The sequence below is a fragment of the Phalacrocorax carbo genome, chromosome 3 (assembly GCF_963921805.1).
Source record: "Phalacrocorax carbo chromosome 3, bPhaCar2.1, whole genome shotgun sequence".
NCBI lineage: Eukaryota > Metazoa > Chordata > Aves > Suliformes > Phalacrocoracidae > Phalacrocorax > Phalacrocorax carbo.
The window spans coordinates 39,441,289-39,502,041 of NC_087515.1; the positions used below are offsets into that span (position 1 = coordinate 39,441,289).

General features: G+C 58.2%; 3 protein-coding genes across 3 annotated transcripts; 2 read left to right on the forward strand and 1 right to left on the reverse strand.

Moving 5' to 3' along the window:
• Positions 1–3,024: 3,024 nt before the first annotated feature.
• Positions 3,025–9,878, reverse strand: THUMPD2 (THUMP domain containing 2). The gene is given in 13 exon segments (XM_064448541.1): positions 3,025–3,232; positions 4,301–4,473; positions 4,803–4,833; positions 5,574–5,607; positions 6,012–6,087; positions 6,689–6,753; positions 6,756–6,772; positions 7,069–7,121; positions 8,465–8,534; positions 9,281–9,403; positions 9,405–9,495; positions 9,498–9,542; positions 9,545–9,878. Coding segments are annotated over 13 exon segments (1,113 nt in total). The 5' UTR covers positions 9,672–9,878.
• A 27,236-nt stretch (positions 9,879–37,114) lies between these two features.
• On the forward strand, positions 37,115–42,177 carry LOC135312784 (S-antigen protein-like). Its single transcript, XM_064448542.1, has 4 exons — positions 37,115–37,606; positions 38,669–39,235; positions 40,135–40,629; positions 41,692–42,177. The coding sequence occupies exons 1-4, from the start codon at positions 37,115–37,117 to the stop codon at positions 42,175–42,177; spliced, it is 2,040 nt and encodes a 679-aa protein (XP_064304612.1).
• Positions 42,178–43,719: 1,542 nt separating this feature from the next.
• LOC135312785 (S-antigen protein-like) lies at positions 43,720–48,782 on the forward strand. The gene is made up of 4 exons (XM_064448543.1): positions 43,720–44,211; positions 45,274–45,840; positions 46,740–47,234; positions 48,297–48,782. Exons 1-4 carry the CDS (start codon positions 43,720–43,722, stop codon positions 48,780–48,782), a joined length of 2,040 nt encoding a protein of 679 aa, XP_064304613.1.
• The last annotated feature ends 11,971 nt before the right edge of the window (positions 48,783–60,753 follow it).

The window sequence follows — 60,753 nt, forward strand, 5'->3', positions numbered from 1 at the left end:
AAAAGAGGCATCTAAAAGCAGACCAGGTAGCTAGCTGGATATTCCAGTAGCCACTGTTAGAAAGGAAAATGCATACCACCATTTTCTGGTCTGAGATTCTTCCTGCCAAGGCAGGCTGGTAAAAGCTTAATTGTGAACCCAAAAGGAAAGCCTATGATTTTAAACAAACAGACCTCCTCTGAGAAAGGATTATTTCTTTATTTGCCCAGCCGTGCTTTGTTGGTCTAGGGCATCCTCTCCTCTTTCTCCTTTCTGTCACCATCATGCGTTGTAAAAAAATATTTGTGAGTGTAGTTCACACAACAAGCTCATTCCTTGTCAGCTTGCACTGCCATCAGCAATTCCAGAGCTTGCAAGACAAGCCACAACAACCTTTAAGGGACAAGTAAAGGACTCAGACTTTCACACCCTGATTACAGGATCAGATTACAGAGCTGGAGAGCAATAGGAAAAAAGCAAACCTGAAGCTGACTGAACACTTAGGATCACAAACAATCATGACATTTACACCAAAATCCAAGCATGTCAAACGCCACATGTACCTCTCCATTTCCTGGAGAATACCTGGTAGGAGCTGTATGTCTTTTGTCATCTTGAACGTCTTCCCAAACAGAATATGTGAAATCACAGCATCAGAGCTGTGCAGCAGAATAAAGGCATGTCTTACATCTGCCTATCTGAAAAATGAACAGCAGCTATACCCCTATTCACCTTACAAAACTGTCTCCCAGCTCTTTCACAGGTTATGCACTCAGATTCTGTCTGTACTTATCCTCACAAATAGCACTACGAAGCCACCAACCCAATGCAGACTGGGAAGAGACAAATGCATGAGAGTGTGGTTTAGCTTGTAGATTCCCTGTTACTGGAGATGTGTTTGTTACTGATGGTATGAGAGTATGACTCTCCTAACAGGGAACTGCATAGTTCCAAACTGATTGCTGCTTCTCAACACACAGTACATCTTTACAAGCAAAATGCAAAAGAGCTAAGCTTGCAAACACGTTATTTAGCAGAGATGTTCAGATAGACAAGTATGAATGGCAAAGAACCACATGTTAAATTTCTCTCCATCCCCTTTTTCTCCCCTGAAGAATACGGTTACAGCCACCATCACTAGGATTTTGTCCAAGCTAGTGTCTTTGAAGTATCTCCCCAGAGTTTCTACATCCTGGGAACAGTCAGTTTTCTTGACGATGAGGCAGCAGTGCACCCTTGTGGTGATAAAGGCCAGCCACATACCAGGCTGTGCTGGCCAGAGGGTAGCCAGCATCTGAAAAGGATAAGATTATGGGTTCTCCATCCCTCTGGAGGCTCAAAACTCGACTAGACAAGGCCCTGAGCAACTTGACCCAGCTTTGTGTGAGCCCTGCTCCAAGCTGATGACAAGACTAAAGACCTCCAACAGTCCCTTCCCACCTAAACCCTGCTGTGATTCTACATCAGACTTTCCAGAACTAACTGGAGAGGTTTCTTGGACTATCCTTGGGCCAACAGTTGCAGCACAACCATTTTATCTACAAATGGAAGAACAAATTACCTACAGTCCTTCTCAAAACATGCAGAAATAACAGCTTCGGACCAGTGACAAAGACACCTATTACTCGTTCAGTATTAGAAAAGCCTGACATAAAGAACCTTCCATTATCCTAGAAGCCAAGCCAAATCAAAGATTTGAAGTAAGGGATAAAGCTATATATATTCTTATAAAAAATAAATAATAATATTTCTTACCATTCTGGTAAGAAATAATTCTTGCAAGGGAAAAAAATATGCGTACTTCATCACCTATGCACAGGGAAAAACACCCAGCTTTTATCTGTCATAAATTTTGTATAGGACTAATTTAGACCCAGTCTTTGAGGTCCAGAGTAAGGTCATAAAATTATTACCTTCTCCGTAGACTAGCTCATGAACTGAGAGCAAACAAATACCCTCTTCCAGGAAAAAGGCATAGAAGCATGGAATCATAGAATCATTAAGGTTGGAAAAGACCTCTAGGATCATCACGTCCAACCATCAAACCAACACCCCCAGGCCTCCTTAAACCATGCCCTGAAGTGACACATCTACACATCTTTTAAATACCTCCAGGGATGGTGACTCCACCACCTCTCTGGGCAGCCTGTTCCAATGCCTGACCACTCTTACAGTAAAGACATTTTTCCTAATATCCAATCTAAACCTCCCCTGACGCAACTTGAGGCCATTTCCTCTCATCCTATCAATAGTAACTTGGGAGACGAGACCAACACCCACCTCACTACAACCTCCTTTCAGGCACCTGTAGAGAGCAATACAGTCTCCCCTCAGCCTCCTCTTCTCCAGACTAAAGAATCCCAGCTGCCTCAGTCGCTCCTCATAAGACTTGTTCTCCAGACCCTTCATCAGCTTTGTTGCCCTTCTCTGGACACCCTCCAGCAACATAATGTCCTTCTTGTAGCAAGAGGCCCAAAACTGAACACAGTATTCAAGGTGCGGCCTCCCCAGTGCCGAGTACGGGGGCACAATCACTTCCTTAGTCCTGCTGGCCACGCTATTCCTGATACAAGCCAGGTTGCTGTTGGACTTCTTGGCCACCTGGGCACACTGCTGGCTCATATTCAACTAGCTGTCAACCAACACTCCCACGTCCTTCTCTGCCAGGCAGCCCTCCAGCCACTCTTCCACAAGCCTGTAGAGTTGCGTGGGGTTGTTGTGACCCAAGTGCAAGACCTAGCACTTGGCCTTGTTGAACGTCATACAATTGACCTTGGCGGAACAATCCAACCTGTCCAGATCCCTCTGCAGAGCCTTCCTACCCTTGAGCAGATCAATGCTCCCGCCCAACTTGGTGCTGTCTGCAAACTTACTGAGGGTGCACTCAATCCCCTCATCTAAAGATATTAAACAAGACTGGCCCCGAAACTGAGCCCTGGTGAACACCTCTCATGACTGGCCACCAACTGGATATAACTCTGTTCACCACAACTCTCTGGGCTTGGCCATCCAGCCAGTTTTTTACCCAGTGAAGACTACACTTGTCTAAGCGTGAGACAGCAGTTTCGCTGGGAGGATGCTGTGGGAGACAGTGTCGAAGGCTTTGCTATAATCCAGGTAGACAACATCCACAGCCTTTCCCTCATCCACTAGGTAGGTCCCCCGGTCATAGAAGGAGATTAGGTTGTTCAGGCAGGACCTGCCTTTCATGAAGCTATGATGGCTGGGCCTGATCCTCTTGTCCTGCACTTGCCTGGTGAGCACACTTAAGATGTATCACTGCATAATCTTACCCCATACTGAGGTCAGGCTGACTGGCCTGAAGTTCCCCAGATCCTCCTTCCGGCCCTTCTTGTAGACAGGCATCACATTGCACAGCCTCCAGTCACCTGGGACCTCCCTGTTAACCAGGACTGCTGATAAATGATGGAGAGTGGCTCTATCACCAAAATCAGGAATAAACCTCATAATACCAATGTAGTGTTAAAAGACAGGCATTCTTTATTCACGGTGCTGGATACACGGGGGATCGCTCCTCCTAACGTGCATACCGTCAGATCTCATTGTGCCAGTTAAGTACATGCTCCATATACATATTCATTAGTTTTCCGATAAAAGATTATTCATCATATGCAAATGTCCTTTGCACATGCCTGTTGGTGTCTCTGGATGGTCATCAGGGGTCTCTGGATGAAGGATATACTCTTCCTCACTGTGTCCGCTAGTTAACCCTTGCTTTTGCGCAAACTCAGTTCTGAGATCAAGTATATACTGTCCTTGAGGGATGGTCTGTTCTGGTTTAGTGTTTTGCTCTGCAGTTCCTTATCTTTATGGTTCTGTACATCTGCTTCTTCTAAGGTCAAATGTTGTCGTAAATTTGTTTAGGCGCTTCTTATCTTGAAACCTTTCTGACTCCCCCAAAGCAACAAGTTTTAGTCGTCGTGCAGGCTGTTCCTGTTAAGGCTACCTCATTATCCTGGCTAAGTTTTGGCTCTGGGCCCCAGCATTTGTTGAGATACACTAGATTGCATTAGCAACGCCCAACCATTTATACCCTGAATCATTGCTACCTAAAAGTGAGGCTTTAATCCTTAAAACAGAGGTTTGGACCCTAAGCACTAAGAGTGAGGGTTTGGGACCTAAAAATTAGGCTTTGAGCCTTAAAAGAGGGGTTCTGACAGAAACACATTGTCTATTGTTTCATTCACATTAATGATTAACTAATGACTAAAATACAGATCAAAGAATACACTGGTTGTCCCCAGACTTAATGTTCAGTTGGATAGCATCTATGGTTGATTAACTTCATCACCCTGGTTACATCTCAGCGAGCTCCTCTGCCAGCTCCTTCAGTACTCTCATGTGGATCCCATCTGACCCCATGGACTTGTGAGTGTCCAGGTGGCTCAGCAGGTTGTAAACTGCTTCCTCCTGGATTATGGGGGGTTTATTCTGCTCCCTGTCCCTGCCTTCCACCTCAGGAGCCTGAATACCCTGGGAATAAGTGGTCTGATGGTTAAAGACTAAGGCAAAGAAGGCATTTAGTACCACAGCCTTTTCCTTATCCTCAGTGGCAGTGTTCACCTCCGCATCCAGTACAGGATGGAAGTTCTCTTTGATTCTCTTTATGTTGTTAATGTATTTGTAAAAACATGCAAAACATCAGCAATTCAACACTGAGCTTATGGAGTCCCCACTATTACTCTTTTGGTACATTTAAGTTACAATCTACATTTTATCTGGATTTGTCCTTGCTGTGTGTTCCCATTAGACACAAAAAACTCTCACATGCTATGTAATCTTCGTGGTATTCACATGTTTACCATTAACTGCTTAAGCAAGTCCAGCGGAGAGCTACAAAGAAGATCAGGGGACTGGAACATCTACCTTATGAGGAAAGGCTGAGAGACTTGGGTTTGTTCAGCCTAGAGAAGACTATGGGGGGATTTCATCAATACCTATAAATATCTAAAGGGTGAGTGTCAGGACCATGGGACTATGCTCTTTTCAATAGTGCCCAATGACAGAACAAGGGGCAACAGGCACAAATTGGAACACAGGAAGTTCCACCTCAATATGAGGAGAAACTTCTTTCCTGTGAGGGTGACAGAGCAGTGGAACAGGCTGCCCAGAGAGGTTGGGGAGTCTCCTTCCCTGGAGATATTCAAAACCTGCCCGGACGTGTTCCTGTGCCCCTGCTCTAGATGTCCCTGCTCAAGCAGGGGGCTTGGACAAGATAATCTCCAGAGGTCCCTTCCAACCCCTACCATTCTGTGATTCTGTGATTAAGACAGACAACTACTGCCCATGTCTGACAACTATTATTTTCATTTTCTTCTGCTGAGTTTATTCTTCCCAAAGTTCCTATGGGCAGGGAGGGAAGAACAAATAATTGTCCATTCATTAGCACTACAGAGTCACTACTCAGCGATTTGTTGAGAGTCAGCTCTGCTACACACCACCTCAAGAGAACCTCACTACCTGTATAATCCCAGAACTACAAAAACCACTTCAAACATGTCTCACTTGGAAAGCCTACAGACATACCTTTCACAGAAGCTTTAAGTTAATTCCATCTTATTTATGTGAATAACTGTGAATCACTTATACCAGCACCCCAGTAACAGGCTTCCTGTTCAGAGGAAAAAAGAGAAGTAATTTTGTTGACATCCAGGTGTTTTATAAACCCTTCTCAGAACTGCCTCATTGCACAGACCTTCCAAGGCAAACCCCCTGCTGCAAGATCTCATACCATTACACAGAGCAATACACAGACCCAGAGGACAGTGGAATGGGGGAAGTATGTGCTATCTTCACTCCTTTTATCTTCTGGTCTGCTCAAGACACTTGTATTTTACAGAAATATTGAGTCTATGCCCTAAGAGCAATACCCCAGCTAGCTAGACAGCCATGCTACCTCTAAGACTTTTCCAGTTTTCCAGTAATGGACTTCAGTATAACTGTAGTATAGATTCTTCCTGATGCAACTACAAGCCATCTTGCAAAGGTCCTGCTTATTGTGACTGTGATACTTATGGGCCACTCTTTGGCAGCTTCCAGCAGTATTTTTCCTAGCCCACACATGGGATCCAGCACAAAGGCACCCGCCTACAAAAATAAAGGGGTTATTGCACCCCAAGCAAGACAGACAGGATGGAGTTTACTCAGGGATGTACGGTTTACCTAACACACTCCCACTGAATTCACTATAGGTAACAACAATCACTGGTTTCTAGGCCAAACCTGCCTGTAAGAGAGTATAGTAAAAAGCATTAATAGTTTCACTAAAGTCAATGCATTAATGCATCTAGCCTTGAAGTGACATTTAGGGAAACAAATTATGACTGGACTACAGATGGATGTTGGTACCAAAGTAATCTGTGGAAAACATCACACTTGCTTCTGTTTTCCCTTGGGAGAACTACCCCAGAGAAGGTTTGAAGCCTGGACAGTGAAAAAATCTTTCCATTTAGACATATATTCTTACAAGGTATTACACCTCTACAGAGAAGGACCTGGGATTACAGCAGATATCTGGTTGAACAGCAGGTGACAGTGCACTCTGATCACAGATAAAGCAAACTCTGTCCACATGCATTAGAGGATGAGGCATTAAAATCACCACACTTCTTCAAAGCTTCCAGGTCTGACAAGTAGTAACCTACTCTTCACTTGGGACTCTTCATCTTTGCCATGAATATTCACTTACACTGATTTCAGACAGAGATGCCATGCCTCACACAACTATTGACTGCAGTCCTGCTGTTTTAATACACTGTTTGCCAATGGAAGCCTTCAAGCAACAAAATATCCACATAAGATACTGGTACAACCACCCAGAAAAGCCAATATAATATGAAAGAACAAATGAACTGGACAGATCTACAGATAGAAATCACGGTCTGCTTTTATCCATAACCCTCTGCAAAGTGTGGCCTACACGCCAAGATAAGCTCCAGACAGACCACAAGACTAATGTGACAGTCCAGTGAATATTAAACCAGAAGATAAATTTGCACAGTGGACAGCAAAACTATTTAGAAATTATGCCTGTTCTGATGCAGCCAATCTGGTGAGGAGAATGCCTACCTGAAAAGAGGAATCCCGACCACAGAGTGAATGTCATTAAGATGTACAAAGATCTGCAAGGGGAAAAAATAACATTAGAAACTCTCAACCTGACACAACAATAGCTTTAACTCATTTAAACCAGCCACAGACAATGCCTCTATGAATTTCTGATCCTAGTTCAAAAGAACAAAAATGTATGCCTTAGATAATTATGATTAATTGGAAGAAATCACACTAGGTAATCTGCGTGACACTTTAAAGAGGATTTAATATTTAAGCAAGTTGGGAAAGGATCAGCCAGGAATCCATCAGCAAGCACTTGAATCTTCAAGGGAACCAACTGTTGTAACACTGAATGGGTATTTTTAATAATAAGACCAATTACCCTGACCAGGAGAAGATTATTCACCATATATTAGCTACTAGCACTCATCTATTCACACACAGAGAGCTTAAAAAAAAACCCCGTAAACCAACCAACAAACCAAAACAAAAAACTAACAAAAATGAGTGCCACTAAGCAGTATTTCAGATGGAAGGCAGACATAGGTAATCCTTCCAGAAATACAGGCAACTCAAATTCTCCTCCTGTCCCATAGAGAGCATCCCAAAAGAAGACCGAGTTCCCCAACAGTTCTTGCATTACAGCAATCCCTCCCCAGGAAGCCCAAAGAGAAACATGATGCTTTTGAAATACCCCAGTCCTCAGCACTTGAATGGTTTCAGAGCAAAAATCTGGATGAGAACAAGAGCCCACTTGAGGCTCAAAGCAGCCACGTTTCATGCATAGCCTGGGGAAACCAGCGCCAGTAGATGAACTCAGAGCTATTACAGGCAGTCCTAGACCTCCCAGCATGAGTGCTGAGACCAGCTTCCATACACCAAGCACAGGGATGGAGAAACAGCTTGTCAAGAGCAATGAATCTTCTCCAAGGTCTCCAGACAGCTGGCACCATGGAGGGTGTCTTAAGCAAGCTGCTTGTCATGGACAGGAGCTAGGAGCAGACTTCCATAAATGACATTCTCAAGTTGAGTTCCTCAAGAATACAACTTTGCTCTCTTCCCCTACAGAGGCTAAACTAGCTGCCCAATGGCTCAGGCGATCTCCATTTTCAACAGTCAGAGCCCAGCAGTTTGTAAGCGTGCTGGATCCTGAGACATCACCTGTATGGATCCCTCCCCTCACATACAGGCCCATGCTGGCTGTTCTGGTATTAAGTACTTTGGAAGGCATGCACACAGTGGCTACCAAAAATCTTTGCTCAGTGCTACCAGATGATTTGTGGTTAAATTCAGCAGCAGAAAGACAAAGAGGGAAAGGCCATGGTCCTGAATGCGAAGGGAGTGGAGAACAAGAGAAAAGATATCAGGGACAATTATCGTAATAGGCCATCTGGCAGACAAGCAGGACTACCTCTAGATCAGGGTCCCGCAGATCAGCCTGCCACGCACACTGCTTCACAAGCGCTACACTGATGGCTCTTCTGATCACCTGCAAGGGGGAAGAACAGTCACTGGCACTAAAAATAGCAAAATTAAGAAAACTACAGATTACATCCTTGACCGCACAATCCTTAGAAATACCTGGGAAAAGAAACAGTCTCTTTTTATCCATAGGAGAACAATTTATACAAAACCAGAAGAGGTACAACAGGGCACAGTGAGCAAGCAAGGGGCAGAGCAAACACAACGCAGGACAAAATGGCTATCACTCAGCTAGAGCACGGGAAGCTGGAGTTCAAGTTCTGCCCAAGTTACAACAAAGGTTGTCGTCATTTTAGAATTACATATCACACGCAAAAAATATTTCTGACAGTGGTAAACTAGATTACTTAAGAGAAAACCTGCGAATGCACAATAGCAATTCACAACTTTAATGCTTTTATGGCATCTAGAAAGCTCTGACTACCTTCAGAGTATGAAAGTTCAAACACTCAGCACAATTTTAAGCAAACATTCATGTTGGCAGGCTCATGTGTCCCACCTTCGCAAGGTACTGGCTTTAGAAGGAAAAAGCCAATCTAGTTAAACTACTGTTATCTTAAAGTAAGAGAAATCTACATAAATTGCAGCTACACAGGACTTGGTGGGGTTTTTTTATTTTCCTCACAGTAAGAAGATATTATAGATGAGAAGAGTGCTGGATGGAAGGGGCCCCTGGAGATCTCTACACCACTCTCTCCCAAGGACCAAGATCCACCTCCCAGGATACCTCCAAGGAGTGCACCACCCTCCTGGGGAACCAGAGCCCACTGAAGCAGCACATTTTGATTTTGCATGGTCTTTTACACTGTCTGCCACGATAGGTTTCTCTCCACTACTTTTGGAAGGGTCTGCTAATGAAGGTCTGGTAGTCCTGCTAGCTCTTTCTCTCTGGTATCACACACCTCTCTCTGTCTTCCACTTGACACTCCTCAGACACAGCCTCCCTCACTTGTTCTGTTTCTGCCTTTTAGTTGCAATATTTCTCTCTTCTTCTGATTTTCTCTTCGAGGCAACCAGTTTTCTTGAGAGACAAAGTCTTTTTTCCCCTCATGCCCATGAAAGTTTCTCCAAATAGAGATAAAATCCAGCCAATACTTTGGCTCCTCAAAGACAAGGCTTTTAATCTCATGCAGCATTTTCCCTGAAAACAAAAGCAGTTTCAGGTTAAGTAGTTCAGCCTCAGCATTTGATTTTCCTATGAACTGACAACAGCTGTTAACAGAGGCTGTGCTCAGATTTCATCAATATGTGAATCCAGGAACCACACCAGCAGCCACCATCACAGGCACAGCTGAGCTCTCAACACCCACATATCCCACCAGCAAAGACGCAGGCATCCCTCTGATTACAAGCTCTGCAGAACCAAGATTAAATCATGCAGGGGTGGAATTCTGCAGAAGAATTCATTGGCTCTAGAAAACCAGACCCCCTCTGAGAGTCATTCTCAGGATTGGAAGGCCAGCCTACCATGCCATCCTCCCCAGAAAGCACTTGGTCCAGCATTAGACATGTGTGACACTTTTCAGGATTGACAGACAAACACGAACACAAATCACTTTGATTCAGCTCAGAATAAATCCACAAGTTTATTCTTTTAGGATGGAAATCTCGCCTTACTATTCATCAACATCCCTTCAGTCCTCCAAAGTCTCTGACACATGCCTAAACTTACACCTGTGGGTAGTCCTCTTGAGCTAGCTATGACAAGAGAGGTATAAGAAATATAGAGGCCAATTCATTTAAAAACTTTGAAGCTTGTCAAGTGTGGGGGGAAGCTATTTCTAGCTCACATTTAGAATCATTGTTAAATTTGATCCTCAAAGCTGAAGGCCATCTGTGATCTCCCAGATAAAATCTCATCAGCAGGCAGATATCTGTCCATCTTAATTGAAATTCTTATTCCATCACTGACAGAGAATGTGACCTGAGTAGCTGAGGTTTACAAGAAATCTGGGTATTGAGCAGTTAAGTGACACAAGATAGGCATCTGGATCCACTTTTCCTGAAGGAAAATGACTCATTGTTAAAAAGCATACAAGAAGTCCAGAACTGGACTACAGTTTCAGTGAGGGGTGGAATTTTTGATTGTTTTTTTTTTTCTTGGGGGCAGGGAGGCAGGGGCAAGTGGTGGTGCTACATACACACATATATGAACACTGCCAGCAGAATACAAGTTAGTAAAATATTTATTTCAAACAATTTAAATACTCCCAACACAATCTCTCCATTTAGCCATAGCCCAGCTCTCAAATAGAACATACCCAGCGATTTCTATCTGGAATGCTCTCAGTCAGAAGGTGCCAGGACTAAAAGCTACTGCTGATATTCCCTTTCCCTGGCAGCCCTTTCACAGCTGGTCCAAAACTGGGACTCTGTGCTTACCTAGTCTCCCAATGGTCCCAACACTCACTCTCACTCTCGTGAGAGCCCAACTCCGAAACTGAAGCCATCCAGGGATTGCTCCCACGCATGCCAAGGCTAAAAGCTATTACTGTCCTCCCCTTCTCTTGACAGCTATTTCACAGCACACAAACACTGGGGCTCTGCGCTTGCCTATCTCTCCCAAAGGACCTAACACTCACTCTCACTCTCGCCAGAGCCCAGCTTTGAAATTAAAGCCTTCCAGCGATTGCTTGCACATGAAAGGTGCTAGGACTAAAACCTATTGCTGGTCCTCACCTTCTATCATGGTTTTAGCTGGGATAGAGTTAATTGTCTTCACTATAGCTCTGCTGCGATTTGGAATTAGTGTAATATTGATAACATACTGATGTTTTAGTTGTTACTAAGTAATGCTTGTACTAGTCGAGGACTTTTCCAGCCTCCCATGCTCTGCCGGGTGCACAAGAAGCCGGGAGCAGAGGGGGCACAGCCAAGACATCCAAACTGCCCAAAGGGATATTCCATATAGCATGACTTCATGTCCAGTATGTTAACTGGGGGGAATGGCTGGGGGAAGCAGCGATTGCGGCTTGGGTATCGGCGTCATCAGTCGGTGGGTAGTGAGTGGTTGCATCACTTGTTGTTTGTTGTATTTCCCCCCTTCCAATGTTCCACCTCCCCCTCTCTAGTTATTTTCCTTTTCATTATATCATTATTATTATTACTGCTATTATTACTATTACTGTCTTATTTTAATTATCAAACTATTCTTATATCAACCACATGTTTTCTTACTTTAGCCCCAGACAGCAACTAAGCACCACACAGCCACTCGCTTACTCCCCCAACGCAGTGGGATGGGGGAGAGAATCGTAAGTGCCAAACCATGACAGTCCTTTTTTGGCACCCAACATGGGACACGATGAGTTTGAGATAACAAAAACTGCTGGTCACAGCATTGATTCATCTGTTCTCGATATTAGTTTATCCAATCTACACCATGCTGATTTTGAAGTATGTGTTAAAGATTGGTGTTGGTTTTTGTAGTTTTCTGTGTTCTTCAGTGATTAGAGATGTTTTGCCTAAAAGATTTGTTATTAAAATGCTGGCCTTGAAGTATATCAGTTATTTCGATCTTGCATGGAAGCCACTCACCCACCAGCGGCATGGGGGAGAGAATCAGAAGGGTAAAGCTCATGGTTTACATAAGAACAGTTTAATAATTAAAGTAAAACAATAACAGAAACAATAATGCAATAGAAAGGAAAACTATGAGACAGGTGCGAAACCCAGGCAGGGGGGAAGGGGGAATGAACAACCAAAACAAACCACATGTGACGCACCTGCTCACCACCCACCAACCCAACACTACCAGTCCCCGAGCTGCAACCGCCTAACCCACACGCCAATTGCCCCGGCTAATATACTGGTCATAGCATCAAATGGTATGGAATGAACATCCCATTGGCCAGTTGGGGTCAGCTGTCTTGGCTGTGGCCCTGCCCCTCCTGGCCTCTTGCCCATGTGGCAGAGCATGAAAAGCTGGAAAGGTCCCTCACTACTACAGGCACTACAGGGAAGAGAATTAACCCTTTCTCAGCCAAAACCAGCACACTCCTCAGTCGACGTGATGGCCGCTGGACATCACAACTCGTTGTACTACAACATGGCGCTCAAGGACACGATGAGATGCAGAGCTACTCAGGTGACGCGACACACTATAACACACTGCAAGGTGACACAACGCAATGCGGGGCTTCGCCAGCGACACAACGGAAGTCTCCTCAGCTGATGTGGAACGACTTCATGGGGACCTCCTGAGGTGGTGCTGGACGATGTGACACAGTACTTGTAAGGTGATGCAACGTGGGCATCCTCCGGCAGTGCAGGGTGATGTGACGTGGGGTCCTCAGGTGGTACACAACCAAGCAATGCGGGGCTCCTCAGGTGGTGCTGGACGATGCAACATGGTGCTCGACGACGCAACATGGTGCTCCTCAGCAGGTGTGAAGGAGGGCTCTTCAGGCAACAACACACGATGCGAAATGAGGCTCCTCAGGCAACACGATGCAGGGCTCCTGAGGCACTGCAGTATGAAGTGAAGAAGGGCTCCTAGAGGTGATGTGAACTGGGATCCTCAGGTAGTACTAGACAATGCGACAGAGGTCTCCTAAGGTGGCATGGGATGATACGATACCGGGCTCCTCAACCAACACAACACAGGGCTACCCAGGTGGCGCAGGACGACGTGATATGGAGCTCCTCAGGCGACAGGATGCGGCACTCCTCAGGCAACACAAGACGACGAGACGCAGAGCACCTCAACTGATACGACAATGAGCGCTATAGGCAGCACAGGACAACGTAACACGAAGTCCCTCGGACAGCACGGGATGACAAGATGCACAGCTACTCAGGCGAATCGGAATGACGCAATGAGACGTACGGCTACTCAGACGATGCAATGCAGCACGATGCAACATGATGCAGGAAACCTTTAGAAGATGCTATGCACTACAATGCTAAAATGGATAGCGTGATATAAAGCGGTACGACACAACGCCTGATAGACAAGATGCAACGCAGGGCTCCACAAGCGATGAGACACTATATAATGCAACACGGCGTCCTCTGGTGAATCAAACCAAGGTGAGGTGACGCAACACAGCTTCTCAGGAGGAGCGACGCTGAGCTCCTCAAGAAGCGTGAAGACACGATCCTCAGGCGGCACCACGCAGAGACACGCGGGGCTCCTCAGGCGACGCAACACAAGGTGATGCGACGCAACACAGAGCTTCTCCAGCGATGTAATGCGGGTCTCCTCAGGCCACGCGGGACAACGTGACACTGGACTCCTCAGGCCACATCACACAATGTGACGCGCGGCTCCTCAGGTGACGTGGCGCGGGGCTCCTGAGGCAATGCAAGATGACATCAAGCGGGCTCCTCACCTGATGTGACGTGGCGATCCTTCAACCGTGCGAGGCGATGCAACGCAGGGTCCTCAGGTGGCGTGGGATGAAGTGACACGGGACAATGCGACAGCAGGCTCCTCAGCCAAAGCAACGCAGGGCTCCTCAGGCGACGCAACGCAGGACGATCCAAAGAAAGGTGAGGCGACGCAACACGCCTTCTCCAGCGATGCAATGCAAGGCTGCTCTGCTGAATCGACGCTGGGCTCCTCAGGCGGTGTGAAGACAAGATCCTCAGGTGGCACTGCACAGAGACACGCGGGGCTCCTCAGGCGACGCGACGCAGGACGACGTGACGCAACGCTGGACTTCTCCAGCGACGTAATGCGGGTCTCCACAGGCCACGCGGGACAACGTGACACTGGACTCCTCAGGCCACAACGCACGATGCGATGTGCGGCTCCTCAGGTGATGTGGCGCTGGGCTCCTGAGGCAATGCAAGATGACATCAAGTGGCGCTACTCAGCTGATGCGACGTGGCGATCCTCGGGCCGTGCGAGGCGATGCTACGCAGGGTCCTCAGGTGGCGTGGGACGAAGCGACACGGGACGATGCGACAGCAGGCTCCTCAGCCAAAGCAACGCAGGCCTCCTCAGGCGACGCAACGCAGGACGATGCAAAGAAAGGTGACGCGACGCAACACGCCTTCTCCAGCGATGCAATGCGAGGCTGCTCTGCTGAATCGACACTGGGCTCCTCAGGCGGTGTGAAGACAAGATCCTCAGGCGGCACTGCGCAGAGACATGCGGGGCTCCTCAGGTGACGCAACGCAAGGTGATGCGACACAATGCGGGGCTTCCCCAGCGACATAATGCGGGTCTCCTCAGGCCGCGCGGGACAACATGACACGGGACTCCTCAGGCCACACCGCACGATGCGATGCGTGGCTCCTCAGGTGACGTGGCGCTGGGCTCCTGAGGCAATGCAAGATGACATCAAGTGGCGCTCCTCAGCTGATGTGACGCAGCGATGCAACGCAGGGTCCTCAGGTGGCGTGGGACGAAGCGACACGGGACGATGCGACAGCAGGCTCCTTAGCCAAAGCAACGCAGGGCTCCTCAGGCGACGCAACGCAGGACGATGCAAAGAAAGGTGACGCGACGCAACACGCCTTCTCCAGCGATGCAATGCGAGGCTGCTCTGCTGAATCGACGCTGGGCTCCTCAGGCGGTGTGAAGACAAGATCCTCAGGCGGCACTGCGCAGAGACACGCGGGGCTCCTCAGGCGACGCGACGCAGGACGACGCAACGTGACGCAGGAAAGCTTTAGAAGACGCGACGCACTACGATGCTTAAGCGGACAGCGCAATATGAAGCGGTGCAACGCAACGCCGGATGGACAAGATGCCACGCAGGGCTCCGCAAGTGACGAGACGCAGTATGACGCAACACGAGGTCCTCTGGCAAAGCGGAACAATGCCACGCAGGGCTCCGCAAGTGACGAGACGCGGTATGACGCAACGCGAGGTCCTCTGGCAAAGCGGAACGATGCAACGCGGGGCTCCTCAGGTGCCGCAATGTGGGGCTCCTCAGGCGGTGCGGGACGACGTAACGCAGGGACGCTCAGGCGACGTGACGCAATACGACACGATGCTGGATGACCCGACGAGACGCGCTGCTGCTCAGGCGATGTCATGCTAGACGACGCAACATGACGCGGGGATGCTTCGGGTGACACACGACGCACTACGACCAAGCGCTGAACGACGCAATGAGGTACACACCATCTCAGCAACACGACGCGGGACGACGCGATGAACACACTACCATGCTACACGAGCGGCGCGATAAGAAGTGGTACACCGTGACGCGGGATGGCACGATGCAACACAGGGCGCAACAACACGATGAGCTGCACGGCTGCTCAGCAACACGAGGAGGGACAACGCGATACGCTACGACGCCATACTGGACGGCGCGGTAAGAGCAACTAGGCGACGCGGTACGACACTAAGCAAGGCAGGCCTCCGCAGGCGATGCGACGCGGTACGACGCAACGCACAGCAACGTGATACAAGGCAATGCCCCTCAACCAACGCAACGTGCGGCTCCTCAGGCGGCGCAGCAGGGGGCACACAACAGGCGGCGAACGAAGCAATGCGACGGGGTAAGGCGCGACGATCAAGTATGCGTTGCAACGCAGGCCTCCTCAGGCGACGCGACGCAAGGTGACGCGACGCAATGCGGAGCTTATCCAGCGATGTAATGCGGGTCTCCTCAGGCCACGCGGGACAACGTGACACGGGACTCCTCAGGCCACAGCGCACGATGCGATGCGCGGCTCCTCAGGTGACGTGGCGCGGGGCTCCTGAGGCAATGCAAGATGACATCAAGCGGGGCTCCTCAGCTGATGTGACGCGGCGATCCTTGGGCCATGTGAGGCGATGCAACGCAGGGTCCTCAGGTGGCGTGGGACGAAGCGACACGGGACGATGCAACAGCAGGCTCCTCAGCCAAAGCAACGCAGGGCTCCTCAGGCGACGCGACGCAGGACGATCCAAAGAAAGGTGAGGCAACGCAACACGCCTTCTCCAGCGATGCAATGTGAGGCTGCTCTGCTGAATTGTCACTGGGCTCCTCAGGCAGTGTGAAGACAAGATGCTCAGGCGGCACTGCGCAGAGACATGCGGGGCTCCTCAGGCGACGCAACGCAAGATGATGCGACACAATGCGGGGCTTCTCCAGCGATGTAATGCGGGTCTCCTCAGGCCGCGCGGGACAACGTGACACGGGACTCCTCAGGCCACAGCGCACGATGCGATGCGCGGCTCCTCAGGTGACGTGGCGCGGGGCTCCTGAGGCAATGCAAGATGACATCAAGTGGGGCTCCTCAGCTGATGTGACGCGGCGATGCAACGCAGGGTCCTCAGGTGGATGGACAAGATGCCACGCAGGGCTCCGCAAGTGACGAGACGCGATATGACGCAACGCGAGGTCCTCTGGCAAAGCGGAACAATGCCACGCAGGGCTCCGCAAGTGACGAGACGCGGTATGACGCAACGCGAGGTCCTCTGGCAAAGCGGAACGATGCAACGCGGGGCTCCTCAGGTGCCGCAATGTGGGGCTCCTCAGGTGGTGCGGGACGACGTAACGCAGGGACGCTCAGGCGGCGTGACGCAATACGACACGACGCTGGATGACCCGACGAGACGCGCTGCTGCTCAGGCGATGTCATGCTAGACGACACAACATGACGCGGGGATGCTTCGGGTGACACACGACGCACTACGACCAAGCGCTGAACGACGCAATGAGGTACACACCATCTCAGCAACACGACGCGGGACGACGCGATGAACACACTACCATGCTACACGAGCGGCGCGATAAGAAGTGGTACACCGTGACGCGGGATGGCATGATGCAACACAGGGCGCAACAACGCGATGAGCTGCACGGCTGCTCAGCAACACGAGGAGGGACAACGCGATACGCTACGACGCCATACTGGACGGCGCGGTAAGAGCAACTAGGCGACGCGGTACGACACTAAGCAAGGCAGGCCTCCGCAGGCGATGCGACGCGGTACGACGCAACGCACAGCAACGTGATACAAGGCAATGCCCCTCAACCGACGCAACGTGCGGGTCCTCAGGCGGCGCAGCAGGGGGCACACAACAGGAGGCGAACGAAGCAATGCGACGGGGTAAGGCGCGACGATCAAGTATGCGTTGCAACGCAGGCCTCCTCAGGCGACGCGACGCAGGACGATGCAAAGAAAGGTGAGGCGACGCAACACGCCTTCTCCAGCGATGCAATGCGAGGCTGCTCTGCTGAATCGACACTGGGCTCCTCAGGCGGTGTGAAGACAAGATCCTCAGGCGGCACTGCGCAGAGACATGCGGGGCTCCTCAGGTGACGCAACGCAAGGTGATGCGACACAATGCGGGGCTTCTCCAGCGACGTAATGCGGGTCTCCTCAGGCCGCGCGGGACAACGTGACACGGGACTCCTCAGGCGGCACTGCACGATGCGATGCGCGGCTCCTCAGGTGACGTGGCGCTGGGCTCCTGAGGCAATGCAAGATGACATCAAGTGGCGCTCCTCAGCTGATGTGACACGGCGATGCAACGCAGGGTCCTCAGGTGGCGTGGGACGAAGCGACACGGGACGATGCGACAGCAGGCTCCTCAGCCAAAGCAACGCAGGGCTCCTCAGGCAACGCGACGCAGGACGATGCAAAGAAAGGTGAGGCGACGCAACACGCCTTCTCCAGCGATGCAATGCAAGGCTGCTCTGCTGAATCGACGCTGGGCTCCTCAGGCGGTGTGAAGACAAGATCCTCAGGCGGCACTGCGCAGAGACACGTGGGGCTCCTCAGGCGACGCGACGCAGGACGACGCAACGTGACGCAGGAAAGCTTTAGAAGACGCGACGCACTACGATGCTTAAGCGGACAGCGCAATATGAAGCGGTGCAACGCAACGCCGGATGGACAAGATGCCACGCAGGGCTCCGCAAGTGACGAGACGCGATATGACGCAACACGAGGTCCTCTGGCAAAGCGGAACAATGCCACGCAGGGCTCTGCAAGTGACGAGACGCAGTATGACGCAACACGAGGTCCTCTGGCAAAGCGGAACAATGCCACGCAGGGCTCCGCAAGTGACGAGACGCAGTATGACGCAACGCGAGGTCCTCTGGCAAAGCGGAACGATGCAACGCGGGGCTCCTCAGGTGGTGCGGGACGACGTAACGCAGGGACGCTCAGGCGACGTGACGCAATACGACACGATGCTGGATGACCCGACGAGACGCGCTGCTGCTCAGGCGATGTCATGCTAGACGACGCAACACGACGCGGGGATGCTTCGGGTGACACACGACGCACTACGACCAACCGCTGAACGACGCAATGAGGTACACACCATCTCAGCAACACGACGCGGGACGACGCGATGAACACACTACCATGCTACACGAGCGGCGCGATAAGAAGTGGTACACCGTGACGCGGGATGGCACGATGCAACACAGGGCGCAACAACGCGATGAGCTGCACAGCTGCTCAGCAACACGAGGAGGGACAACGCGATACGCTACGACGCCATACAGGACTGCGAGGTAAGAGCAACTAGGCGACGCGGTACGACACTAAGCAAGGCAGGCCTCCGCAGGCGATGCGACGCGGTACGATGCAACGCACAGCAACGTGATACAAGGCAATGCCCCTCAACCGACGCAACGTGCGGCTCCTCAGGCAGCGCAGCAGGGGGCACACAACAGCAGGCGAACGAAGCAATGCGACGGGATAAGGCGCGATGATCAAGTATGCGTTGCAACGCAGGCCTCCTCAGGCGACGCGACGCAGGACCATCCAAAGAAAGGTGAGGCGACGCAACACGCCTTCTCCAGCGATGCAATGCGAGGCTGCTCTGCTGAATCGACACTGGGCTCCTCAGGCGGTGTGAAGACAAGATCCTCAGGCGGCACTGCGCAGAGACATGCGGGGCTCCTCAGGCGACGCAACGCAAGGTGATGCGACACAATGCGGGGCTTCTCCAGCGACGTAATGCGGGTCTCCTCAGGCCGCGCGGGACAACGTGACGCGGGACTCCTCAGGCCACAGCGCACGATGCGATGCGCGGCTCCTCAGGTGACGTGGCGCTGGGCTCCTGACGCAATGCAAGATGACATCAAGTTGGGCTCCTCAGCTGATGTGACGCGGCGATGCAACGCAGGGTCCTCAGGTGGATGGACAAGATGCCACGCAGGGCTCCGCAAGTGACGAGACGCGATATGACGCAACGCGAGGTCCTCTGGCAAAGCGGAACAATGCCACGCAGGGCTCTGCAAGTGACGAGACGCAGTATGACACAACACGAGGTCCTCTGGCAAAGCGGAACAATGCCACGCAGGGCTCCGCAAGTGACGAGACGCAGTATGACGCAACGCGAGGTCCTCTGGCAAAGCGGAACGATGCAACGCGGGGCTCCTCAGGTGGTGCGGGACGACGTAACGCAGGGACGCTCAGGCGACGTGACGCAATACGACACGATGCTGGATGACCCGACGAGACGCGCTGCTGCTCAGGCGATGTCATGCTAGACGACGCAACACGACGCGGGGATGCTTCGGGTGACACACGACGCACTACGACCAACCGCTGAACGACGCAATGAGGTACACACCATCTCAGCAACACGACGCGGGACGACGCGATGAACACACTACCATGCTACACGAGCGGCGCGATAAGAAGTGGTACACCGTGACGCGGGATGGCACGATGCAACACAGGGCGCAACAACGCGATGAGCTGCACAGCTGCTCAGCAACACGAGGAGGGACAACGCGATACGCTACGACGCCATACAGGACTGCGAGGTAAGAGCAACTAGGCGACGCGGTACGACACTAAGCAAGGCAGGCCTCCGCAGGCGATGCGACGCGGTACGATGCAACGCACAGCAACGTGATACAAGGCAATGCCCCTCAACCGACGCAACGTGCGGCTCCTCAGGCAGCGCAGCAGGGGGCACACAACAGCAGGCGAACGAAGCAATGCGACGGGATAAGGCGCGATGATCAAGTATGCGTTGCAACGCAGGCCTCCTCAGGCGACGCGACGCAGGACCATCCAAAGAAAGGTGAGGCGACGCAACACGCCTTCTCCAGCGATGCAATGCGAGGCTGCTCTGCTGAATCGACACTGGGCTCCTCAGGCGGTGTGAAGACAAGATCCTCAGGCGGCACTGCGCAGAGACATGCGGGGCTCCTCAGGCGACGCAACGCAAGGTGATGCGACACAATGCGGGGCTTCTCCAGCGACGTAATGCGGGTCTCCTCAGGCCGCGCGGGACAACGTGACGCGGGACTCCTCAGGCCACAGCGCACGATGCGATGCGCGGCTCCTCAGGTGACGTGGCGCTGGGCTCCTGACGCAATGCAAGATGACATCAAGTGGGGCTCCTCAGCTGATGTGACGCGGCGATGCAACGCAGGGTCCTCAGGTGGATGGACAAGATGCCACGCAGGGCTCCGCAAGTGACGAGACGCGATATGACGCAACGCGAGGTCCTCTGGCAAAGCGGAACAATGCCACGCAGGGCTCCGCAAGTGACGAGACGCGGTATGACGCAACGCGAGGTCCTCTGGCAAAGCGGAACGATGCAACGCGGGGCTCCTCAGGTGCCGCAATGTGGGGCTCCTCAGGCGGTGCGGGACGACGTAACGCAGGGACGCTCAGGCGACGTGACGCAATACGACACGATGCTGGATGACCCGACGAGATGCGCTGCTGCTCAGGCGATGTCATGCTAGACGACGCAACACGACGCGGGGATGCTTCGGGTGACACACGACGCACTACGACCAAGCGCTGAACGACGCAATGAGGTACACACCATCTCAGCAACACGACGCGGGACGACGCGATGAACACACTACCATGCTACACGAGTGGCGCGATAAGAAGTGGTACACCGTGACGCGGGATGGCATGATGCAACACAGGGCGCAACAACGCGATGAGCTGCACGGCTGCTCAGCAACACGAGGAGGGACAACGCGATACGCTACGACGCCATACTGGACGGCGCGGTAAGATCAACTAGGCGACGCGGTACGACACTAAGCAAGGCAGGCCTCCGCAGGCGATGCGACGCGGTACGACGCAACGCACAGCAACGTGATACAAGGCAATGCCCCTCAACCGACGCAACGTGCGGCTCCTCAGGCAGCGCAGCAGGGGGCACACAACAGGAGGCGAACGAAGCAATGCGACGGGGTAAGGCGCGACGATCAAGTATGCGTTGCAACGCAGGCCTCCTCAGGCGACGCGACGCAGGACCATCCAAAGAAAGGTGAGGCGACGCAACACGCCTTCTCCAGCGATGCAATGCGAGGCTGCTCTGCTGAATCGACACTGGGCTCCTCAGGCGGTGTGAAGACAAGATCCTCAGGCGGCACTGCGCAGAGACATGCGGGGCTCCTCAGGTGACGCAACGCAAGGTGATGCGACACAATGCGGGGCTTCTCCAGCGACGTAATGCGGGTCTCCTCAGGCCGCGCGGGACAACGTGACACGGGACTCCTCAGGCGGCACTGCACGATGCGATGCGCGGCTCCTCAGGTGACGTGGCGCTGGGCTCCTGAGGCAATGCAAGATGACATCAAGCGGGGCTCCTCAGCTGATGTGACGCGGCGATGCAACGCAGGGTCCTCAGGTGGCGTGGGACGAAGCGACACGGGACGATGCGACAGCAGGCTCCTCAGCCAAAGCAACGCAGGGCTCCTCAGGCAACGCGACGCAGGACGATGCAAAGAAAGGTGAGGCGACGCAACACGCCTTCTCCAGCGATGCAATGCAAGGCTGCTCTGCTGAATCGACGCTGGGCTCCTCAGGCGGTGTGAAGACAAGATCCTCAGGCGGCACTGCGCAGAGACACGTGGGGCTCCTCAGGCGACGCGACGCAGGACGATGCAACGTGACGCAGGAAAGCTTTAGAAGACGCGACGCACTACGATGCTTAAGCGGACAGCGCAATATGAAGCGGTGCAACGCAACGCCGGATGGACAAGATGCCACGCAGGGCTCCGCAAGTGACGAGACGCGATATGACGCAACACGAGGTCCTCTGGCAAAGCGGAACAATGCCACGCAGGGCTCCGCAAGTGACGAGACGCAGTATGACGCAACGCGAGGTCCTCTGGCAAAGCGGAACAATGCCACGCAGGGCTCCGCAAGTGACGAGACGCGGTATGACGCAACACGAGGTCCTCTGGCAAAGCGGAACAATGCCACGCAGGGCTCCGCAAGTGACGAGACGCAGTATGACGCAACGCGAGGTCCTCTGGCAAAGCGGAACGATGCAACGCGGGGCTCCTCAGGTGCCGCAATGTGGGGCTCCTCAGGTGGTGCGGGACGACGTAACGCAGGGACGCTCAGGCTACGTGACGCAATACGACACGACGCTGGATGACCCGAAGAGACGCGCTGCTGCTCAGGCGATATCATGCTAGACGACGCAACAGGACGCGGGGATGCTTCGGGTGACACACGACGCACTACGACCAACCGCTGAACGACGCAATGAGGTACACACCATCTCAGCAACACGACGCGGGACGACGCGATGAACACACTACCATGCTACACGAGCGGCGCGATAAGAAGTGGTACACCGTGATGCGGGATGGCACGATGCAACACAGGGCGCAACAACGCGATGAGCTGCACGGCTGCTCAGCAACACGAGGAGGGACAACGCGATACGCTACGACGCCATACTGGACGGCGCGGTAAGAGCAACTAGGCGACGCGGTACGACACTAAGCAAGGCAGGCCTCCGCAGGCGATGCGACGCGGTACGACGCAACGCACAGCAACGTGATACAAGGCAATGCCCCTCAACCGACGCAACGTGCGGCTCCTCAGGCAGCGCAGCAGGGGGCACACAACAGGAGGCGAACGAAGCAATGCGACGGGGTAAGGCGCGACGATCAAGTATGCGTTGCAACGCAGGCCTCCTCAGGCGACGCGACGCAGGACCATCCAAAGAAAGGTGAGGCGACGCAACACGCCTTCTCCAGCGATGCAATGCGAGGCTGCTCTGCTGAATCGACACTGGGCTCCTCAGGCGGTGTGAAGACAAGATCCTCAGGCGGCACTGCGCAGAGACATGCGGGGCTCCTCAGGTGACGCAACGCAAGGTGATGCGACACAATGCGGGGCTTCTCCAGCGACGTAATGCGGGTCTCCTCAGGCCGCGCGGGACAACGTGACACGGGACTCCTCAGGCGGCACTGCACGATGCGATGCGCGGCTCCTCAGGTGACGTGGCGCTGGGCTCCTGAGGCAATGCAAGATGACATCAAGCGGGGCTCCTCAGCTGATGTGACGCGGCGATGCAACGCAGGGTCCTCAGGTGGCGTGGGACGAAGCGACACGGGACGATGCGACAGCAGGCTCCTCAGCCAAAGCAACGCAGGGCTCCTCAGGCAACGCGACGCAGGACGATGCAAAGAAAGGTGAGGCGACGCAACACGCCTTCTCCAGCGATGCAATGCAAGGCTGCTCTGCTGAATCGACGCTGGGCTCCTCAGGCGGTGTGAAGACAAGATCCTCAGGCGGCACTGCGCAGAGACACGTGGGGCTCCTCAGGCGACGCGACGCAGGACGATGCAACGTGACGCAGGAAAGCTTTAGAAGACGCGACGCACTACGATGCTTAAGCGGACAGCGCAATATGAAGCGGTGCAACGCAACGCCGGATGGACAAGATGCCACGCAGGGCTCCGCAAGTGACGAGACGCGATATGACGCAACACGAGGTCCTCTGGCAAAGCGGAACAATGCCACGCAGGGCTCCGCAAGTGACGAGACGCAGTATGACGCAACGCGAGGTCCTCTGGCAAAGCGGAACAATGCCACGCAGGGCTCCGCAAGTGACGAGACGCGGTATGACGCAACACGAGGTCCTCTGGCAAAGCGGAACAATGCCACGCAGGGCTCCGCAAGTGACGAGACGCAGTATGACGCAACGCGAGGTCCTCTGGCAAAGCGGAACGATGCAACGCGGGGCTCCTCAGGTGCCGCAATGTGGGGCTCCTCAGGTGGTGCGGGACGACGTAACGCAGGGACGCTCAGGCTACGTGACGCAATACGACACGACGCTGGATGACCCGAAGAGACGCGCTGCTGCTCAGGCGATATCATGCTAGACGACGCAACAGGACGCGGGGATGCTTCGGGTGACACACGACGCACTACGACCAACCGCTGAACGACGCAATGAGGTACACACCATCTCAGCAACACGACGCGGGACGACGCGATGAACACACTACCATGCTACACGAGCGGCGCGATAAGAAGTGGTACACCGTGATGCGGGATGGCACGATGCAACACAGGGCGCAACAACGCGATGAGCTGCACGGCTGCTCAGCAACACGAGGAGGGACAACGCGATACGCTACGACGCCATACTGGACGGCGCGGTAAGAGCAACTAGGCGACGCGGTACGACACTAAGCAAGGCAGGCCTCCGCAGGCGATGCGACGCGGTACGACGCAACGCACAGCAACGTGATACAAGGCAATGCCCCTCAACCGACGCAACGTGCGGGTCCTCAGGCGGCGCAGCAGGGGGCACACAACAGGAGGCGAACGAAGCAATGCGACGGGGTAAGGCGCGACGATCAAGTATGCGTTGCAACGCAGGCCTCCTCAGGTGACGCGACGCAGGACGATCCAAAGAAAGGTGAGGCGACGCAACACGCCTTCTCCAGCGATGCAATGCGAGGCTGCTCTGCTGAATCGACACTGGGCTCCTCAGGCGGTGTGAAGACAAGATCCTCAGGCGGCACTGCGCAGAGACATGCGGGGCTCCTCAGGTGACGCAACGCAAGGTGATGCGACACAATGCGGGGCTTCTCCAGCGACGTAATGCGGGTCTCCTCAGGCCGCGCGGGACAACATGACACGGGACTCCTCAGGCCACACCGCACGATGCGATGCGCGACTCCTCAGGTGACGTGGCGCTGGGCTCCTGAGGCAATGCAAGATGACATCAAGTGGCGCTCCTCAGCTGATGTGACACGGCGATGCAACGCAGGGTCCTCAGGTGGCGTGGGACGAAGCGACACGGGACGATGCGACAGCAGGCTCCTCAGCCAAAGCAACGCAGGGCTCCTCAGGCGACACGACGCAGGACGATGCAAAGAAAGGTGAGGCGACGCAACACGCCTTCTCCAGCGATGCAATGCAAGGCTGCTCTGCTGAATCGACGCTGGGCTCCTCAGGCGGTGTGAAGACAAGATCCTCAGGCGGCACTGCGCAGAGACACGTGGGGCTCCTCAGGCGACGCGACGCAGGACGACGCAACGTGACGCAGGAAAGCTTTAGAAGACGCGACGCACTACGATGCTTAAGCGGACAGCGCAATATGAAGCGGTGCAACGCAACGCCGGATGGACAAGATGCCACGCAGGGCTCCGCAAGTGACGAGACGCGATATGACGCAACACGAGGTCCTCTGGCAAAGCGGAACAATGCCACGCAGGGCTCTGCAAGTGACGAGACGCAGTATGACGCAACACGAGGTCCTCTGGCAAAGCGGAACAATGCCACGCAGGGCTCCGCAAGTGACGAGACGCAGTATGACGCAACGCGAGGTCCTCTGGCAAAGCGGAACGATGCAACGCGGGGCTCCTCAGGTGGTGCGGGACGACGTAACGCAGGGACGCTCAGGCGACGTGACGCAATACGACACGATGCTGGATGACCCGACGAGACGCGCTGCTGCTCAGGCGATGTCATGCTAGACGACGCAACACGACGCGGGGATGCTTCGGGTGACACACGACGCACTACGACCAACCGCTGAACGACGCAATGAGGTACACACCATCTCAGCAACACGACGCGGGACGACGCGATGAACACACTACCATGCTACACGAGCGGCGCGATAAGAAGTGGTACACCGTGACGCGGGATGGCACGATGCAACACAGGGCGCAACAACGCGATGAGCTGCACAGCTGCTCAGCAACACGAGGAGGGACAACGCGATACGCTACGACGCCATACTGGACGGCGCGGTAAGAGCAACTAGGCGACGCGGTACGACACTAAGCAAGGCAGGCCTCCGCAGGCGATGCGACGCGGTACGACGCAACGCACAGCAACGTGATACAAGGCAATGCCCCTCAACCGACGCAACGTGCGGGTCCTCAGGCGGCGCAGCAGGGGGCACACAACAGGAGGCGAACTAAGCAATGCGACGGGGTAAGGCGCGACGATCAAGTATGCGTTGCAACGCAGCCCTCCTCAGGCGACGCGACGCAGGACGATCCAAAGAAAGGTGAGGCGACGCAACACGCCTTCTCCAGCGATGCAATGCGAGGCTGCTCTGCTGAATCGACACTGGGCTCCTCAGGCGGTGTGAAGACAAGATCCTCAGGCGGCACTGCGCAGAGACATGCGGGGCTCCTCAGGTGACGCAACGCAAGGTGATGCGACACAATGCGGGGCTTCTCCAGCGACGTAATGCGGGTCTCCTCAGGCCGCGCGGGACAACGTGACACGGGACTCCTCAGGCGGCACTGCACGATGCGATGCGCGGCTCCTCAGGTGACGTGGCGCTGGGCTCCTGAGGCAATGCAAGATGACATCAAGTGGCGCTCCTCAGCTGATGTGACACGGCGATGCAACGCAGGGTCCTCAGGTGGCGTGGGACGAAGCGACACGGGACGATGCGACAGCAGGCTCCTCAGCCAAAGCAACGCAGGGCTCCTCAGGCAACGCGACGCAGGACGATGCAAAGAAAGGTGAGGCGACGCAACACGCCTTCTCCAGCGATGCAATGCAAGGCTGCTCTGCTGAATCGACGCTGGGCTCCTCAGGCGGTGTGAAGACAAGATCCTCAGGCGGCACTGCGCAGAGACACGTGGGGCTCCTCAGGCGACGCGACGCAGGACGACGCAACGTGACGCAGGAAAGCTTTAGAAGACGCGACGCACTACGATGCTTAAGCGGACAGCGCAATATGAAGCGGTGCAACGCAACGCCGGATGGACAAGATGCCACGCAGGGCTCCGCAAGTGACGAGACGCGATATGACGCAACACGAGGTCCTCTGGCAAAGCGGAACAATGCCACGCAGGGCTCTGCAAGTGACGAGACGCAGTATGACGCAACACGAGGTCCTCTGGCAAAGCGGAACAATGCCACGCAGGGCTCCGCAAGTGACGAGACGCAGTATGACGCAACGCGAGGTCCTCTGGCAAAGCGGAACGATGCAACGCGGGGCTCCTCAGGTGGTGCGGGACGACGTAACGCAGGGACGCTCAGGCGACGTGACGCAATACGACACGATGCTGGATGACCCGACGAGACGCGCTGCTGCTCAGGCGATGTCATGCTAGACGACGCAACACGACGCGGGGATGCTTCGGGTGACACACGACGCACTACGACCAACCGCTGAACGACGCAATGAGGTACACACCATCTCAGCAACACGACGCGGGACGACGCGATGAACACACTACCATGCTACACGAGCGGCGCGATAAGAAGTGGTACACCGTGACGCGGGATGGCACGATGCAACACAGGGCGCAACAACGCGATGAGCTGCACAGCTGCTCAGCAACACGAGGAGGGACAACGCGATACGCTACGACGCCATACAGGACTGCGAGGTAAGAGCAACTAGGCGACGCGGTACGACACTAAGCAAGGCAGGCCTCCGCAGGCGATGCGACGCGGTACGATGCAACGCACAGCAACGTGATACAAGGCAATGCCCCTCAACCGACGCAACGTGCGGCTCCTCAGGCAGCGCAGCAGGGGGCACACAACAGCAGGCGAACGAAGCAATGCGACGGGATAAGGCGCGATGATCAAGTATGCGTTGCAACGCAGGCCTCCTCAGGCGACGCGACGCAGGACGATCCAAAGAAAGGTGAGGCGACGCAACACGCCTTCTCCAGCGATGCAATGCGAGGCTGCTCTGCTGAATCGACACTGGGCTCCTCAGGCGGTGTGAAGACAAGATCCTCAGGCGGCACTGCGCAGAGACATGCGGGGCTCCTCAGGCGACGCAACGCAAGGTGATGCGACACAATGCGGGGCTTCTCCAGCGACGTAATGCGGGTCTCCTCAGGCCGCGCGGGACAACGTGACGCGGGACTCCTCAGGCCACAGCGCACGATGCGATGCGCGGCTCCTCAGGTGACGTGGCGCTGGGCTCCTGACGCAATGCAAGATGACATCAAGTGGGGCTCCTCAGCTGATGTGACGCGGCGATGCAACGCAGGGTCCTCAGGTGGATGGACAAGATGCCACGCAGGGCTCCGCAAGTGACGAGACGCGATATGACGCAACGCGAGGTCCTCTGGCAAAGCGGAACAATGCCACGCAGGGCTCCGCAAGTGACGAGACGCGGTATGACGCAACGCGAGGTCCTCTGGCAAAGCGGAACGATGCAACGCGGGGCTCCTCAGGTGCCGCAATGTGGGGCTCCTCAGGCGGTGCGGGACGACGTAACGCAGGGACGCTCAGGCGACGTGACGCAATACGACACGATGCTGGATGACCCGACGAGATGCGCTGCTGCTCAGGCGATGTCATGCTAGACGACGCAACACGACGCGGGGATGCTTCGGGTGACACACGACGCACTACGACCAAGCGCTGAACGACGCAATGAGGTACACACCATCTCAGCAACACGACGCGGGACGACGCGATGAACACACTACCATGCTACACGAGCGGCGCGATAAGAAGTGGTACACCGTGACGCGGGATGGCACGATGCAACACAGGGCGCAACAACGCGATGAGCTGCACGGCTGCTCAGCAACACGAGGAGGGACAACGCGATACGCTACGACGCCATACTGGACGGCGCGGTAAGAGCAACTAGGCGACGCGGTACGACACTAAGCAAGGCAGGCCTCCGCAGGCGATGCGACGCGGTACGACGCAACGCACAGCAACGTGATACAAGGCAATGCCCCTCAACCGACGCAACGTGCGGCTCCTCAGGCAGCGCAGCAGGGGGCACACAACAGGAGGCGAACGAAGCAATGCGACGGGGTAAGGCGCGACGATCAAGTATGCGTTGCAACGCAGGCCTCCTCAGGCGACGCGACGCAGGACCATCCAAAGAAAGGTGAGGCGACGCAACACGCCTTCTCCAGCGATGCAATGCGAGGCTGCTCTGCTGAATCGACACTGGGCTCCTCAGGCGGTGTGAAGACAAGATCCTCAGGCGGCACTGCGCAGAGACATGCGGGGCTCCTCAGGTGACGCAACGCAAGGTGATGCGACACAATGCGGGGCTTCTCCAGCGACGTAATGCGGGTCTCCTCAGGCCGCGCGGGACAACGTGACACGGGACTCCTCAGGCGGCACTGCACGATGCGATGCGCGGCTCCTCAGGTGACGTGGCGCTGGGCTCCTGAGGCAATGCAAGATGACATCAAGTGGCGCTCCTCAGCTGATGTGACGCGGCGATGCAACGCAGGGTCCTCAGGTGGCGTGGGACGAAGCGACACGGGACGATGCGACAGCAGGCTCCTCAGCCAAAGCAACGCAGGGCTCCTCAGGCAACGCGACGCAGGACGATGCAAAGAAAGGTGAGGCGACGCAACACGCCTTCTCCAGCGATGCAATGCAAGGCTGCTCTGCTGAATCGACGCTGGGCTCCTCAGGCGGTGTGAAGACAAGATCCTCAGGCGGCACTGCGCAGAGACACGTGGGGCTCCTCAGGCGACGCGACGCAGGACGATGCAACGTGACGCAGGAAAGCTTTAGAAGACGCGACGCACTACGATGCTTAAGCGGACAGCGCAATATGAAGCGGTGCAACGCAACGCCGGATGGACAAGATGCCACGCAGGGCTCCGCAAGTGACGAGACGCGATATGACGCAACACGAGGTCCTCTGGCAAAGCGGAACAATGCCACGCAGGGCTCCGCAAGTGACGAGACGCAGTATGACGCAACGCGAGGTCCTCTGGCAAAGCGGAACAATGCCACGCAGGGCTCCGCAAGTGACGAGACGCGGTATGATGCAACACGAGGTCCTCTGGCAAAGCGGAACAATGCCACGCAGGGCTCCGCAAGTGACGAGACGCAGTATGACGCAACGCGAGGTCCTCTGGCAAAGCGGAACGATGCAACGCGGGGCTCCTCAGGTGCCGCAATGTGGGGCTCCTCAGGCAGTGCGGGACGACGTAACGCAGGGACGCTCAGGCTACGTGACGCAATACGACACGACGCTGGATGACCCGAAGAGACGCGCTGCTGCTCAGGCGATATCATGCTAGACGACGCAACACGACGCGGGGATGCTTCGGGTGACACACGACGCACTACGACCAAGCGCTGAACGACGCAATGAGGTACACACCATCTCAGCAACACGACGCGGGACGACGCGATGAACACACTACCATGCTACACGAGCGGCGCGATAAGAAGTGGTACACCGTGATGCGGGATGGCACGATGCAACACAGGGCGCAACAACGCGATGAGCTGCACAGCTGCTCAGCAACACGAGGAGGGACAACGCGATACGCTACGACGCCATACTGGACGGCGCGGTAAGAGCAACTAGGCGACGCGGTACGACACTAAGCAAGGCAGGCCTCCGCAGGCGATGCGACGCGGTACGACGCAACGCACAGCAACGTGATACAAGGCAATGCCCCTCAACCGACGCAACGTGCGGCTCCTCAGGCAGCGCAGCAGGGGGCACACAACAGGAGGCGAACGAAGCAATGCAACGGGATAAGGCGCGATGATCAAGTATGCGTTGCAACGCAGGCCTCCTCAGGCGACGCGACGCAGGACGATCCAAAGAAAGGTGAGGCGACGCAACACGCCTTCTCCAGCGATGCAATGCGAGGCTGCTCTGCTGAATCGACACTGGGCTCCTCAGGCGGTGTGAAGACAAGATCCTCAGGCGGCACTGCGCAGAGACATGCGGGGCTCCTCAGGCGACGCAACGCAAGGTGATGCGACACAATGCGGGGCTTCTCCAGCGACGTAATGCGGGTCTCCTCAGGCCGCGCGGGACAACATGACACGGGACTCCTCAGGCCACACCGCACGATGCGATGCGCGACTCCTCAGGTGACGTGGCGCGGGGCTCCTGAGGCAATGCAAGATGACATCAAGTGGCGCTCCTCAGCTGATGTGACGCGGCGATGCAACGCAGGGTCCTCAGGTGGCGTGGGACGAAGCGACACGGGACGATGCGACAGCAGGCTCCTCAGCCAAAGCAACGCAGGGCTCCTCAGGCGACACGACGCAGGACGATGCAAAGAAAGGTGAGGCGACGCAACACGCCTTCTCCAGCGATGCAATGCAAGGCTGCTCTGCTGAATCGACGCTGGGCTCCTCAGGCGGTGTGAAGACAAGATCCTCAGGCGGCACTGCGCAGAGACACGTGGGGCTCCTCAGGCGACGCGACACAGGACTACGCAACGTGACGCAGGAAAGCTTTAGAAGACGCGACGCACTACGATGCTTAAGCGGACAGCGCAATATGAAGCGGTGCAACGCAACGCCGGATGGACAAGATGCCACGCAGGGCTCCGCAAGTGACGAGACGCGATATGACGCAACACGAGGTCCTCTGGCAAAGCGGAACAATGCCACGCAGGGCTCCGCAAGTGACGAGACGCAGTATGACGCAACACGAGGTCCTCTGGCAAAGCGGAACAATGCCACGCAGGGCTCCGCAAGTGACGAGACGCGGTATGACGCAATGCGAGGTCCTCTGGCAAAGCGGAACGATGCAACGCGGGGCTCCTCAGGTGCCGCAATGTGGGGCTCCTCAGGCAGTGCGGGACGACGTAACGCAGGGACGCTCAGGCGACGTGACGCAATACGACACGATGCTGGATGACCCGACGAGACGCGCTGCTGCTCAGGCGATGTCATGCTAGACGACGCAACATGACACGGGGATGCTTCGGGTGACACACGACGCACTACGACCAAGCGCTGAACGACGCAATGAGGTACACACCATCTCAACAACACGACGCGGGACGACGCGATGAACACACTACCATGCTACACGAGCGGCGCGATAAGAAGTGGTACACCGTGACGCGGGATGGCACGATGCAACACAGGGCGCAACAACGCGATGAGCTGCACAGCTGCTCAGCAACACGAGGAGGGACAACGCGATACGCTACGACGCCATACTGGACGGCGCGGTAAGAGCAACTAGGCGACGCGGTACGACACTAAGCAAGGCAGGCCTCCGCAGGCGATGCGACGCGGTACGACGCAACGCACAGCAACGTGATACAAGGCAATGCCCCTCAACCGACGCAACGTGCGGCTCCTCAGGCGGCGCAGCAGGGGGCACACAACAGGAGGCGAACGAAGCAATGCGACGGGATAAGGCACGACGATAAAGTATGCGTTGCAACGCAGGCCTCCTCAGGCGACGCGACGCAAGGTGACGCGACGCAATGCGGGGCTTATCCAGCGATGTAATGCGGGTCTCCTCAGGCCACGCGGGACAACGTGACACGGGACTCCTCAGGCCACAGCGCACGATGCGATGCGCGGCTCCTCAGGTGACGTGGCGCCGGGCTCCTGAGGCAATGCAAGATGACATCAAGCGGGGCTCCTCAGCTGATGTGACGCGGCGATCCTTGGGCCGTGCGAGGCGATGCAACGCAGGGTCCTCAGGTGGCGTGGGACGAAGCGACACGGGATGATGCAACAGCAGGCTCCTCAGCCAAAGCAACGCAGGCCTCCTCAGGCGACGCGACGCAGGACGATGCAAAGAAAGGTGAGGCGACGCAACACGCCTTCTCCAGCGATGCAATGCGAGGCTGCTCTGCTGAATCGACACTGGGCTCCTCAGGTGGTGTGAAGACAAGATCCTCAGGCGGCACTGCGCAGAGACATGCGGGGCTCCTCAGGCGACGCAACGCAAGGTGATGCGACACAATGCGGGGCTTCTCCAGCGACGTAATGCGGGTCTCCTCAGGCCGCGCAGGACAACGTGACGCGGGACTCCTCAGGCCACAGCGCACGATGCGATGCGCGGCTCCTCAGGTGACGTGGCACGGGGCTCCTGAGGCAATGCAAGATGACATCAAGTGGGGCTCCTCAGCTGATGTGACGCGGCGATGCAACGCAGGGTCCTCAGGTGGCGTGGGACGAAGCGACACGGGACGATGCGACAGCAGGCTCCTCAGCCAAAGCAACGCAGGCCTCCTCAGGCGACGCAACGCAGGACGATCCAAAGAAAGGTGAGGCGACGCAACACGCCGTCTCCAGCGATGCAATGCAAGGCTGCTCTGCTGAATCGACGCTGGGCTCCTCAGGCGGTGTGAAGACAAGATCCTCAGGCGGCACTGCGCAGAGACACGCGGGGCTCCTCAGGCGACGCAACGCAGGACGACGCAACGTGACGCCGGAAAGCTTTAGAAGACGCGACGCCCTACGATGCTTAAGCGGACAGCGCAATATGAAGCGGTGCAACGCAACGCCGGATGGACAAGATGCCACGCAGGGCTCCGCAAGTGACGAGACGCGATATGACGCAACGCGAGGTCCTCTGGCAAAGCGGAACAATGCCACGCAGGGCTCCGCAAGTGACGAGACGCGGTATGACGCAATGCGAGGTCCTCTGGCAAAGCGGAACGATGCAACGCGGGGCTCCTCAGGTGCCGCAATGTGGGGCTCCTCAGGCGGTGCGGGACGACGTAACGCAGGGACGCTCAGGCGACGTGACGCAATACGACACGATGCTGGATGACCCGACGAGACGCGCTGCTGCTCAGGCGATGTCATGCTAGACGACGCAACACGACACGACGATGCTTCGGGTGACACACGACGCACTACGACCAAGCGCTGAACGACGCAATGAGGTACACACCATCTCAGCAACACGACGCGGGACGACGCGATGAACACACTACCATGCTACACGAGCGGCGCGATAAGAAGTGGTACACCGTGACGCGGGATGGCACGATGCAACACAGGGCGCAACAACGCGATGAGCTGCACGGCTGCTCAGCAACACGAGGAGGGACAACGCGATACGCTACGACGCCATACTGGACGGCGCGGTAAGAGCAACTAGGCGACGCGGTACGACACTAAGCAAGGCAGGCCTCCGCAGGCGATGCGACGCGGTACGACGCAACGCACAGCAACGTGATACAAGGCAATGCCCCTCAACCGACGCAACGTGCGGCTCCTCAGGCGGCGCAGCAGGGGGCACACAACAGGAGGCGAACGAAGCAATGCGACGGGATAAGGCGCGACGATCAAGTATGCGTTGCAACGCAGGCCTCCTCAGGCGACGCGACGCAGGACGATGCAAAGAAAGGTGAGGCGACGCAACACGCCTTCTCCAGCGATGCAATGCGAGGCTGCTCTGCTGAATCGACACTGGGCTCCTCAGGCGGTGTGAAGACAAGATTCTCAGGCGGCACTGCGCAGAGACATGCGGGGCTCCTCAGGCGACGCAACGCAAGGTGATGCGACACAATGCGGGGCCTCTCCAGTGACGTAATATGGGTCTCCTCAGGCCGCGCGGGACAACGTGACACGGGACTCCTCAGGCCACACCGCACGATGCGATGCGCGACTCCTCAGGTGATGTGGCGCGGGGCTCCTGAGGCAATGCAAGATGACATCAAGTGGCGCTCCTCAGCTGATGTGACGCGGCGATGCAACGCAGGGTCCTCAGGTGGCGTGGGACGAAGCGACACGGGACGATGCGACAGCAGGCTCCTCAGCCAAAGCAACGCAGGGCTCCTCAGGCGACACGACGCAGGACGATGCAAAGAAAGGTGAGGCGACGCAACACGCCTTCTCCAGCGATGCAATGCAAGGCTGCTCTGCTGAATCGACGCTGGGCTCCTCAGGCGGTGTGAAGACAAGATCCTCAGGCGGCACTGCGCAGAGACACGTGGGGCTCCTCAGGCGACGCGACACAGGACTACGCAACGTGACGCAGGAAAGCTTTAGAAGACGCGACGCACTACGATGCTTAAGCGGACAGCGCAATATGAAGCGGTGCAACGCAACGCCGGATGGACAAGATGCCACGCAGGGCTCCGCAAGTGACGAGACGCGATATGACGCAACACGAGGTCCTCTGGCAAAGCGGAACAATGCCACGCAGGGCTCCGCAAGTGACGAGACGCGGTATGACGCAACGTGAGGTCCTCTGGCAAAGCGGAACGATGCAACGCGGGGCTCCTCAGGTGCCGCAATGTGGGGCTCCTCAGGCGGTGCGGGACGACGTAACGCAGGGACGCTCAGGCGACGTGACGCAATACGACACGACGCTGGATGACCCGACGAGACGCGCTGCTGCTCAGGCGATGTCATGCTAGACGACGCAACACGACACGGGGATGCTTCGGGTGACACACGACGCACTACGACCAAGCGCTGAACGATGCAATGAGGTACACACCATCTCAGCAACACGACGCGGGACGACGCGATGAACACACTACCATGCTACACGAGCGGCGCGATAAGAAGTGGTACACCGTGACGCGGGATGGCACGATGCAACACAGGGCGCAACAACGCGATGAGCTGCACAGCTGCTCAGCAACACGAGGAGGGACAACGCGATACGCTACGACGCCATACTGGACGGCGCGGTAAGAGCAACTAGGCGACGCGGTACGACACTAAGCAAGGCAGGCCTCCGCAGGCGATGCGACGCGGTACGACGCAACGCACAGCAACGTGATACAAGGCAATGCCCCTCAACCGACGCAACGTGCGGCTCCTCAGGCGGCGCAGCAGGGGGCACACAACAGGAGGCGAACGAAGCAATGCGACGGGATAAGGCACGACGATAAAGTATGCGTTGCAACGCAGGCCTCCTCAGGCGACGCGACGCAAGGTGATGCGACGCAATGCGGGGCTTATCCAGCGATGTAATGCGGGTCTCCTCAGGCCACGCGGGACAACGTGACACAGGACTCCTCAGGCCACAGCGCACGATGCGATGCGCGGCTCCTCAGGTGACGTGGCGCCGGGCTCCTGAGGCAATGCAAGATGACATCAAGCGGGGCTCCTCAGCTGATGTGACGTGGCGATCCTTGGGCCGTGCGAGGCGATGCAACGCAGGGTCCTCAGGTGGCGTGGGACGAAGCGACACGGGATGATGCAACAGCAGGCTCCTCAGCCAAAGCAACGCAGGCCTCCTCAGGCGACGCGACGCAGGACGATGCAAAGAAAGGTGAGGCGACGCAACACGCCTTCTCCAGCAATGCAATGCGAGGCTGCTCTGCTGAATCGACACTGGGCTCCTCAGGTGGTGTGAAGACAAGATCCTCAGGCGGCACTGCGCAGAGACATGCGGGGCTCCTCAGGCGACGCAACGCAAGGTGATGCGACACAATGCGGGGCTTCTCCAGCGACGTAATGCGGGTCTCCTCAGGCCGCGCGGGACAACGTGACACGGGACTCCTCAGGCCACAGCGCACGATGCGATGCGCGGCTCCTCAGGTGACGTGGCGTGGGGCTCCTGAGGCAACGCAAGATGACATCAAGTGGCGCTCCTCAGCTGATGTGACGCGGCGATGCAACGCAGGGTCCTCAGGTGGCGTGGGACGAAGCGACACGGGACGATGCGACAGCAGGCTCCTCAGCCAAAGCAACGCAGAGCTCCTCAGGCGACGCAACGCAGGACGATGCAAAGAAAGGTGAGGCGACGCAACACGCCTTCTCCAGCGATGCAATGCGAGGCTGCTCTGCTGAATCGACGCTGGGCTCCTCAGGCGGTGTGAAGACAAGATCCTCAGGCGGCACTGCGCAGAGACACGCGGGGCTCCTCAGGCGACGCGACGCAGGACTACGCAACGTGACGCCGGAAAGCTTTAGAAGACGCGACGCCCTACGATGCTTAAGCGGACAGCGCAATATGAAGCGGTGCGATGCAACGCCGGATGGACAAGATGCCACGCAGGGCTCCGCAAGTGACGAGACGCGATATGACGCAACGCGAGGTCCTCTGGCAAAGCGGAACAATGCCACGCAGGGCTCCGCAAGTGACGAGACGCAGTATGACGCAACGCGAGGTCCTCTGGCAAAGCGGAACAATGCCACGCAGGGCTCCGCAAGTGACGAGACGCAGTATGACGCAACACGAGGTCCTCTGGCAAAGCGGAACAATGCCACGCAGGGCTCCGCAAGTGACGAGACGCGGTATGACGCAACGCGAGGTCCTCTGGCAAAGCGGAACGATGCAACGCGGGGCTCCTCAGGTGCCGCAATGTGGGGCTCCTCAGGCGGTGCGGGACGACGTAACGCAGGGACGCTCAGGCTACGTGACGCAATACGACACGACGCTGGATGACCCGACGAGCCGCGCTGCTGCTCAGGCGATGTCATGCTAGACGACGCAACACGACACGACGATGCTTCGGGTGACACACGACGCACTACGACCAAGCGCTGAACGACGCAATGAGGTACACACCATCTCAGCAACACGACGCGGGACGACGCGATGAACACACTACCATGCTACACGAGCGGCGCGATAAGAAGTGGTACACCGTGATGCGGGATGGCACGATGCAACACAGGGCGCAACAACGCGATGAGCTGCACAGCTGCTCAGCAACACGAGGAGGGACAACGCGATACGCTACGACGCCATACTGGACGGCGCGGTAAGAGCAACTAGGCGACGCGGTACGACACTAAGCAAGGCAGGCCTCCGCAGGCGATGCGACGCGGTACGACGCAACGCACAGCAACGTGATACAAGGCAATGCCCCTCAACCGACGCAACGTGCGGGTCCTCAGGCGGCGCAGCAGGGGGCACACAACAGGAGGCGAACGAAGCAATGCGACGGGATAAGGCGCGACGATCAAGTATGCGTTGCAACGCAGGCCTCCTCAGGCGACGGGACGCAGGACGATGCAAAGAAAGGTGAGGCGATGCAACACGCCTTCTCCAGCGATGCAATGCGAGGCTGCTCTGCTGAATCGACACTGGGCTCCTCAGGCGGTGTGAAGACAAGATCCTCAGGCGGCACTGCGCAGAGACATGCGGGGCTCCTCAGGTGACGCAACGCAAGGTGATGCGACACAATGCGGGGCTTCTCCAGCGACGTAATGCGGGTATCCTCAGGCCGCGCGGGACAACGTGACACGGGACTCCTCAGGCCACAGCGCACGATGCGATGCGCGGCTCCTCAGGTGACGTGGCGCGGGGCTCCTGAGGCAATGCAAGATGACATCAAGTGGCGCTCCTCAGCTGATGTGACGCGGCGATGCAACGCAGGGTCCTCAGGTGGCGTGGGACGAAGCGACACGGCACGATGCGACAGCAGGCTCCTCAGCCAAAGCAACGCAGGGCTCCTCAGGCGACACGACGCAGGACGATGCAAAGAAAGGTGAGGCGACGCAACACGCCTTCTCCAGCGATGCAATGCAAGGCTGCTCTGCTGAATCGACGCTGGGCTCCTCAGGCGGTGTGAAGACAAGATCCTCAGGCGGCACTGCGCAGAGACACGTGGGGCTCCTCAGGCGACGCGACACAGGACTACGCAACGTGACGCAGGAAAGCTTTAGAAGACGCGACGCACTACGATGCTTAAGCGGACAGCGCAATATGAAGCGGTGCAACGCAACGCCGGATGGACAAGATGCCACGCAGGGCTCCGCAAGTGACGAGACGCGATATGACGCAACACGAGGTCCTCTGGCAAAGCGGAACAATGCCACGCAGGGCTCCGCAAGTGACGAGACGCAGTATGACGCAACACGAGGTCCTCTGGCAAAGCGGAACAATGCCACGCAGGGCTCCGCAAGTGACGAGACGCGGTATGACGCAACGCGAGGTCCTCTGGCAAAGCGGAACGATGCAACGCGGGGCTCCTCAGGTGCCGCAATGTGGGGCTCCTCAGGCGGTGCGGGACGACGTAACGCAGGGACGCTCAGGCGACGTGACGCAATACGACACGATGCTGGATGACCCGACGAGACGCGCTGCTGCTCAGGCGATGTCATGCTAGACGACGCAACACGACACGGGGATGCTTCGGGTGACACACGACGCACTACGACCAAGCGCTGAACGACGCAATGAGGTACACACCATCTCAGCAACACGACGCGGGACGACGCGATGAACACACTACCATGCTACACGAGCGGCGCGATAAGAAGTGGTACACCGTGACGCGGGATGGCACAATGCAACACAGGGCGCAACAACGCGATGAGCTGCACAGCTGCTCAGCAACACGAGGAGGGACAACGCGATACGCTACGACGCCATACTGGACGGCGCGGTAAGAGCAACTAGGCGACGCGGTACGACACTAAGCAAGGCAGGCCTCCGCAGGCGATGCGACGCGGTACGACGCAACGCACAGCAACGTGATACAAGGCAATGCCCCTCAACCGACGCAACGTGCGGCTCCTCAGGCGGCGCAGCAGGGGGCACACAACAGGAGGCGAACGAAGCAATGCGACGGGATAAGGCACGACGATAAAGTATGCGTTGCAACGCAGGCCTCCTCAGGCGACGCGACACAAGGTGACGCGACGCAATGCGGGGCTTATCCAGCGATGTAATGCGGGTCTCCTCAGGCCACGCGGGACAACGTGACACGGGACTCCTCAGGCCACAGCGCACGATGCGATGCGCGGCTCCTCAGGTGACGTGGCACGGGGCTCCTGAGGCAATGCAAGATGACATCAAGTGGGGCTCCTCAGCTGATGTGACGCGGCGATGCAACGCAGGGTCCTCAGGTGGCGTGGGACGAAGCGACACGGGACGATGCGACAGCAGGCTCCTCAGCCAAAGCAACGCAGGCCTCCTCAGGCGACGCAACGCAGGACGATCCAAAGAAAGGTGAGGCGACGCAACACGCCGTCTCCAGCGATGCAATGCAAGGCTGCTCTGCTGAATCGACGCTGGGCTCCTCAGGCGGTGTGAAGACAAGATCCTCAGGCGGCACTGCGCAGAGACACGCGGGGCTCCTCAGGCGACGCAACGCAGGACGACGCAACGTGACGCCGGAAAGCTTTAGAAGACGCGACGCCCTACGATGCTTAAGCGGACAGCGCAATATGAAGCGGTGCAACGCAACGCCGGATGGACAAGATGCCACGCAGGGCTCCGCAAGTGACGAGACGCGATATGACGCAACGCGAGGTCCTCTGGCAAAGCGGAACAATGCCACGCAGGGCTCCGCAAGTGACGAGACGCGGTATGACGCAATGCGAGGTCCTCTGGCAAAGCGGAACGATGCAACGCGGGGCTCCTCAGGTGCCGCAATGTGGGGCTCCTCAGGCGGTGCGGGACGACGTAACGCAGGGACGCTCAGGCGACGTGACGCAATACGACACGATGCTGGATGACCCGACGAGACGCGCTGCTGCTCAGGCGATGTCATGCTAGACGACGCAACACGACACGACGATGCTTCGGGTGACACACGACGCACTACGACCAAGCGCTGAACGACGCAATGAGGTACACACCATCTCAGCAACACGACGCGGGACGACGCGATGAACACACTACCATGCTACACGAGCGGCGCGATAAGAAGTGGTACACCGTGACGCGGGATGGCACGATGCAACACAGGGCGCAACAACGCGATGAGCTGCACGGCTGCTCAGCAACACGAGGAGGGACAACGCGATACGCTACGACGCCATACTGGACGGCGCGGTAAGAGCAACTAGGCGACGCGGTACGACACTAAGCAAGGCAGGCCTCCGCAGGCGATGCGACGCGGTACGACGCAACGCACAGCAACGTGATACAAGGCAATGCCCCTCAACCGACGCAACGTGCGGCTCCTCAGGCGGCGCAGCAGGGGGCACACAACAGGAGGCGAACGAAGCAATGCGACGGGATAAGGCGCGACGATCAAGTATGCGTTGCAACGCAGGCCTCCTCAGGCGACGCGACGCAGGACGATGCAAAGAAAGGTGAGGCGACGCAACACGCCTTCTCCAGCGATGCAATGCGAGGCTGCTCTGCTGAATCGACACTGGGCTCCTCAGGCGGTGTGAAGACAAGATTCTCAGGCGGCACTGCGCAGAGACATGCGGGGCTCCTCAGGCGACGCAACGCAAGGTGATGCGACACAATGCGGGGCCTCTCCAGTGACGTAATATGGGTCTCCTCAGGCCGCGCGGGACAACGTGACACGGGACTCCTCAGGCCACACCGCACGATGCGATGCGCGACTCCTCAGGTGACGTGGCGCGGGGCTCCTGAGGCAATGCAAGATGACATCAAGTGGCGCTCCTCAGCTGATGTGACGCGGCGATGCAACGCAGGGTCCTCAGGTGGCGTGGGACGAAGCGACACGGGACGATGCGACAGCAGGCTCCTCAGCCAAAGCAACGCAGGGCTCCTCAGGCGACACGACGCAGGACGATGCAAAGAAAGGTGAGGCGACGCAACACGCCTTCTCCAGCGATGCAATGCAAGGCTGCTCTGCTGAATCGACGCTGGGCTCCTCAGGCGGTGTGAAGACAAGATCCTCAGGCGGCACTGCGCAGAGACACGTGGGGCTCCTCAGGCGACGCGACACAGGACTACGCAACGTGACGCAGGAAAGCTTTAGAAGACGCGACGCACTACGATGCTTAAGCGGACAGCGCAATATGAAGCGGTGCAACGCAACGCCGGATGGACAAGATGCCACGCAGGGCTCCGCAAGTGACGAGACGCGATATGACGCAACACGAGGTCCTCTGGCAAAGCGGAACAATGCCACGCAGGGCTCCGCAAGTGACGAGACGCGGTATGACGCAACGTGAGGTCCTCTGGCAAAGCGGAACGATGCAACGCGGGGCTCCTCAGGTGCCGCAATGTGGGGCTCCTCAGGCGGTGCGGGACGACGTAACGCAGGGACGCTCAGGCGACGTGACGCAATACGACACGATGCTGGATGACCCGACGAGACGCGCTGCTGCTCAGGCGATGTCATGCTAGACGACGCAACACGACACGGGGATGCTTCGGGTGACACACGACGCACTACGACCAAGCGCTGAACGATGCAATGAGGTACACACCATCTCAGCAACACGACGCGGGACGACGCGATGAACACACTACCATGCTACACGAGCGGCGCGATAAGAAGTGGTACACCGTGACGCGGGATGGCACGATGCAACACAGGGCGCAACAACGCGATGAGCTGCACAGCTGCTCAGCAACACGAGGAGGGACAACGCGATACGCTACGACGCCATACTGGACGGCGCGGTAAGAGCAACTAGGCGACGCGGTACGACACTAAGCAAGGCAGGCCTCCGCAGGCGATGCGACGCGGTACGACGCAACGCACAGCAACGTGATACAAGGCAATGCCCCTCAACCGACGCAACGTGCGGCTCCTCAGGCGGCGCAGCAGGGGGCACACAACAGGAGGCGAACGAAGCAATGCGACGGGATAAGGCACGACGATAAAGTATGCGTTGCAACGCAGGCCTCCTCAGGCGACGCGACGCAAGGTGACGCGACGCAATGCGGGGCTTATCCAGCGATGTAATGCGGGTCTCCTCAGGCCACGCGGGACAACGTGACACAGGACTCCTCAGGCCACAGCGCACGATGCGATGCGCGGCTCCTCAGGTGACGTGGCGCCGGGCTCCTGAGGCAATGCAAGATGACATCAAGCGGGGCTCCTCAGCTGATGTGACGTGGCGATCCTTGGGCCGTGCGAGGCGATGCAACGCAGGGTCCTCAGGTGGCGTGGGACGAAGCGACACGGGATGATGCAACAGCAGGCTCCTCAGCCAAAGCAACGCAGGCCTCCTCAGGCGACGCGACGCAGGACGATGCAAAGAAAGGTGAGGCGACGCAACACGCCTTCTCCAGCAATGCAATGCGAGGCTGCTCTGCTGAATCGACACTGGGCTCCTCAGGTGGTGTGAAGACAAGATCCTCAGGCGGCACTGCGCAGAGACATGCGGGGCTCCTCAGGCGACGCAACGCAAGGTGATGCGACACAATGCGGGGCTTCTCCAGCGACGTAATGCGGGTCTCCTCAGGCCGCGCGGGACAACGTGACACGGGACTCCTCAGGCCACAGCGCACGATGCGATGCGCGGCTCCTCAGGTGACGTGGCGTGGGGCTCCTGAGGCAACGCAAGATGACATCAAGTGGCGCTCCTCAGCTGATGTGACGCGGCGATGCAACGCAGGGTCCTCAGGTGGCGTGGGACGAAGCGACACGGGACGATGCGACAGCAGGCTCCTCAGCCAAAGCAACGCAGAGCTCCTCAGGCGACGCAACGCAGGACGATGCAAAGAAAGGTGAGGCGACGCAACACGCCTTCTCCAGCGATGCAATGCGAGGCTGCTCTGCTGAATCGACGCTGGGCTCCTCAGGCGGTGTGAAGACAAGATCCTCAGGCGGCACTGCGCAGAGACACGCGGGGCTCCTCAGGCGACGCGACGCAGGACTACGCAACGTGACGCCGGAAAGCTTTAGAAGACGCGACGCCCTACGATGCTTAAGCGGACAGCGCAATATGAAGCGGTGCGATGCAACGCCGGATGGACAAGATGCCACGCAGGGCTCCGCAAGTGACGAGACGCGATATGACGCAACGCGAGGTCCTCTGGCAAAGCGGAACAATGCCACGCAGGGCTCCGCAAGTGACGAGACGCAGTATGACGCAACGCGAGGTCCTCTGGCAAAGCGGAACAATGCCACGCAGGGCTCCGCAAGTGACGAGACGCAGTATGACGCAACACGAGGTCCTCTGGCAAAGCGGAACAATGCCACGCAGGGCTCCGCAAGTGACGAGACGCGGTATGACGCAACGCGAGGTCCTCTGGCAAAGCGGAACGATGCAACGCGGGGCTCCTCAGGTGCCGCAATGTGGGGCTCCTCAGGCGGTGCGGGACGACGTAACGCAGGGACGCTCAGGCTACGTGACGCAATACGACACGACGCTGGATGACCCGACGAGCCGCGCTGCTGCTCAGGCGATGTCATGCTAGACGACGCAACACGACACGACGATGCTTCGGGTGACACACGACGCACTACGACCAAGCGCTGAACGACGCAATGAGGTACACACCATCTCAGCAACACGACGCGGGACGACGCGATGAACACACTACCATGCTACACGAGCGGCGCGATAAGAAGTGGTACACCGTGATGCGGGATGGCACGATGCAACACAGGGCGCAACAACGCGATGAGCTGCACAGCTGCTCAGCAACACGAGGAGGGACAACGCGATACGCTACGACGCCATACTGGACGGCGCGGTAAGAGCAACTAGGCGACGCGGTACGACACTAAGCAAGGCAGGCCTCCGCAGGCGATGCGACGCGGTACGACGCAACGCACAGCAACGTGATACAAGGCAATGCCCCTCAACCGACGCAACGTGCGGCTCCTCAGGCGGCGCAGCAGGGGGCACACAACAGGAGGCGAACGAAGCAATGCGACGGGATAAGGCGCGACGATCAAGTATGCGTTGCAACGCAGGCCTCCTCAGGCGACGGGACGCAGGACGATGCAAAGAAAGGTGAGGCGATGCAACACGCCTTCTCCAGCGATGCAATGCGAGGCTGCTCTGCTGAATCGACACTGGGCTCCTCAGGCGGTGTGAAGACAAGATCCTCAGGCGGCACTGCGCAGAGACATGCGGGGCTCCTCAGGTGACGCAACGCAAGGTGATGCGACACAATGCGGGGCTTCTCCAGCGACGTAATGCGGGTATCCTCAGGCCGCGCGGGACAACGTGACACGGGACTCCTCAGGCCACAGCGCACGATGCGATGCGCGGCTCCTCAGGTGACGTGGCGCGGGGCTCCTGAGGCAATGCAAGATGACATCAAGTGGCGCTCCTCAGCTGATGTGACGCGGCGATGCAACGCAGGGTCCTCAGGTGGCGTGGGACGAAGCGACACGGCACGATGCGACAGCAGGCTCCTCAGCCAAAGCAACGCAGGGCTCCTCAGGCGACACGACGCAGGACGATGCAAAGAAAGGTGAGGCGACGCAACACGCCTTCTCCAGCGATGCAATGCAAGGCTGCTCTGCTGAATCGACGCTGGGCTCCTCAGGCGGTGTGAAGACAAGATCCTCAGGCGGCACTGCGCAGAGACACGTGGGGCTCCTCAGGCGACGCGACACAGGACTACGCAACGTGACGCAGGAAAGCTTTAGAAGACGCGACGCACTACGATGCTTAAGCGGACAGCGCAATATGAAGCGGTGCAACGCAACGCCGGATGGACAAGATGCCACGCAGGGCTCCGCAAGTGACGAGACGCGATATGACGCAACACGAGGTCCTCTGGCAAAGCGGAACAATGCCACGCAGGGCTCCGCAAGTGACGAGACGCAGTATGACGCAACACGAGGTCCTCTGGCAAAGCGGAACAATGCCACGCAGGGCTCCGCAAGTGACGAGACGCGGTATGACGCAACGCGAGGTCCTCTGGCAAAGCGGAACGATGCAACGCGGGGCTCCTCAGGTGCCGCAATGTGGGGCTCCTCAGGCGGTGCGGGACGACGTAACGCAGGGACGCTCAGGCGACGTGACGCAATACGACACGATGCTGGATGACCCGACGAGACGCGCTGCTGCTCAGGCGATGTCATGCTAGACGACGCAACACGACACGGGGATGCTTCGGGTGACACACGACGCACTACGACCAAGCGCTGAACGACGCAATGAGGTACACACCATCTCAGCAACACGACGCGGGACGACGCGATGAACACACTACCATGCTACACGAGCGGCGCGATAAGAAGTGGTACACCGTGACGCGGGATGGCACAATGCAACACAGGGCGCAACAACGCGATGAGCTGCACAGCTGCTCAGCAACACGAGGAGGGACAACGCGATACGCTACGACGCCATACTGGACGGCGCGGTAAGAGCAACTAGGCGACGCGGTACGACACTAAGCAAGGCAGGCCTCCGCAGGCGATGCGACGCGGTACGACGCAACGCACAGCAACGTGATACAAGGCAATGCCCCTCAACCGACGCAACGTGCGGCTCCTCAGGCGGCGCAGCAGGGGGCACACAACAGGAGGCGAACGAAGCAATGCGACGGGATAAGGCACGACGATAAAGTATGCGTTGCAACGCAGGCCTCCTCAGGCGACGCGACACAAGGTGACGCGACGCAATGCGGGGCTTATCCAGCGATGTAATGCGGGTCTCCTCAGGCCACGCGGGACAACGTGACACGGGACTCCTCAGGCCACAGCGCACGATGCGATGCGCGGCTCCTCAGGTGACGTGGCACGGGGCTCCTGAGGCAATGCAAGATGACATCAAGTGGGGCTCCTCAGCTGATGTGACGCGGCGATGCAACGCAGGGTCCTCAGGTGGCGTGGGACGAAGCGACACGGGACGATGCGACAGCAGGCTCCTCAGCCAAAGCAACGCAGGCCTCCTCAGGCGACGCAACGCAGGACGATCCAAAGAAAGGTGAGGCGACGCAACACGCCGTCTCCAGCGATGCAATGCAAGGCTGCTCTGCTGAATCGACGCTGGGCTCCTCAGGCGGTGTGAAGACAAGATCCTCAGGCGGCACTGCGCAGAGACACGCGGGGCTCCTCAGGCGACGCAACGCAGGACGACGCAACGTGACGCCGGAAAGCTTTAGAAGACGCGACGCCCTACGATGCTTAAGCGGACAGCGCAATATGAAGCGGTGCAACGCAACGCCGGATGGACAAGATGCCACGCAGGGCTCCGCAAGTGACGAGACGCGATATGACGCAACGCGAGGTCCTCTGGCAAAGCGGAACAATGCCACGCAGGGCTCCGCAAGTGACGAGACGCGGTATGACGCAACGCGAGGTCCTCTGGCAAAGCGGAACGATGCAACGCGGGGCTCCTCAGGTGCCGCAATGTGGGGCTCCTCAGGCGGTGCGGGACGACGTAACGCAGGGACGCTCAGGCGACGTGACGCAATACGACACGATGCTGGATGACCCGACGAGACGCGCTGCTGCTCAGGCGATGTCATGCTAGACGACGCAACACGACACGACGATGCTTCGGGTGACACACGACGCACTACGACCAAGCGCTGAACGACGCAATGAGGTACACACCATCTCAGCAACACGACGCGGGACGACGCGATGAACACACTACCATGCTACACGAGCGGCGCGATAAGAAGTGGTACACCGTGACGCGGGATGGCACGATGCAACACAGGGCGCAACAACGCGATGAGCTGCACGGCTGCTCAGCAACACGAGGAGGGACAACGCGATACGCTACGACGCCATACTGGACGGCGCGGTAAGAGCAACTAGGCGACGCGGTACGACACTAAGCAAGGCAGGCCTCCGCAGGCGATGCGACGCGGTACGACGCAACGCACAGCAACGTGATACAAGGCAATGCCCCTCAACCGACGCAACGTGCGGCTCCTCAGGCGGCGCAGCAGGGGGCACACAACAGGAGGCGAACGAAGCAATGCGACGGGATAAGGCGCGACGATCAAGTATGCGTTGCAACGCAGGCCTCCTCAGGCGACGCGACGCAGGACGATGCAAAGAAAGGTGAGGCGACGCAACACGCCTTCTCCAGCGATGCAATGCGAGGCTGCTCTGCTGAATCGACACTGGGCTCCTCAGGCGGTGTGAAGACAAGATTCTCAGGCGGCACTGCGCAGAGACATGCGGGGCTCCTCAGGCGACGCAACGCAAGGTGATGCGACACAATGCGGGGCCTCTCCAGTGACGTAATATGGGTCTCCTCAGGCCGCGCGGGACAACGTGACACGGGACTCCTCAGGCCACACCGCACGATGCGATGCGCGACTCCTCAGGTGACGTGGCGCGGGGCTCCTGAGGCAATGCAAGATGACATCAAGTGGCGCTCCTCAGCTGATGTGACGCGGCGATGCAACGCAGGGTCCTCAGGTGGCGTGGGACGAAGCGACACGGGACGATGCGACAGCAGGCTCCTCAGCCAAAGCAACGCAGGGCTCCTCAGGCGACACGACGCAGGACGATGCAAAGAAAGGTGAGGCGACGCAACACGCCTTCTCCAGCGATGCAATGCAAGGCTGCTCTGCTGAATCGACGCTGGGCTCCTCAGGCGGTGTGAAGACAAGATCCTCAGGCGGCACTGCGCAGAGACACGTGGGGCTCCTCAGGCGACGCGACACAGGACTACGCAACGTGACGCAGGAAAGCTTTAGAAGACGCGACGCACTACGATGCTTAAGCGGACAGCGCAATATGAAGCGGTGCAACGCAACGCCGGATGGACAAGATGCCACGCAGGGCTCCGCAAGTGACGAGACGCGATATGACGCAACACGAGGTCCTCTGGCAAAGCGGAACAATGCCACGCAGGGCTCCGCAAGTGACGAGACGCGGTATGACGCAACGTGAGGTCCTCTGGCAAAGCGGAACGATGCAACGCGGGGCTCCTCAGGTGCCGCAATGTGGGGCTCCTCAGGCGGTGCGGGACGACGTAACGCAGGGACGCTCAGGCGACGTGACGCAATACGACACGATGCTGGATGACCCGACGAGACGCGCTGCTGCTCAGGCGATGTCATGCTAGACGACGCAACACGACACGGGGATGCTTCGGGTGACACACGACGCACTACGACCAAGCGCTGAACGATGCAATGAGGTACACACCATCTCAGCAACACGACGCGGGACGACGCGATGAACACACTACCATGCTACACGAGCGGCGCGATAAGAAGTGGTACACCGTGACGCGGGATGGCACGATGCAACACAGGGCGCAACAACGCGATGAGCTGCACAGCTGCTCAGCAACACGAGGAGGGACAACGCGATACGCTACGACGCCATACTGGACGGCGCGGTAAGAGCAACTAGGCGACGCGGTACGACACTAAGCAAGGCAGGCCTCCGCAGGCGATGCGACGCGGTACGACGCAACGCACAGCAACGTGATACAAGGCAATGCCCCTCAACCGACGCAACGTGCGGCTCCTCAGGCGGCGCAGCAGGGGGCACACAACAGGAGGCGAACGAAGCAATGCGACGGGATAAGGCACGACGATAAAGTATGCGTTGCAACGCAGGCCTCCTCAGGCGACGCGACGCAAGGTGACGCGACGCAATGCGGGGCTTATCCAGCGATGTAATGCGGGTCTCCTCAGGCCACGCGGGACAACGTGACACAGGACTCCTCAGGCCACAGCGCACGATGCGATGCGCGGCTCCTCAGGTGACGTGGCGCCGGGCTCCTGAGGCAATGCAAGATGACATCAAGCGGGGCTCCTCAGCTGATGTGACGTGGCGATCCTTGGGCCGTGCGAGGCGATGCAACGCAGGGTCCTCAGGTGGCGTGGGACGAAGCGACACGGGATGATGCAACAGCAGGCTCCTCAGCCAAAGCAACGCAGGCCTCCTCAGGCGACGCGACGCAGGACGATGCAAAGAAAGGTGAGGCGACGCAACACGCCTTCTCCAGCAATGCAATGCGAGGCTGCTCTGCTGAATCGACACTGGGCTCCTCAGGTGGTGTGAAGACAAGATCCTCAGGCGGCACTGCGCAGAGACATGCGGGGCTCCTCAGGCGACGCAACGCAAGGTGATGCGACACAATGCGGGGCTTCTCCAGCGACGTAATGCGGGTATCCTCAGGCCGCGCGGGACAACGTGACACGGGACTCCTCAGGCCACAGCGCACGATGCGATGCGCGGCTCCTCAGGTGACGTGGCGTGGGGCTCCTGAGGCAACGCAAGATGACATCAAGTGGCGCTCCTCAGCTGATGTGACGCGGCGATGCAACGCAGGGTCCTCAGGTGGCGTGGGACGAAGCGACACGGGACGATGCGACAGCAGGCTCCTCAGCCAAAGCAACGCAGAGCTCCTCAGGCGACGCAACGCAGGACGATGCAAAGAAAGGTGAGGCGACGCAACACGCCTTCTCCAGCGATGCAATGCGAGGCTGCTCTGCTGAATCGACGCTGGGCTCCTCAGGCGGTGTGAAGACAAGATCCTCAGGCGGCACTGCGCAGAGACACGCGGGGCTCCTCAGGCGACGCGACGCAGGACTACGCAACGTGACGCCGGAAAGCTTTAGAAGACGCGACGCCCTACGATGCTTAAGCGGACAGCGCAATATGAAGCGGTGCGATGCAACGCCGGATGGACAAGATGCCACGCAGGGCTCCGCAAGTGACGAGACGCGATATGACGCAACGCGAGGTCCTCTGGCAAAGCGGAACAATGCCACGCAGGGCTCCGCAAGTGACGAGACGCAGTATGACGCAACGCGAGGTCCTCTGGCAAAGCGGAACAATGCCACGCAGGGCTCCGCAAGTGACGAGACGCAGTATGACGCAACACGAGGTCCTCTGGCAAAGCGGAACAATGCCACGCAGGGCTCCGCAAGTGACGAGACGCGGTATGACGCAACGCGAGGTCCTCTGGCAAAGCGGAACGATGCAACGCGGGGCTCCTCAGGTGCCGCAATGTGGGGCTCCTCAGGCGGTGCGGGACGACGTAACGCAGGGACGCTCAGGCTACGTGACGCAATACGACACGACGCTGGATGACCCGACGAGCCGCGCTGCTGCTCAGGCGATGTCATGCTAGACGACGCAACACGACACGACGATGCTTCGGGTGACACACGACGCACTACGACCAAGCGCTGAACGACGCAATGAGGTACACACCATCTCAGCAACACGACGCGGGACGACGCGATGAACACACTACCATGCTACACGAGCGGCGCGATAAGAAGTGGTACACCGTGATGCGGGATGGCACGATGCAACACAGGGCGCAACAACGCGATGAGCTGCACAGCTGCTCAGCAACACGAGGAGGGACAACGCGATACGCTACGACGCCATACTGGACGGCGCGGTAAGAGCAACTAGGCGACGCGGTACGACACTAAGCAAGGCAGGCCTCCGCAGGCGATGCGACGCGGTACGACGCAACGCACAGCAACGTGATACAAGGCAATGCCCCTCAACCGACGCAACGTGCGGGTCCTCAGGCGGCGCAGCAGGGGGCACACAACAGGAGGCGAACGAAGCAATGCGACGGGATAAGGCGCGACGATCAAGTATGCGTTGCAACGCAGGCCTCCTCAGGCGACGGGACGCAGGACGATGCAAAGAAAGGTGAGGCGATGCAACACGCCTTCTCCAGCGATGCAATGCGAGGCTGCTCTGCTGAATCGACACTGGGCTCCTCAGGCGGTGTGAAGACAAGATCCTCAGGCGGCACTGCGCAGAGACATGCGGGGCTCCTCAGGTGACGCAACGCAAGGTGATGCGACACAATGCGGGGCTTCTCCAGCGACGTAATGCGGGTATCCTCAGGCCGCGCGGGACAACATGACACGGGACTCCTCAGGCCACAGCGCACGATGCGATGCGCGGCTCCTCAGGTGACGTGGCGCGGGGCTCCTGAGGCAATGCAAGATGACATCAAGTGGCGCTCCTCAGCTGATGTGACGCGGCGATGCAACGCAGGGTCCTCAGGTGGCGTGGGACGAAGCGACACGGCACGATGCGACAGCAGGCTCCTCATCCAAAGCAACGCAGGGCTCCTCAGGCGACACGACGCAGGACGATGCAAAGAAAGGTGAGGCGACGCAACACGCCTTCTCCAGCGATGCAATGCAAGGCTGCTCTGCTGAATCGACGCTGGGCTCCTCAGGCGGTGTGAAGACAAGATCCTCAGGCGGCACTGCGCAGAGACACGTGGGGCTCCTCAGGCGACGCGACACAGGACTACGCAACGTGACGCAGGAAAGCTTTAGAAGACGCGACGCACTACGATGCTTAAGCGGACAGCGCAATATGAAGCGGTGCAACGCAACGCCGGATGGACAAGATGCCACGCAGGGCTCCGCAAGTGACGAGACGCGATATGACGCAACACGAGGTCCTCTGGCAAAGCGGAACAATGCCACGCAGGGCTCCGCAAGTGACGAGACGCAGTATGACGCAACACGAGGTCCTCTGGCAAAGCGGAACAATGCCACGCAGGGCTCCGCAAGTGACGAGACGCGGTATGACGCAACGCGAGGTCCTCTGGCAAAGCGGAACGATGCAACGCGGGGCTCCTCAGGTGCCGCAATGTGGGGCTCCTCAGGCGGTGCGGGACGACGTAACGCAGGGACGCTCAGGCGACGTGACGCAATACGACACGATGCTGGATGACCCGACGAGACGCGCTGCTGCTCAGGCGATGTCATGCTAGACGACGCAACACGACACGGGGATGCTTCGGGTGACACACGACGCACTACGACCAAGCGCTGAACGACGCAATGAGGTACACACCATCTCAGCAACACGACGCGGGACGACGCGATGAACACACTACCATGCTACACGAGCGGCGCGATAAGAAGTGGTACACCGTGACGCGGGATGGCACAATGCAACACAGGGCGCAACAACGCGATGAGCTGCACAGCTGCTCAGCAACACGAGGAGGGACAACGCGATACGCTACGACGCCATACTGGACGGCGCGGTAAGAGCAACTAGGCGACGCGGTACGACACTAAGCAAGGCAGGCCTCCGCAGGCGATGCGACGCGGTACGACGCAACGCACAGCAACGTGATACAAGGCAATGCCCCTCAACCGACGCAACGTGCGGCTCCTCAGGCGGCGCAGCAGGGGGCACACAACAGGAGGCGAATGAAGCAATGCGACGGGATAAGGCACGACGATAAAGTATGCGTTGCAACGCAGGCCTCCTCAGGCGACGCGACACAAGGTGACGCGACGCAATGCGGGGCTTATCCAGCGATGTAATGCGGGTCTCCTCAGGCCACGCGGGACAACGTGACACGGGACTCCTCAGGCCACAGCGCACGATGCGATGCGCGGCTCCTCAGGTGACGTGGCGCCGGGCTCCTGAGGCAATGCAAGATGACATCAAGCGGGGCTCCTCAGCTGATGTGACGCGGCGATCCTTGGGCCGTGCGAGGCGATGCAACGCAGGGTCCTCAGGTGGCGTGGGACGAAGCGACACGGGATGATGCAACAGCAGGCTCCTCAGCCAAAGCAACGCAGGCCTCCTCAGGCGACGCGACGCAAGACGATGCAAAGAAAGGTGAGGCGACGCAACACGCCTTCTCCAGCAATGCAATGCGAGGCTGCTCTGCTGAATCGACACTGGGCTCCTCAGGTGGTGTGAAGACAAGATCCTCAGGCGGCACTGCGCAGAGACATGCGGGGCTCCTCAGGTGACGCAACGCAAGGTGATGCGACACAATGCGGGGCTTCTCCAGCGACGTAATGCGGGTATCCTCAGGCCGCGCGGGACAACATGACACGGGACTCCTCAGGCCACACCGCACGATGCGATGCGCGACTCCTCAGGTGACGTGGCGCGGGGCTCCTGAGGCAATGCAAGATGACATCAAGTGGGGCTCCTCAGCTGATGTGACGCGGCGATGCAACGCAGGGTCCTCAGGTGGATGGACAAGATGCCACGCAGGGCTCCGCAAGTGACGAGACGCGATATGACGCAACGCGAGGTCCTCTGGCAAAGCGGAACAATGCCACGCAGGGCTCCGCAAGTGACGAGACGCGGTATGACGCAACGCGAGGTCCTCTGGCAAAGCGGAAGGATGCAACGCGGGGCTCCTCAGGTGCCGCAATGTGGGGCTCCTCAGGCGGTGCGGGACGACGTAACGCAGGGACGCTCAGGCGACGTGACGCAATACGACACGACGCTGGATGACCCGACGAGCCGCGCTGCTGCTCAGGCGATGTCATGCTAGACGACGCAACATGACGCGGGGATGCTTCGGGTGACACACGACGCACTACGACCAAGCGCTGAACGACGCAATGAGGTACACACCATCTCAGCAACACGACGCGGGACGACGCGATGAACACACTACCATGCTACACGAGCGGCGCGATAAGAAGTGGTACACCGTGATGCGGGATGGCACGATGCAACACAGGGCGCAACAACGCGATGAGCTGCACAGCTGCTCAGCAACACGAGGAGGGACAACGCGATACGCTACGACGCCATACTGGACGGCGCGGTAAGAGCAACTAGGCGACGCGGTACGACACTAAGCAAGGCAGGCCTCCGCAGGCGATGCGACGCGGTACGACGCAACGCACAGCAACGTGATACAAGGCAATGCCCCTCAACCGACGCAACGTGCGGCTCCTCAGGCGGCGCAGCAGGGGGCACACAACAGGAGGCGAACGAAGCAATGCGACGGGATAAGGCACGACGATAAAGTATGCGTTGCAACGCAGGCCTCCTCAGGCGACGCGACGCAAGGTGACGCGACGCAATGCGGGGCTTATCCAGCGATGTAATGCGGGTCTCCTCAGGCCACGCGGGACAACGTGACACGGGACTCCTCAGGCCACAGCGCACGATGCGATGCGCGGCTCCTCAGGTGACGTGGCGCCGGGCTCCTGAGGCAATGCAAGATGACATCAAGCGGGGCTCCTCAGCTGATGTGACGCGGCGATCCTTGGGCCGTGCGAGGCGATGCAACGCAGGGTCCTCAGGTGGCGTGGGACGAAGCGACACGGGATGATGCAACAGCAGGCTCCTCAGCCAAAGCAACGCAGGCCTCCTCAGGCGACGCGACGCAGGACCATCCAAAGAAAGGTGAGGCGACGCAACACGCCTTCTCCAGCAATGCAATGCGAGGCTGCTCTGCTGAATCGACACTGGGCTCCTCAGGTGGTGTGAAGACAAGATCCTCAGGCGGCACTGCGCAGAGACATGCGGGGCTCCTCAGGTGACGCAACGCAAGGTGATGCGACACAATGCGGGGCTTCTCCAGCGACGTAATGCGGGTCTCCTCAGGCCGCGCGGGACAACATGACACGGGACTCCTCAGGCAACACCGCACGATGCGATGCGCAACTCCTCAGGTGACGTGGCGCGGGGCTCCTGAGGCAATGCAAGATGACATCAAGTGGCGCTCCTCAGCTGATGTGACGCGGCGATGCAACGCAGGGTCCTCAGGTGGCGTGGGACGAAGCGACACGGGACGATGCGACAGCAGGCTCCTCAGCCAAAGCAACGCAGGGCTCCTCAGGCGACGCGACGCAGGACGATGCAAAGAAAGGTGAGGCGACGCAACACGCCTTCTCCAGCGATGCAATGCAAGGCTGCTCTGCTGAATCGACGCTGGGCTCCTCAGGCGGTGTGAAGACAAGATCCTCAGGCGGCACTGCGCAGAGACACGTGGGGCTCCTCAGGCGACGCGACACAGGACTACGCAACGTGACGCAGGAAAGCTTTAGAAGACGCGACGCACTACGATGCTTAAGCGGACAGCGCAATATGAAGCGGTGCAACGCAACGCCGGATGGACAAGATGCCACGCAGGGCTCCGCAAGTGACGAGACGCGATATGACGCAACACGAGGTCCTCTGGCAAAGCGGAACAATGCCACGCAGGGCTCCGCAAGTGACGAGACGCAGTATGACGCAACACGAGGTCCTCTGGCAAAGCGGAACAATGCCACGCAGGGCTCCGCAAGTGACGAGACGCGGTATGACGCAACGCGAGGTCCTCTGGCAAAGCGGAACGATGCAACGCGGGGCTCCTCAGGTGCCGCAATGTGGGGCTCCTCAGGCGGTGCGGGACGACGTAACGCAGGGACGCTCAGGCGACGTGACGCAATACGACACGATGCTGGATGACCCGACGAGACGCGCTGCTGCTCAGGCGATGTCATGCTAGACGACGCAACACGACACGACGATGCTTCGGGTGACACACGACGCACTACGACCAAGCGCTGAACGACGCAATGAGGTACACACCATCTCAGCAACACGACGCGGGACGACGCGATGAACACACTACCATGCTACACGAGCGGCGCGATAAGAAGTGGTACACCGTGACGCGGGATGGCACGATGCAACACAGGGCGCAACAACGCGATGAGCTGCACAGCTGCTCAGCAACACGAGGAGGGACAACGCGATACGCTACGACGCCATACTGGACGGCGCGGTAAGAGCAACTAGGCGACGCGGTACGACACTAAGCAAGGCAGGCCTCCGCAGGCGATGCGACGCGGTACGACGCAACGCACAGCAACGTGATACAAGGCAATGCCCCTCAACCGACGCAACGTGCGGCTCCTCAGGCGGCGCAGCAGGGGGCACACAACAGGAGGCGAACGAAGCAATGCGACGGGATAAGGCACGACGATAAAGTATGCGTTGCAACGCAGGCCTCCTCAGGCGACGCGACACAAGGTGACGCGACGCAATGCGGGGCTTATCCAGCGATGTAATGCGGGTCTCCTCAGGCCACGCGGGACAACGTGACACGGGACTCCTCAGGCCACAGCGCACGATGCGATGCGCGGCTCCTCAGGTGACGTGGCGCCGGGCTCCTGAGGCAATGCAAGATGACATCAAGCGGGGCTCCTCAGCTGATGTGACGCGGCGATCCTTGGGCCGTGCGAGGCGATGCAACGCAGGGTCCTCAGGTGGCGTGGGACGAAGCGACACGGGATGATGCAACAGCAGGCTCCTCAGCCAAAGCAACGCAGGCCTCCTCAGGCGACGCGACGCAGGACGATGCAAAGAAAGGTGAGGCGACGCAACACGCCTTCTCCAGCAATGCAATGCGAGGCTGCTCTGCTGAATCGACACTGGGCTCCTCAGGTGGTGTGAAGACAAGATCCTCAGGCGGCACTGCGCAGAGACATGCGGGGCTCCTCAGGTGACGCAACGCAAGGTGATGCGACACAATGCGGGGCTTCTCCAGCGACGTAATGCGGGTCTCCTCAGGCCGCGCGGGACAACATGACACGGGACTCCTCAGGCAACACCGCACGATGCGATGCGCAACTCCTCAGGTGACGTGGCGCGGGGCTCCTGAGGCAATGCAAGATGACATCAAGTGGCGCTCCTCAGCTGATGTGACGCGGCGATGCAACGCAGGGTCCTCAGGTGGCGTGGGACGAAGCGACACGGGACGATGCGACAGCAGGCTCCTCAGCCAAAGCAACGCAGGGCTCCTCAGGCGACGCGACGCAGGACGATGCAAAGAAAGGTGAGGCGACGCAACACGCCTTCTCCAGCGATGCAATGCAAGGCTGCTCTGCTGAATCGACGCTGGGCTCCTCAGGCGGTGTGAAGACAAGATCCTCAGGCGGCACTGCGCAGAGACACGTGGGGCTCCTCAGGCGACGCGACACAGGACTACGCAACGTGACGCAGGAAAGCTTTAGAAGACGCGACGCACTACGATGCTTAAGCGGACAGCGCAATATGAAGCGGTGCAACGCAACGCCGGATGGACAAGATGCCACGCAGGGCTCCGCAAGTGACGAGACGCGATATGACGCAACACGAGGTCCTCTGGCAAAGCGGAACAATGCCACGCAGGGCTCCGCAAGTGACGAGACGCAGTATGACGCAACACGAGGTCCTCTGGCAAAGCGGAACAATGCCACGCAGGGCTCCGCAAGTGACGAGACGCGGTATGACGCAACGCGAGGTCCTCTGGCAAAGCGGAACGATGCAACGCGGGGCTCCTCAGGTGCCGCAATGTGGGGCTCCTCAGGCGGTGCGGGACGACGTAACGCAGGGACGCTCAGGCGACGTGACGCAATACGACACGATGCTGGATGACCCGACGAGACGCGCTGCTGCTCAGGCGATGTCATGCTAGACGACGCAACACGACACGGGGATGCTTCGGGTGACACACGACGCACTACGACCAAGCGCTGAACGACGCAATGAGGTACACACCATCTCAGCAACACGACGCGGGACGACGCGATGAACACACTACCATGCTACACGAGCGGCGCGATAAGAAGTGGTACACCGTGACGCGGGATGGCACGATGCAACACAGGGCGCAACAACGCGATGAGCTGCACAGCTGCTCAGCAACACGAGGAGGGACAACGCGATACGCTACGACGCCATACTGGACGGCGCGGTAAGAGCAACTAGGCGACGCGGTACGACACTAAGCAAGGCAGGCCTCCGCAGGCGATGCGACGCGGTACGACGCAACGCACAGCAACGTGATACAAGGCAATGCCCCTCAACCGACGCAACGTGCGGCTCCTCAGGCGGCGCAGCAGGGGGCACACAACAGGAGGCGAACGAAGCAATGCGACGGGATAAGGCGCGACGATCAAGTATGCGTTGCAACGCAGGCCTCCTCAGGCGACGCGACGCAGGACGATGCAAAGAAAGGTGAGGCGACGCAACACGCCTTCTCCAGCGATGCAATGCGAGGCTGCTCTGCTGAATCGACACTGGGCTCCTCAGGCGGTGTGAAGACAAGATTCTCAGGCGGCACTGCGCAGAGACATGCGGGGCTCCTCAGGTGACGCAACGCAAGGTGATGCGACACAATGCGGGGCTTCTCCAGCGACGTAATGCGGGTCTCCTCAGGCCGCGCGGGACAACGTGACACGGGACTCCTCAGGCCACAGCGCACGATGCGATGCGCGGCTCCTCAGGTGACGTGGCGCGGGGCTCCTGAGGCAATGCAAGATGACATCAAGTGGCGCTCCTCAGCTGATGTGACGCGGCGATGCAACGCAGGGTCCTCAGGTGGCGTGGGACGAAGCGACACGGGACGATGCGACAGCAGGCTCCTCAGCCAAAGCAACGCAGGGCTCCTCAGGCGACGCAACGCAGGACGATCCAAAGAAAGGTGAGGCGACGCAACACGCCTTCTCCAGCGATGCAACGCGAGGCTGCTCTGCTGAATTGACGCTGGGCTCCTCTGGCGGTGTGAAGACAAGATCCTCAGGCGGCACTGCGCAGAGACACGCGGGGCTCCTCAGGCGACGCATAACGCAAGGTGATGCGACACAATGCGGGGCTTCTCCAGCGACGTAATGCGGGTCTCCACAGGCCACGTGGGACAACGTGACACTGGACTCCTCAGGCCACAGCGCACGATGCGATGTGCGGCTCCTCAGGTGATGTGGCGCTGGGTTCCTGAGGCAATGCAAGATGACATCAAGTGGCGCTCCTCAGCTGATGCGACGTGGCCATCCTCGGGCCGTGCGAGGCGATGCTACGCAGGGTCCTCAGGTGGCGTGGGACGAAGCGACACGGGACGATGCGACAGCAGGCTCCTCAGCCAAAGCAACACAGGGCTCCTCAGGCGACGCAACACAGGACGATGCAAAGAAAGGTGAGGCGACGCAACACACCTTCTCCAGCGATGCAATGCAAGGCTGCTCTGCTGAATCGACGCTGGGCTCCTCAGGCGGTGTGAAGACAAGATCCTCAGGCGGCACTGCGCAGAGACACGCGGGGCTCCTCAGGCGACGCGACGCAGGACGACGCAACGTGACGCAGGAAAGCTTTAGAAGACGCAATGCGCTACGATGCTTAAGCGGACAGCGCAATATGAAGCGGTGCAACGCAACGCCGGATGGACAAGATGCCACGCAGGGCTCCGCAAGTGACGAGACGCGATATGACGCAACACGAGGTCCTCTGGCAAAGCGGAACAATGCCACGCAGGGCTCCGCAAGTGACGAGACGCGGTATGACGCAATGCGAGGTCCTCTGGCAAAGCGGAACGATGCAACGCGGGGCTCCTCAGGTGCCGCAATGTGGGGCTCCTCAGGCGGTGCGGGACGACGTAACGCAGGGACGCTCAGGCGACGTGACGCAATACGACACGATGCTGGATGACCCGACGAGACGCGCTGCTGCTCAGGCGATGTCATGCTAGACGACGCAACACGACACGACGATGCTTCGGGTGACACACGACGCACTACGACCAAGCGCTGAACGACGCAATGAGGTACACACCATCTCAGCAACACGACGCGGGACGACGCGATGAACACACTACCATGCTACACGAGCGGCGCGATAAGAAGTGGTACACCGTGACGCGGGATGGCACGATGCAACACAGGGCGCAACAACGCGATGAGCTGCACAGCTGCTCAGCAACACGAGGAGGGACAACGCGATACGCTACGACGCCATACTGGACGGCGCGGTAAGAGCAACTAGGCGACGCGGTACGACACTAAGCAAGGCAGGCCTCCGCAGGCGATGCGACGCGGTACGACGCAACGCACAGCAACGTGATACAAGGCAATGCCCCTCAACCGACGCAACGTGCGGCTCCTCAGGCGGCGCAGCAGGGGGCACACAACAGGAGGCGAACGAATCAATGCGACGGGGTAAGGCGCGACGATCAAGTATGCGTTGCAACGCAGGCCTCCTCAGGCGACGCGACGCAGGACCATCCAAGGAAAGGTGAGGCGACGCAACACGCCTTCTCCAGCGATGCAATGCGAGGCTGCTCTGCTGAATCGACACTGGGCTCCTCAGGTGGTGTGAAGACAAGATTCTCAGGCGGCACTGC

Excerpts from the sequence above, each read along its gene's own strand:
- LOC135312784 (XM_064448542.1), top strand. The coding sequence starts at position 37,115 with ATGCGAGGCTGCTCTGCTGAATCGACGCTGGGCTCCTCAGGCGGTGTG. Across the intron at positions 37,607-38,668 it reads ACGCAACGCGAGGTCCTCTG|GGTCCTCAGGTGGCGTGGGA; the intron begins GCAAAGCGGAAC and ends GATGCAACGCAG. Across the intron at positions 39,236-40,134 it reads ACGCAACGCGAGGTCCTCTG|GGTCCTCAGGTGGCGTGGGA; the intron begins GCAAAGCGGAAC and ends GATGCAACGCAG.
- LOC135312785 (XM_064448543.1), top strand. The coding sequence starts at position 43,720 with ATGCGAGGCTGCTCTGCTGAATCGACGCTGGGCTCCTCAGGCGGTGTG. Across the intron at positions 44,212-45,273 it reads ACGCAACGCGAGGTCCTCTG|GGTCCTCAGGTGGCGTGGGA; the intron begins GCAAAGCGGAAC and ends GATGCAACGCAG. Across the intron at positions 45,841-46,739 it reads ACGCAACGCGAGGTCCTCTG|GGTCCTCAGGTGGCGTGGGA; the intron begins GCAAAGCGGAAC and ends GATGCAACGCAG.